A 72089-nucleotide genomic window follows, 5' to 3' on the forward strand; every position below is an offset into this window, starting at 1 on the left:
GGGTTCATGTATATAATTATAATATGCAGTATATAAATTCCTCTTTTTTGTTTCACATGCCTTTATTGTACAAAGTTTCTGCAAAATTGGTGATTAAATGGATAAACGATAACCCTTCCAGGGGTGCATAGAGTGGTCATCTTTTATTTCAATGGTTTAAATCTTTTTTTTTGTTTGTTTTTAAGCAGTCATGTCCCCATGTCATATATACCAAGGGTCATAATTACAGTATTAAGTGAATTTTATACTCACAAACCATTTACTGCAGGTGAATCTTTCTGGTACATGTCATTTCAATTACATTGATTCACCTGCAGTTTGTTTGGTGAATGTTACATTCACTTCTTTATAAATGTATCTTTGTTTGTAATATTTTCTGTGGAGGTATATATTTGTTAAGTTTGTACCCATGTCAGTATTCTTTGCAGAGATTATCATAAACCTGGGTACACACTATGAGAAAATTGGTTGACCGGTCGTCCAATTTTTCATGAAGGTGCGTATCATGATGTAACAGACAATGGTATTAACTTGTACGAAAATTCTGAAACGACAAAGACAAACGTTCTTTCTTGTGTATTATTTCTATTTTTGTTGCCACCTTTTCCGGGTCATTCTTTGTTTTTGATCATGCGCTTTTTTTTCTTTTCGATTATTTCCCTACAATTATTGTACACATTGAGCAAAATTCAGACATTGGGGGTTATTTATTAAAGCTGCATGGTGAAGAATCTGGTGTTGCTCTGCGTAGAAAAAAATCAGCTTCCAGGTTATATTGTCAAAGCTTAAAGCGGAGTTCCACCCAAAAGGGGAAGTTCCGCTTTAAAGATTGGTCCCCTGCTCCCCAATAAGGATTGGCACCTTTGGGGAGCAGGGGGGGGGGGGGCGGCGGGACAGGTACCCGAATTTGACAGGTACCCGCCCCCACTTCCGCTGCAATCGCCTAGGCAATCGGAAACGGAAGGTGTCCTCCTACCCTCCCTCCCAAAAGTCTTGTGGGACACGTGACAGGTCCCAGAAGACAATGGGGCCATTCAGGAAGCGCAGTGCTACTCGCGCATGCGCAGTGGGCGCCTGGCTGTGAAGCCACAAGCTGTCACAGCCGGGTACCCACACTGAAGATGCCGACGCCTGAAATACAGGACGGCCGGGGAAACGGACTGCGGCGGGGGCAATGCAGGATCGTGGTACAGATGAGTGGCTGTTTTTTAAAAGTCAGCAGCTACAGTTTTTGTAGCTGCTGACTTTTATTTTTTTACAGAGTGAGTGGAACTCCGCTTTAATTGAACAAGCTGAATTTAGAAACTAATTGGCTACTGTGCACAGCTACACCAGATTCTGAGTGCTCCACTTTTAGTAAATCTCCCCCATTGTGTTCATGTATGAGAGATTTTGCAGTTTGTCCCTTTTGGAAATTTTAATGCAAAAAGTCTGAATCAGATGTCGAAAATTGTGTACACACCATAAGAAAATTGAATGAACTTTAGTGTAACTAGTATAGGAAAAGTGACATTGTCGGAGTAGGAATTTATATATTTAATTACTTTTTGTAAATGATTTGTAAATGCCTCTGCATTGTCACATTTGAATCCCCTCTGTCTTGTCATGCCCCTTTGTATACAAAGAGACCTGCTAAATCTAAAAATACATGCTCCACTTATGAACAAATGGAATGGGCAATTTATGACAATTGGGTCAATCCAAGACCTCTTCAATACAACATCTTGTTGACCTGGAACAAACATGCTTCTTCTCTTGACATAGCCAAGCTCCTGTCCACCTAAGCATGGAATTCCCTAGCTTGGTGTATCTCCAGCCCAGCTTTAACAACGGGGAAGTTATTATTTCCCTATCACCTGAAAATTATAAGATGCCAGTTTTTCAGGGTGGGGTGTAGTGTTTCAGTCCCTCACAGTCCAGGGAACATGGTAATCGATAGAAGCCCAGCTCCCCATTAACATCCTGGAGCTCAGAGCAATAGGGATGACTTCACAACACTGGAAACTCCTTCACAAAGGACATCAAATCAGGGTACATTCACGCAATGCCACAGCTGTTGCCTACATCAATCACCAAGATGGCACAAAGAGTCTTGAAGGAAGCAAACCGGATCAGTTCATGGATGGAGACACTGTCCAGTGATCTCTGCTGTCCAAATCCCAGGAGGGAACAATTTGAAGGCAGATTACCTCAGCTGCCACTGCCAGGAGCAAAGGGAATGGGCCCTTCACCCCAACATCTTCAACCTGATATGTCAAAAATGGAGAACTCTGGACATGGATATCCTGTCCTCCAGATTCAACAACAAGCTACCTCTGTTTGTTGCTTGGAGCAAGGATCCTCGATCACTGGATACCTTGATCATCCCCTGGTCTTATTTCAGGCTAATCTATGCCTTCCCTGAAGTATAAACTCACCTGCTCCACCGTATAGAGCAAGAGAAGAAATCTGTGATTCTCATTGCACCAAAGAAGATGCATTAAGGTAAGAAGCCTTAAGGCTTTAGAACCACCTTAAGGGACAGAGGGGTGGCTGGGTCTGTCATTCCTACCTTGCTAAAAGCAAGAAAGGCCACTTTCAGAAAGATCTGTTACTGTATTTGGAAATCCTTTGCTTGTTGTTAGCATAGGCACTTCAGTCCCAGAAGATATTCCTTGTTCCTACTTCCATAAAACTCTGACCTCCCTCTCATTTGTAAAAATATTTATCTAAGGTGTATCTCAGATCGGAGCCCCTTTGCAGCTCCTTGTGTTTCATGAGACCTCAGATTGTTTCTCCCTGATCGGCAGAAACCACCCTTTGAACCCATCATGGAAATCCCCTTAGATGATCTATCCTGCAAGGTGGCCTTTTTGGTTGCTATCACGTATGTCAGACATGTCTCTGAGCTGGCGGGTCTCTCTTGTAAGCAGCCATTCCTCATTCTCTACAAAGTGAAGGTAGTCTTATGCTCAAGACCATCCTTTCTTCCTATAGTGTTAACAGTCTTCCACCTCAATGAAGATATAGTCCTTTTATCTTTGTGCCCTATTCAAAAGGAAATTACTTTTCATTGCCTGGATGGAGTCAGAGCCATATTGGTCTACCTCAAAGTAAGTGCTCCTACCAGAGACACTGACTCCCTATTTGTCCTCACCGCAGGACCTTAAAGTCCACCATCTCTAGATGAATAAGGCAACTCACCACCAGAGCTTACACTCTAAAGGAAAAACTCTAGCACTTTTATGTGCACACTCCACCAGGTCAGTGTGGCTTAGCTTTACAGGGCCACCACGTGGTCCTCCCTTTTCAAAGTTCTACCAGCTGGAGATCCAATCCTTTGCTAATGCAGCTTTCGGTCACAAGGTTCCTGCAGCAACACTCTGAAGTTGGGATTGTTGACCCTTATTGTTTTGGAGCCTGTTGGCACAGTTCTGTTTGCATAGTTGTTGCCCACCACCCTTCTCATTCATTTTCTGGGGACATTCCAGGATCGATGAATGCTCAGCCTGTGTTCTGTACTGTTCTATTAAGAAGAAAGTAGTTTTGACTTATCTGTAAATTTCCTATCTTGCAGTACAGTTCAGGGCAAAGGCCACCCTCTCTTTTATTCTTTGGATACTCTGCATTGCTTCCTACAAAACTAAGGACTCAGGGTTCTGGGGTAAGGGGTGGGGGGGAAAGGTGTGGAGCCCGGGGAGCCGAAGAGGCATGTCTTCAACAACTTGCCTGTGGCTAATCACATGAAGGTACCAGCCTATAACCCAGGGTCTATGAATACTCAGCCTGTGCCTTTACTCTACTCCAAGATATGGAGTTTAGAAGTGAGTCAAAATACCTTTTTTCTCAGTACCCACTCTACCCATCACTTCTTCTCCCAGCACCCACCATACCAGCATTCCCCTTCTCTTACCAACCACCACGTCACACCTGCATTCTCTCAGCATCCTCAACACTTGCAGCCAGGGCTGCTGTTAGAAATCTCATGAACCACAGGGTCAGAAACCCCATACAGCCAACCTGACAGCCCCCACCACCCTAAAAAAAACATGGTTAACTATGTTTCTGTTATCAATGAGCACAGTGAGTGATCAATACCAATCAGACATTGTGCTCATTCAGGAAAAGAAGGGGCTGGTAAATGTGACATATTTACTGGACCCTTTCCCCACTCTCCATGCTGAAGGATCCTATTGTGTGCTTGCCCATGGAAAGGAGAGGATGGAAACCTACAGCAATGCGGAAGTGGGGCCACTCCGGGGAGCCTGGGCAGCTGGGGGTAATGTACGGTACACAGGGAGGGTGATGAGTGCGGTGGGGGTGGGGCCATTTACTGGAGCGGGAGGGAGAGGAGAAAAAGCCATCTTTCAGCTGCTGCAGAGAGAGCCATATATAGAGGATTGGTTCCAGTAATTGTCCCCCGGCCCTGCCGGTCACCCTCCCTGCACACATCTGATTCACTCAGCTGCCTGGCCCCCCCTGCTAGCCTGTGCCCCATAGAGGGTGTACTGGTGGTACCCCATTACCTACTGCCCTGCTTGCAGCTATATTTCTCTCACTCTACACTGCAGCTCCTCCACTTTCATTGCTCAGTGCACCTACAACCCCCCCCCCCCCCCACACCCTTCTCTTAGCATTTACCATGCTTGCGGCTTCCCTTCTCGCACCACTTACCATTGCTCCCATCCATTCTCTCAGCACCTACCACAGCTGCATCCATCCTTTTCTCAGCATCCATTATGTAGAGTATGCACTGCCCTTTTTCTCAGTATCCATTGCACTTGCACCATCCCTTCTATTACCCTCCTGCCTGCAAAATTTTCCCTTTCTGTCACCCCTGTCCGTGCCTCAACCACCATCTACTGTATGCTTGCCATGCACCCCTACCCTTTGATCCATAGCCACCATGCCTGCACTCCCCTCTTCCACCTCACCTGTACCTCATTACACCTGTGCATGTTTTCCTCCCCACTCCTGTCATTGCCCCTACAAGATGCCCCTCTTTTACCGCTGTGCCTGTATACACCCTTATTCTATGTCTACATTTCCCCCTCCTTAGTTTTCAACAATGCACTGGTACAACTCCCCCAAATTCTTGCCCAAAACCTGCTCCCTGGTCCCACCATCTTACCTGTACTCGGCCTCACTGCACTAACCACCCGGTCAGCACCCCACCATCATCCGGTTCCCAACACTGTCTGATCGACATCACCTACCCCATCCCCTGCTCTCAACACCACTCTTGCATGCTCTCCCCTTTCACTGCCATGCCTGCACCCTTCTGCGCTCCCCTTCAGACTGCTGCACCTGTGCATATTTCTCACTGCCCTCACTCCATGCCTGCACAAATTCCCGCCACCTCAACACAATCTTTATGTTCTCACCCATTCCTGCTCTCTCCACCACCTTTTGATCTCTGTGCCTATATTCTTCCTCTCACCTATGAGTCTCAACTGTTTTTGCTGTAGGCCCATCCCTCTCCTCATACCTACACAAAGCACGAAACTGCATCTGCACGCCCCCATTCTCACTATCACAACTGCATATCCCCCTTTACAACTGCATCTGGACCATCTGTCTCACCAAGTCTGTGCACAGTCCCCCCACTTTCACTCCATGCTCCCCCACTGTTACCCTGTACCTGCTGGAGGCACCCCCACTTTTACACCTGATGCCCCTTACCTAATGCTTCCTCTACTCTCACTACTGTATCTGCAACCCACCTCCATCCTCCTTCCCTGCTTTCCCAATGCTCAAACCGCACTAACCTTTCCCATTCTAGACAGGTACACGTTTGCGCTCATATCATCGATTCCATATTTCGAGCTCCCTCCTAGCCTGCAGTAAAGACCCTTGCACAGTATTTCCTGCCTGTCATATGAGCATGCAGAGCAATAATTGGACCTAACAGCTCCAACAAGACAGTTGGCCACACTATTATTGATTCTAGATTAGCAGCTATTGTGATATGTGTTTGACTCTGTCAGTGAGCTTTGTCCTGTGATCACTGTTCCTTTATGCTGATTCAGTGTGTCCATGTTTGGCATATTCTCTCATTATTTTTAAAGCGTTCCCCTTGACATATTTATTGCTTCTGCAGTGTTTTTTTTTTTAATCACTGTGATTCGGACACTTTGGTCAGCATGCCAACGAACACATCGCTTTTAAAAAAATACTTACTGTTTATTTGCTGAATATCATTAACTTTTTGAAGCTATTTGTGATTAACTCCCGGTTCGCACATGCAGCATGGGAAACGCTGCAATCTCCGTGTGATCTTGTACCACATTGCAATAGCACTATGTTTGCGATAGTATAAAATTAACGACATCCCAAACACATCACAATCACAGTGCGGTTTACCCAAACCGGATCGCATGGTAAAAAACAGCCATGCAATGCGGCTGTGGTGCGGCTTCAAAAAAGGTGCTTGCACTTCTTTGGCTCGATGCGGTGTGATTTGAACCCATTCAAAGTGAATAAGAATCGCATGTGAATTGCACAGGAATGTGGGGCAGTTTCTGTGCAATTCATAGGCGAGCTGCAGTGTGAGCCCAGGCTTATGCAGGCCATAGATGGGGAGAAAAACGGCCGATTTTTCGTCCGAAAATAAAACCGGCCGATTATCTTATCGTTAGTGGACGATTTTGTCGGCCGTTTTTCGTGTATTTTGGACTTTCAGATTATCGGTGATGTTGGAAAATTTTCGAAAAACGCCTGACTTTATCCTCATTGATGGTCAAAAACGAACGATCGTTTTCCGAAAAAGGATCACAAAGGCCACAAAATGACATCATTTCCCGTTATAGGTTACTCATTAATCGGCCGATTTTCGTAATAATTGGTCAGGTAAGTTTTTTAGACCGACCGATAGTTCGTTAATCGGCCGAAAATCTGCCGTTTTTCTCCCCATCTATGGCCTGCATAAGTCTCTTCAGACTTTGTTTTCATGTGGTATTTTTGTTTTTTTTTTCTACCTCCTGTATCTGTCTCTAAGATAAGCTAATGGAAATCTGGTGAAATTTTAAGCAGTCAGGTGCTTTTGGAAACAGACTTTAATTACGTTTGTGTGTGTTTGCTTGGCAACCTGCTTTCTTACATATATGGTCTCATGCACACAGGAAGTTTTAACCACTTGCCCTGCTGAGGTTTTACGCCCCTTCCTGACCAGGCCATTCTTTGCATTACAGTGCTGCTTTACTTTAACTGACAATTACGTGGTCATGCAACACTGTAAATAAATGAAATTTATGTCCTTTTTTTCCTAATAAACATGTCCATTAAAAAAAATCAAATTTCATCATAAATTTAGGCCAAAATGTATTTGCTACATGTCTTTGCTAAAAAAAAAAAAACCAATACGTGTAAATTAATTGTTTTACGTGAAAGTTATAGCGTTTACAAATAGCGGTATAGATACTGGAATTTGTTTGTTTTTTACTAGTAATGGCGGCGATCAGAAACTTATAGCGGGACTGCGGCGTGTATTCTGACACTGGGGGGAACTGACTTGGTGTCACTGACATCCCCAGTGACACCAATACTGTGATCAGTGCTAAAAAAAAAAAAAAAGCACTGACACTGTACTAATGGCACTGGGCAGGAAGGGGTTAACATGAGGGGCGATCGAAGAGTTAACTGTGTGCTGGGTGTGTTTTATTATGGGGCCGTGTGTTTGTGCTTCACTGTAAGCACACTGCTTTGGATGGCTGTGCTGTGCACAGCCATCCAAAGCAGTGTGCATGAGCTGACAGTGAAGATAACTGTTTTGTTTACAAACAGTTCTCCTGCTCATTGGAGATCCTCGGCAATCACTGGGTGCCGGCGAGTAATCACCGGTCAAGACCCAGTGATTGACAGCCACGGTCGCGAATGGCATGGTCGCACCCCCTACCTGTAAATGCAAAATCACATACAGTGAAGGAAAAAAGTATTTGAATCCCTGCCGATTTTGAATGTTTGCCCACTCACAAAGAAATTATCAATCTTAAAATCGAATGGTAGGTGTATTATAACACTGAGAGACAGAGTAGCAACAAAAAATTCAAAAGAAATGCATGTCTAACAAATTATGCACTGATTTGCATGTTCATGAGGGAAATAAGTATTTGATCCCCTTCACAAAACATGACTTAGTACTTGGTGGCAAATCCCTTGTTGCCAATTTACAGAGGTCAGACGTTTCCTGTAGTTGGCCACCAGGTTTGCACACATCGAGGGATTTTGGCCCACTCCTCTTGGCAGATCCTCTCTAAGTCATTAACGTTTGGTGTCTGACATTTGGCAACTGGAACTTTCAGCTCCCTCCACAGATTTTCAATCGGATTAAGGTCTGGAGACTGGCTAGGCCACTCCAGGACCTTAATGTGCTTCTTCTTGATCCACTCCTTTGTTGCCTTGTAGCCATTTGGGTTATTGTCATGCTGGAACACCCATCCACGACCCATTTTCAATGCCCTGGCTGAGGGAAGAAGGTTCTCACCCAAGATTTGACGGTGCATTGCCCCGTCCATTGTCCCTTGATGCGGTGCAGTTGTCCTGTCCCCTTAGCAGAAAAACACCCCCAAAGCAGAATGTTTCCATCACCATGTTTGACAGTTGGGATGGTGTTCTTGGGGTCATAGGCAGCATTCTTCCTCCTCCAAACACGGCGAGTTGAGTTGATGCCAAAGAGCTCGATTTTGGTCTCATCTGACCACAACACTTTCAACCAGTCCTCCTCTGCATCATTCAAATGTTCAGTGGCAAACTTCAGATGGGCCTGGACATGTGCTTTCTTGAGCAGAGGGACCTTACGGGCACTGCAGGATTTCAATCCTTGTCGGCGTAGTGTTTTACCAATTGTTTTCTTGGTGACCGTGGTCCCAGCTGCGTGGAGATCATTGAGAAGATTCTCACATGTAGTTCTGGTATGATTCCTCACTGTTCTCATGATCATTGACACTCCACGAGGTAAGATGGTGCACCAGACCTAGGGAGACTGACAGTTGTTTTGTGTTTCTTCTGTTTGCGAATGATTACATCAACTGTTGTCACCTTCTCACCAAGCTGCTTGGTGATAGTTTGGTAGCCCAGTCCAGCCTTGTGTAGGTCTACAATCTTGTCCCTGACATCCTTGGACAGCTCTTTGGTCTTTGTCATGGTGGTCATGGTGGAGAGTTTGGAATCTGATTGTTTGATTGCTCCTGTGGACAGGTGTCTTTTATACAGGTAACAAAATGAGAATAGCAGCACTCCCTTTAAGTGACTGCTTTTAATCTCAGCTTGTTACCTGTATGAAAGACACCTGGTAGCCAGAAATCCTGCTGAATGACAGGGAATCAAATACTTATGTCCCTCATGAACATGCAAATCAGTGCATAATTTGTTAGACATGCATTTCTTTTGAATTTTTTGTTGCTACTCTATCTCTCAGTGTTACAATACACCTACCATTTGATTTTAAGACTGATCTTTTCTTTGTGAGTGGGCAAACATTCAAAATCAGCAGGGGATCAAAAACGTATTTCCTTCACTGTATATATACGTAGTTTTGCGCACCCGTGCCACCCTGTAGCAGTATTTCTGCTATAAGGCGGATGGGAAGCAGTTAAACACTGCTTTTATTTATTTATTTATTTATTTATTTTATTACAGGTACTTATATAACGACATCAATTTGCACAGCGCTTTACATATAAATTGTGCATTCACATCAGTCCCTAACCCTCAAGGGGCTAGAGGTGTTTTCCTTTTTTTCTCTGCCTCATCCTTCAATGTTCGCCTATATGTCCATGCATACATAGGAGGCAGGGGCATTTACAGGCAGAAACAAAACAGGGCCAGGTCAGGAGTATTCCAGCGTCAGAAAATGCTTAACATGTACAGTAAATGCTTGTAAACCCGTCTAAATGCACTTTAACGCTAGGCCATCAAGAACTTTGGCATTCATTCATTCCAGTGGCCAGAATAAATTCATGTTCTGGCCAATGAAAAGAATCAACGCCTAAGCACTTGATGCTCCTAAACATGTTTGCAAAATGCTGCTTTAAGTGTGTTTTTAGCTCTGCTTTTTCCTCACCTGAAGCATAGGTGTCCAAGGGAGTTAAAAAAATGTCCTGTGTGCTTGAGGCCTCAATCTTGCATAGTGTATTGAGTAGGCCTCCGCCACGTTTCATTTTTCCTACTTGTGGCGTTTCCCAAAGGATGGTGGATTCATCTTCTGGCACCCAGTAGTGTTTCCTGCATGTCTATTTGCAGCTCATGGCTGCAATGCTGCACATAGGCAAGATCTAGAGAATCCCAGTAACTATGTTGCAATCCAATTTTCCTCAGCAGTGCATGTGGAAAATAAAGGATGAACTCTTGCCTGGGTCCTGCCATGGGCTGTATTGTTGAAGTCAGACAGTCAGTGTAATTTGGAGCTTCTGTCTCTGTAAGCTAGTGTGGTAACCTTTTGCTTGGCGTTGGTCTGTATCTTCTTTCTTGTTGCACTTAATCTTGCTGTTTATAAAATTGCTGACATTTTTCTGAAAACTTATCTAAACCTAATAACAAAAATATAATATTTTGCAGCTTACCAACTTTTGGCCTGTGTGTACACCTGTCTGGTATACAGAAGCTGGTCTTACAACCGGCGTCTTTCAAATTGGCATGCTGGAAAACCAGCATTTGATCAGCGCTGGTAGCCAATGGCTGCCAGCTCTGATCAATGTGTTCTGGGGATAGGGGTTGGGGTGTTACAGAACACAATAGCACAGCACGGGAGATTGCCGCACTAACATAATTTATGTCAGTATGGCAATCTCTCAGTTTTTTGTTTTGTTCAGTCCACTGGGTTGAAATAAGAAAAAACTTATATTGTGTACCCAGCTTTAGCTGCATTTGTTTTCTTTTTTTTTCTTTATTTTACATTATAATCCTACAATTAACACACCTCCCTACCTAGGGTGACCACACTTATTCTACTGTATATGTGGAGAGAACCATGGTTGTCACCAAGACTGGACTTCAGACATGTTTTCACTTCCTCTACATAACAACAGAGTGAGGACATTAGTGATTTATAGAAGGAAGATAACATTGTTCTTTCAGTTTAGCTCACAGGAACTTTCAACAGGTATTTTCTGTGCTTATTGATAATGTTATTTACCTGGATATGAAAACTATTGCAGCCACTACATCTAAGGACTGAAAAGCTGCAAAATATTAAGGCCCATTCACAATTGTGAATTGGGCTGTGTACAATTTCATGCGGGAACCCCAGGCAACTAGCTGAAGGAAGCTTTGAAAGCAATGAGAGGCTCACATCTCCCACAACTACTTGCAGCCACTCACATATAATCGCTTATGGAGCGATTACCTGTGAACGATCAGTCCTGTTTACAGATTCTCAGCTTTCTGTTGCTTTCAGTGGGGCTGCCTCCTGCAGGTAATCGCCAGGGTTCCTGCACGTAGTTGAACACTGTCCCATTCGCAAGTGTGAATGAGGCCAAAATTTTCCTCCCTGCCCTCCGGAAGATTTACCCCCCTTCATGACCAGGCCATTTATTGCTAAACAGTGCTGTGCTAATTTAACTGACAATTGCGCGGTCATGGAACACTGCAGTTTTTTTCATACAGAGTTTTCTTTTGTTGATATTTATCATCACTTTTTTTTATTTTTTGCGCTATAAATGAAAAAAGACCTAAAATTTAAAAAATTATTTTTTTGTCTTCCAATAAAACATATCCAATAAAAAATTAAAAAAAATAAAATCCCTGCATAAATTTAGGCCAAAATGTATTCTGCTACATGTCTTTGGTTAACAAAATCCCAATAAGTGTAAATGACGGTATATATACTGGAATGTATGTTTTTAAATTTTTTAAAACTAGTAATGGGAGTAAAGTATAGCGGGACTGTGATAGTACGGCGGGTATTCTGACACTGGGTGGGAACTGGCTAACTGCCACTGACATCTTCAGTGACACTAATACACTGATCAGTGCTAATAAAAAGCACTGACATTATACTAATGACACTGAGCAGGAAGGGGTTAACATCTAGGGCGATCAAAGGGTTAACTCTGTACCATGTTGTGATTACACTATGTACTATGTGCTCTTTTACTAGGGGATGTGCTGGCTTTTAGCTGCCTGTTTGCAGAGAGACAAAAACCAGCACGTCCCTGCTGACAGGAGAGAGATCTGTGTTGTTTACATTCACAGATCTTTCTCCTGTCAGCTGCTCAGCCAATCTCCTGTGAATTGCTGGCTGGGACCCGGTATTGGACACCTATGGGAGCCAATGACAGCACAGGTAGGACACTCGCAAACACCCCTACCCGGAAATGGAAAATCACCTATATATACATGATTTTGCGCAGAGCGGCTGCCTGTAGCAGGAAAACTGCTATAGAGTGGCTGGGGCGTGGTTAAATCGGAATCCGGGCAGAAAATAGTTCAATGAAATATACTGCTCAATAGCCTCAAAGACTGTAAATTCACTTTGTGTGCATTAAATGACTTTGCAAACCCAAGTAATACCTTGTGAAAGTAGCAATGACATCACTGTGCTGCACACAACCATTGCGGAGAGCAGAACTGTGAGAGAGACCAGCAAGCCCACCCAGTAGAGGCTGCAGCAAACTACAGAGGGCGGATACAAGACTGGCCACCCTGCACAAGGAAGAGTTCAGCTTTAATGCTACCACTTCTTGACAACTAGCTATCATGCTGCTGGCAGGACTTTAACACCAGCAAGTTCCCTGTATTGTACTCATTGCTGAGCTTAAACTGCTGTCTGCTGGGTCAATTGCTGCCAACTTTCTTATTTCTCTGCCAACTCTTTTAAATGTGCAGACTCTAGGCCCATTATCCCGATCCTACGCTATACTACTTGATGTGCCACCGACTTAGAACGTGTGTGTGATTTGGAAACTGCCTGGATGCATACTTGTTCTGGGTCAGTGATTTACTAGGTAATAAAACAATGATAAGGTAGATGGCTGTGCAGCACACTTCTTTAAAGTGATTCTAAAGGTTGTAATTTAAAAAAAAATAACAAACATGTTATACTTACCTGCTCTGTTCAATCGTTTTGCACAAAACAGCCCCGATCCTCTTATTTTTGGGTCCCCCTCCGGCAGTCCCAGGGGCATATTTACCATGAGGGACGGCTTTTGCCTAGGGTGGCATTTTTAAGGGGGGCAGCACCATGCCCCCCCCAGAAGAAGGGACTCATGTAGCAGGTGACCAGGGTGGCCATTCAGGGAGAGTGGAGAGTCCACCTGGAGGGCTGGAGGGAGACAGGGAAGGCAGCCAAGCGAGGGGTGATCATCTGATCACAGACAGCTGACCATGGCAGGGAGCGGGGAGAGCTCACATGCACACATTGGTGAGCTGCGGGAACTCCAGCACACAATATCTGCTGATCTCTCCCCGGTCCTTTTCTTATACTTCCGCTGACAACCGCCCAGTTGTCACTCCTCTCCTCCTGGGTGATCGGTGATTCCTCCCCCCCATGGCCGCCCCATGCTCCAGCCCCACCCCACCTTCCTCTGGGTCTGCTTGCAGCGAGATCACCAAGGAGCCAGAGAGCAGACATCCTATGACAGGAGTTTAAGAGGACAAGTGGATCCTGGCAACTCATCCGTCTCCATGACTGCCAGGTGAGGGTAACAATCGCACAACATCTCTCTCCCTCCCTCTCTCTCTCACCCTCCCTCTCTCTCTCTCTCTCTCTCTCTCTCTCTCCAACCCTCTCTCTCCCTGCCTCCCTCTCTTCAGCTCCCTCCTCCCCTCTCTCTCTTTCTCTCCATCCCTGTCCCCCCTCTCTCTCTCTTCCTCTCCCTCTCTCTCTCCCTCTCTCTCACCACCCTATCTTCCTCTCTCCCTCTGTCTTTCTCTCTCCCTCACTTTCTTTCTTTCTTTCTTTCTTTCTTTTCTCTCTGTCTTTCTTCCTTTCTCTCTTTCTCCATCTCTTTCTTTCTCTCTCTCTCTCTCTCTTTCTTTCTCCCTCCCTCCCTTTCATTTCTCTTTCTTTCTTTCTCCTTATTGGCTCGCTAACTGTGACTGACAGCAGCAGGAGCCAATGGCACCTGCTGCTGTGTGAGCCAATGAGGAGAGAGAGACCTGGGAGGAAAGAGCAAAGTGAGGTACGGATGAGCTTATCAGTCTGCTGCTTCTACTGTCCAGTCACAGACTGGGGGCGGGACAAGACCTGTAAGTGTTAACCTGTAAGTGTCAGGTCTCCTGCCCTGCCAGAAAATGCTGTGCAATGTAGAAGAGCTGTATACGTTTCAGGAATGAATAAACATAAATAAAAATAATTTGATTGGTAAAACAGCACCCTTTTATGTATTTTGTCTTTGGATTTAGCTATTCGCTTGGAATTTGGTTTTAACATATCTAAAAAAATGTCCAATATGGTGCTGATTGCTGGACTGGACACTTTAGTTTCCATACTGTTCATTATTGTCTTTGATGGTGGGCTTTAACCTGTATGCTGTCCTGTTAGTTGGATACCAGACCCTGAGTTAGTTGATGGACTTTAACTCTCCTATATTGTTTTGCTACTCTCTGCTGTGTTTTGCGTGGGACACTAGAAGCCCGTCATGTCTCGCTTTTCTCTGGTGCTGGAATTAACACTCTGCACCGCTGTCATCACCACGGGTGCTAGATTGCCTGAATGCTCCCCTGGGAACTAATGACCTCCTCATTGCTTTCCTGTCATTATATTACTAGCAGGTAATGCTGGCCACAGGCAGTGCTGCAAGATCTCTCTTCTTAATGTTTTCTGTATGAAATACAGTAAGTAGTCCCCTGTGTTAAATATGTTGCAATAAAATACTCATATAGCAGTTTTCACAAGAAAGCCAGCCTGCATGTATGTCTGTTAACCCACAATCATCATATTGTAAATTCCCTAAAATTATTGCGATAAGACATCATAATGTCTGCACTGCAGATTACGTAGCTCTAGTCGCTATGTTTACACTAGAGGCTTGCATACATGTATGTCTATATTAGTGTTTCCAGGCAGATCTCTATTGATATGTCATGTGCTCTTGGAAATGAAGAGGTTACGGGAGGAAGCAGAGGATAAGAACGTTTACCACAAGGGCTTTCCACTGAACACACACAGACACAATCTGGTAGATCTGGCAGAGAACACCAAGCTTTCCTGATTGCCGGCACAGAAATAAATGAGAACGGCAAGCTCTGTGTATCACAGGGGTTTCCACGAAGAGCGCCTAGTCCCTCGTCTATCTTATTTTTTGCTACAACAGTCTTCTCAGAAACTGGCCATAAATGCATTTCTTAGCGTAAGCGGTTGTTTGTATGTGTGGGAGGAAGGTTAACAAAGACAGTCAGATTCTACTTATACTCAAGCGATGATCGAAAGGGGGAAGAAGCCAGGCAGCTATGAAAATACAATTTTCCTGCAAAAAAAAAAAAGAAAAAACTTGAAAACAAATGGAGAAAAAAAACGCAACATTTATTACACATGGCTGATGCAGCTCCAGGGCAGTTGCTGCATTCATTTATGAAGCAGTGATTACACTGGTAAAAAGGGGGGGGGCAAGGAAAGTGATTAAAAAAGAAGCAGGAGGTATGGAGGAAAGATCGGGATGAGGAAGTTTGAAAATCGATTAGCAGTTTCACCACAAATCCGCTATATAGTATAAAGTAACACATTGCAGCAGAGTCATATATATATGTAATGTGCCCTTTAGCGGACCCATTGAGGGGGCCCCCTCTCTCTTATTTTTATTTTAAATGCAATTCTTTTAACAATTGAAAATACTAAACTGATTTCATATCAATCTTATCCATGTTCCCAAACTATAAATGCATTCAACTTACCAAAACTAATAGCAAAATGATATTGCTACTTGCATAAATTATCAAGTAGCCAGACACAGTTCTGGGCCCCATAGCAGTTGCATTATCTGCTATTTCTACAGGTGAAACTCGAAAAATTAGAATATCGTGCAAAAGTTAATTTATTTCAGTACTGCAACTTAAAAGGTGAAACTAATATATGAGATAGACTCATTACATGCAAAGCAAGATAGTTCAAGCCATGATTTGTCATAATTGTGATGATTATGGCTTACAGCTCATGAAAACCCCAAATCCACAATCTCAGAAAATTAGAATATTAAATGCAATCAATAAAACAAGGATTGTACATAGAACAATATTGGACCTCTGAAAAGTATAAGCATGCATATGTACTCAGTACTTGGTTTGGGCCCCTTTTGCAGCAATTACTGCCTCAATGCGGCGTGGCATGGAAGCTATCAGCCTGTGGCACTGCTGAGGTGTTATGGAAGACCAGGATGCTTCAATAGCGGCTTTCAGCTCTTCTGCATTGTTCAGTCTCATGTCTCTCATCTTTCTCTTGGCAATGCCCCATAGATTCTCTATGGGGTTCAGGTCAGGCGAGTTTGCTGGCCAATCAAGCACAGTAATCCCACGGTCATTGAACCAGGTTGTTGTGCTTTTGGCAGTGTGGGCAGGTGCCAAGTCCTGCTGGAAAATGAAGTCCACATCCCCATAAAGCTCGTCTGCGGAAGGAAGCATGAAGTGCTCCAAAATCTCCTGGTAGACGGCTGCATTGACCCTGGACTTAATGAAGCACAGTGGACCAACACCAGCAGATGACATGGCTCCCCAAATCAACACAGACTGTGGAAACTTCACACTGGACTTCAAGCATCTTGCAGTGTGTGCCTCTCCATTCTTCCTCCATACTCTGGGTCTTTGGTTTCCAAATGAGATGCAAAAGTTGCTCTCATCAGAAAAGAGGACTTTGGACCACTGAGCAACAGACCAGGTCTGTTTTTCTTTAGCCCACATAAGACGCTTCTGACGTTGTTTGTTGTTCAGGAGCGGCTTGACAAGAGGAATACGACATTTGAAGCCCATGTCCAGGATCCGTCTGTGTGTGGTGGCTCTTGATGCACTGACTCCAGCCTCAGTCCACTCCTTGTGAAAGTCCCCAACACTTTTGAATGGGCTTTTCCTGACAATCCTCTCTAGGCTGCGGTCATCCCTGCTGCTTGTGCACCTTTTTCTTCCACACTTTTCTCTTCCACATAACTTTCTATTAAGGTGCTTTGATACAGCACTTTGGGAACATCCAACTTCTTTTGCAATTACCTTTTGAGGCTTTCCCTCCTTATGGAGGGTGTCAATGATGGTTTTCTGCACAACTGTCAGGTCAGCAATCTTGCCCATGATTGTGATTCCTACTGAACCAGACTGAGAGACCATTTAAAGGCTCAGGAACCCTTTGCAGGTGTTATGACTTAATTAGCTGATTAGAGTGGGACACTTTGAGCCTAGAATATTGCACCTTTTCACAATATTCTAATTTTCTGAGATTGTGGATTTGGTGTTTTCATGAGCTGTAAGCCATAATCATCACAATTATGACAAATCATGGCTTGAACTATCTTGCTTTGCATGTAATGAGTCTATCTCATATATTAGTTTCACCTTTTAAGTTGCATTACTGAAATAAATGAACTTTTGCTCGATATTCTAATTTTTCGAGTTTCACCTGTATAGATTCACTGCAGCACGTACTAGGATGTCTGTTAAAGTGGGTTGAATGATGTTGACTGTAATTCAGCCCAGAAGACTGAGGGCATCTATAGACAGAAAAAAGTACTGCAGGGTGAACGGGATGGGATGCACAGCTCTAGGAGGTTAGTATTGCAACAAAACTTCTTTTTTATTTTACCTTCTAAAAGGCTTGTCAGTGATTTTCAGTGACCTCTCAAGCTCCAGCCTGTATGAAACAGTTAATTCACAAAGTTTGCAGCTGACTTGTCTCATTTTACTACTTTTGTTTTTTTTTTATTTTGGTTGGAAAGCATAGTTTTCCCTGCAAGCCTTCTAATATGTGATGTAAACACAGAGCAGGTACACATAATGAGTTGACAGAAAAGTATTGTATCTTTGCTTTGAGAATGAAGGCGAATTGTTTCATGTGTGGACATAGCTACAGGGGTAATTAAGGGCTAATTTTAGAGCTTATTTATTTACTTTGTTTTTTAAGGGTATGTAAATATTTGAATATCTACAGCGTGGAAACAGTTCTAATTTTAAACATAAACTCAAATTGATTCAAAACAGTATATAAAAAAGTGCTCAGTGCAATGAATAAACAACATATATAAGAATTCAATAACTGTAACACATTTTATGTGCAAAACATCAACATGAAAGAAGTTTAAATGAATATTGTGTACAAGTCCAAATCTTTTATTGGGCAGACAAAAATCTGTTCCACCATCACAGATATAACCCCAATGGAAACAGACTTGTAAAATGGAGACGACCAGCTAACTGAATAGGCTAGTCTTAGAAGCACATTTAATAATTTCACTACTGGTCTCCTTCCTCCACAGGCTTTGACATATTTCCTCAATAAAAAATGAGGCAGAGAGCGGGAATCAAAGTGTAAAACTATTTATTAATAGATAGGTAAGTCCATAAAGTAAAATAATTTACTAATTCAGTGCTTCAGCCAGGACTAAGAATAAAAGGCTCAATATTGTACAGGAGGAGCGAACCACTCACAACAACCTACGTGCACCCATTGACCCATGTGTGATGTAGTCACTATGCGTTAGTCCCAACTTACGTGTTTTGTCATAATGACTTCCCCAGAAGTGGCCAGCCAGGAGCCATCATACTATGCTGCTTGCAGCAGTCAGTGATAGTGCTGCTGCAGGCACTTCTGAGATTGGTGGGGGAGGAACGAGAAGATACTGGGAGTAGAGAGGGGTCTCCTTGTAACTCTTTTAAGATTCTAAGAGTTAATTTACACTGTAGTCTTGTGGGTATATTTTATTACTTATTCCGCTATATATACATATGTAAACAGTCTTGGGAACCAATCAGACTTTGATGCATTGCACGTGTTGGCTGTAAGGCCTTGTTTTGGGCTTTGGGTGTACAATACCATATACCTGTGCAGGGCCATATTTACCCACACTGGGACATACAGGTGCTTTGTGAATCCCCATTTATACCTATTGGGACACAGCCGCTGCGTCCCTATGTGACATCTGTGTAGGTGCAGGTGTGGATCCCTGAACTCACACTGTCTGCGTTTGGGGACCCACAGCCACATGGATGTCATATTGGGATACATTAGCTGTGTCCATGCAGCTGCTATATCCCCGAAGACATCAGTGGGACTGCTTGCACAGGAACGTACAGAACACCTGTACATCCCTATACATGTAAACACAATCTTAAACATGTTAACAGCAGCAGAGTAGAGGAAATCCCATCTTCAATGGGCTTCTTCTTAATTGTCCAGTCACCAAGATGGGGATGTATCTGGGCTCTGGTATAGTTCTTTGGCTGCAGTGAAGTTTTCTTGAAAAACTACAGTGTCTGACAGAGGTGGTAGGATGACAGGTATTCCTGCCCTTGAGAATGCACATTATGCATTACGCTTAAAAGGAAAAGGATGACGGGTCGACAGTGCTGGAGGGGAGAGCTGCATAGGCAGAGTGTTGCTGTCCACAACAAGGAAGTGAAAGGATTTGCAGGTCCTTTTGTATATTACTTGTAATAAAAAGTGAAAACAATAAACTTCCACTATTCAATAAGATGTGACAGAGTGGTCCATTTGTATTCTTACATATTTTGGGTTCACAGAAACGTTAATACGGGAATAATGCTATTGATTAGGCTAAAGATTTAAGTTAGGTATAAGGTGTAGGACATCCTTCATAAGGTTTAGGTGAAAGTACAACTAAATGCTCCTGTATGACAGTCTAGACAAGTTTTAAATCCAGTTACTATATGGTGCACAAGCCTCATAAAAAAAGAAAACTTTTTTTAATTTCCATGACTGAGTGAAATCCTTCTTCATTCGTGTTTCACACACTCCCCCTCCCAGACACTGCAGGTCACAGTGGGAGGGTTTCATCAACAGAGGCAGTGCTTTCAATCCAGAGAGCAGTAGGTAGGACTAGCTTTGGCCTGGAGCAATGCAACATCATTGTCAAACCATTACAGGGACTTCACTGGTGGTCTTAACAAGTATTTGTGGGACTAAGAGAAAACTGTAAGTGCATATGTATATATGATTCTAAAGATACGACACAAGGTCTACCACAGAGGTTTGTATAGCTCCATCACCAAAAATCTTTCAAAGAAGTAAAAAATAATTTGACAGTGGGACTTTTTTTGGAGGTCATGCAAGCACAAATGTAATATAAAAATCATTTACTTTATTGAGAGCACCATGGATTGGTGGTTCCATTAACGCACTCCTTGTTTTCTGTATATGAATGAGTTAATTGTGTTTATTCTTCAGCCTTGCCCGCCCACTGCTCCTCATCCCCTAGGGTATCAGTGAGCATGCTCCCCTGTTTCCACAGCCCCCAGGACAGACGTATCATTTGTGGGTATCATCTGATGCTGGGAATAGCAGCTCCTTTTTTTCTTTTTTGGATCTGTGGCTATTATGATCAGTTACACCCTGTCAGCAACATCAAGCTCCTCATGAAGTGAACTGTGTTGAGATTATGATGTTCTCCATTTTCTGCTGTTGATTGACTATGGGATATCTGTATGAAGGAACTTCATGACTATGTACTTGAATGAGAAAATTGTAACAAACTGTTTTCTGGTGCATTTCTTTGTTTTCAACCTATTTTTAGCATCATATGCCCTCAATAAAGTAGATTACTTTTATAGTTTACATTTGTGCTTGCATGACCTCCAAAAAAGTCCCATGGGCAAACTGTTTTTGACTTTTTTGTATGTACCTATAAGTAAAGTGGTTCTAAAGGATGAGGGTTTTTTCTTATCATGAAGGTGAAAAACCTTCAGTGTGCAGTTCCTCCCTCAACCCCCTACCCCTAATACCTGAGATTGATCTTGATTTATTGATGTGCATGATAGCTGTGGCTCTCCCGGGTCTCTCTCTCTTCATTGGCTGAGACGCAATTACAGCCAGTGAGGAAGGATTGGAGGGCAGGGGGCAGAAATGAACCACATTTTGTTTGTCTTATAGACGGCTTCGGAGCAAGCACGTATGAGTGCCCCCAGAGCAAGCAGCTTGCTCTGGGGGCACTCAGCCAAGGGGGAGGGGCCAGAAGTGTCGGTGGGGACCCAAGTAGAGGAGGATCAGGGCTACTTTGTGCAAAACCATTGGGCAGGTAAATATGATGTGTTTTTATCACTGTAAATAAAAAAAATCAAGCCTTTGATATCACTTTAAGTGCTGCAGGACATTTTTTTTGTAATTAGAGGCCATAGTTCCACTATAATGTAGAACCGATTACTGTAGGTTATGGAAGTCAACTACATACATATTCTTAACAAGCAGTTAGTAAGCTTTAAAACAATTCATCACTGACCTATGTAGCTGTGAGCATTGTGCAGCAATTGCTTAGATGTAGGGCTAGTTCACACTAGAATTCAGTGCTCTTTTTTCTGCATCAAAAATGCATGCACAGTGTTTTCCATGTATTCCAATGGCCCTAGTTCACACCAGTTCAGTCAGTTTCCGGTGCAGAAGAAAAAGTAGAACATGCTGCATTTTTTCTGCACAGAATCATACTGGAACATGGTAAATTGCATCAAAACTGCACCGGAACTGCGTGTGGTGTGAACTGTAAGCAAAAACGTATCCGGAATGCATCTGGAGTGCATTTTTGTAGTGTGAATTGGCCCTTAGGATTAATTTGGGGTTAGGCTTAGGGCAGGGCTGGCTCCAGCATAAGGCAGCTTACTCACCCACTTTAGGATGCTAGGATGGGGCGAAGGGGGTAAAATCTGAATACCCAGTCAATCTTCCATTCCCAATACATAGAAAACACCCACAGCAGGGGGAATCCAGTGGACAGGATGGGGGCAATTTTAGGAACTGCATGGTTGTAGACAGTGAGGGGATGTGGGGAGTTAATAAACCCAAGTTGCATTGTGGAGGGGAAGAGGGTGACGGGCTCAAAATGCACCTTCGCATGTGTAGACAAAAATCCTTGCACCAGCTCTGCTTTGGGCGTTACATTTAGGGGTAGATTTCTAGTTTGGGATTAGGCTTGGATTTTGCAACCAGGATTCAGGTTAGGCTTGGGTTAGAATTAAAGGTAAAGCAGAGGATTAGTATAAATTACTTAGCTAAGTACTCTGTATGTAAATATTGCATTGCTTAAATACAATACGCACTGTAAGATTCAGGGCCCAACATACAGTATATTTATAGTGCAAATTTACTTTTGCTGAAATGTTTTGCACTTGCACCAAAACAACCTAGTCAATTTTCTGACATTAGAAATCAGCACACCTAATTGTATGCATGGACTGTACAATCTACTATTTTTAATGAAGTTGCTCTGATATAAACATACCTTGTTTCCAGCTGAACCCCTGCTCTCTTCCAACAATTAAACAGTAATTAGGGTAAGGTAGACTGTCCTTTTGTGGAACAACCCCACTGACATATGTGAAATGCCAGCAAGTATCAGATATCAGGAGGGGGCAGCCTGAAAGTAAAGCACATAACCTGCAGAACATGTTATATTTTTCATTGTTCTCAATTTTGTTGTAGGTACCAGAATTCCACAAGAGCCAAGTTTTGCCTAATGTATTGCAGATGGCTTTGGCTCTATTGTGTACAGACTAATCTGAAACTTGAATATGTCCTATGAATGTGGAATCAGTGTGAATATCTGAACTTATTGATGGAGCTGGCTAAAGTGGAACATTACATCACTGAGATAGTACAGGTCCTTATCATAAAAACAGCACACACTGTACACACATAGACCTGTTGTTCAAAATGGGCAGTACAAGGACGCCGACCATGTTCTGTTCTGAACAGGCTGCAGATCAGAAGTGGTAGTATATGCCAGATATATATAACAGCATCTCTTCAAAGTCCTGCCTACCATAACTTTTACTGCATCCCATTTATTTAATTACTATCTTACAATTTTCTCCGAAATACCCATCATCAAACTACATTTATGTTTGAATTAAGTGATGACAGCAAGAGAGTTTCTGGGAACATACAGATACAGTGTCCTGCATGCTTGTACGAGAAACATCTTGTGTAAACTTGGGTAGCTTCACGCCAAAAATAAATATCTGCAGCTGTTTGCTACAAAAGGGCCCTATATCAATGCACAGTCTTTTGCTGAGTGTATGTAAGCCAAAACTATTTTTTTAGTTTTGAATTGTTAAGACCCCTATCATTTTATTTTAGCATTTTTTTTTTCTTGCTGTCTGTGACTCATTAGGACTCATTTTTTTACTTCCCTTCCCAGAGAAACAGCTGAAAATAAGAATAGATCTTTATCCCCTCTAAAGTTGGCCATACAGGAATTGAATTTCAGCCGATTCTTGTTGAACCAGCCAAATTTCAATCCATCTATGGCCGTTCTTATGAGAAGTCGATCTATCGATCAACTTCTCATGAACAGTCTTGCTGGAAAATTTCCATCAAATCAGTGCTTGCAGTCAATTGGCTGCAATGCTGGTCAGTGTTTTCTGAGTCTCACTGTCAGAAAAGAATGCCACAGCCATGAGGATTCCTGCATCCATATCAAATGTGTGGATGTGGGAATTGGGTTAGTTTTTTTTCATTCAACTTGCTGACTAAATGAGAAAAAGCTGACTCCTGTATGACCAACTTTAGGCTGGTCATAGATGGATCATTTTTTTTCATTAGCCTAGGACTGCTGGAAAAAAAACAACAAAGGGATTCCCTATGCTCACAAGCAAAGTGGATGAAAGAATCCTCCCTACTGTGCTATTGAATTTGGACAGCTGAGACTACTCCATTGTTAAAATTATTATTATACAGGATTTATGTAGCGCCAACAGTTTGCAAAGTAAAAGGTAGACATTACAGTTGCAATACAATTTGGTATAAGAGGAAACAGAGGGCCCTGAATACACTGATCACTGCTGCAGCTGCTGATCGATTGAAAATTTTCTAACATTCTTCTTCCATATAAGTTGATCATTAGATCGATCAACTTCTGTCAAGCTTGAACAAGTATCCCAGTTGGATAGCTCTATTCCTGTGACAATGTCAACATTTTGGATTTCCATTATTTTCTGTAATGGGGACAATGATCATCAGAAACCATAGAGCTGGAACACAAACATCTATAACTTGTTACAGAAGTGCCAACCCTTCCACATTCTAACTAAAAAATGTTTAGGCTATAAGTATACTTTGAAGAGTAAGTCTAATTAAAATTTGCATTGAGCCAGTTTCTTGGTGGAATTTCTCTGATCCTCCAACATAACTCACTCCAATAGGTACATCCCTCTGCCTCTTTAATTACACTCATCAGATATAAACCCTTCACAAGAGTTCACTGTTCATGCTCAGGTGACTTAAAATAGAGTGGGCCCCTTTCAGTCCTCATGCACACTTGAGATTTTTACAGCTGCTGTTTTTGGCTTTTGATCTTTTTTTCTACAGCTAGTAAACACCCCAACATGTTATCCTATGTGTACATGCACACATAGACTGTAATCAACAATTTTTTTGGCTGGAAAAAAAACCCAGGACTAGTGGGTTTCTGGAGCAGTTTTTTAGCTGTAAAAATGCTCTAACGCAGAAAAACGCGGCAAAATGCTACAAAATGGCGTTTTGTACTTTTTTTTGACCCAAAAAAAATTTTGGGGTAAAAAAACACAAAATCCGCTAAAAACCGCAAGGGCGGCTAAACACTAATGAAATAATGCTAAGAAAAGGTGAAAAACTCAAGTTTTTAAAGTGACTTTACACAGCTAACGTTACCAGCATTATCAAAATGTCCAGTGTGCATGAGGACTCAGACAGTCCCTGGCACCTGTTCTTCATGAATTTGTTTTTGCATCTGTCCCAAGCTGTGTGCAGGCAGCCTATGGAAGTGGATGCATGAACACAGCAGCATGTCAAAAGTTTACAGGCGTACAGGAGCATGCAGATGCCCATAGTCAGGGCGACATACCTGCTCCTGCACGCCTGTCAAGTTTTAACATATCACTGTGTAAATGCAGCCGCTGCATCTACATCCGCTTCCATAGGCCACCTGCACTCAGCTCTGGGTGAATGTAGATGCAAAAAAAATGCCTGGTGAAGTGCATCAAGTTGGAGGATCTGATATCCATGGTTTTGAGAAACTGGTGGGTGAAGAGATGGTAACAGTTTTGTGTAGATTGCCTTACAGTATTTTTTTCACAATAAGACATTTTGATTTTAGCCCGGGTTAACATATATGCGGTGTGGTATATCACATGTGATTCGCACAGGAACCGCAATGCATTCCTGTGCAAGTCACATGTGATTTGTGTGCAGTGCGATTGGAGCCATACATTTGTATGGCTCTAATCACACTGCACCCAAGACGTGCAGGACCCTTTTTTTGGTCCGCACTGGAATTGGATCGCATGGATATTCACACCTATGCGATCTGATTCTGCACATCACACTGCGTTTTGCGGACCGCTTTCGGGGTGTTAACATACACACCCGCACCTGTTCGCATGAATGGGGTGTGATTCTGATGCGGTGCGGAATTTGCAGCGTTTTCTGTGCAATTTCCGCATCAGTGTGAACCAGGGCTTATAGGTGGACTGAGTCACTTTTTAAAAAATAATATGTATTTAACCTAAACTCTAAGTTATGTCTGGTTTCTTCAGAGGAAGAATGTTTAACAGTTGCATAGTCACTGCCATCTCTTTGCATACATTAGCCTGGGTTCTGAAAGCTTTCACAAAGGCTTATTTATTGCAGGTACTTATATAGCGCCGTCAATTTACGCAGCACTTTACATATATATTGTACATTCACATCAGTCCCTAACCCTCAAGGGGCGTACAATCTAAGGTCCCTAACTCACATTCATATACAAAGGCCAATTTAGACAGGATCCAATTAACCTACCAGCATGTCTATGAAGTGTGGGAGGAAACTGGAGTACCCGGAGGAAACCCACGCAGGCACATGCAAACTCCAGGCAGGAGGTGCTGTGGCTGGGATTTGAACCAACAAGGCTTGATATATTTACATTAGTGGCATGATTATAGCTGAGATAATGGTCTAAGTCCTTGTTCACACCATACGTGCAGAAAAACTGATGGAAACTGATGCGCAGATTTTACTTGCAGAGACATCAGTTGTCATGTGAGCTTCAATTAGTTTTATACTTGTTGCAGACTCCTGTGCAGAAAAAATCTGCAAGATACCAGTGTTGTGGTGTGAACATGACCCATGGAGAACAATAGATTTTGTTGTGCCCTTGCAGAATGCACGCAGAAAAACTGAAATTTCTGCACCATGGCGTGAACAAGCCCCAACAGATATTATGGAATTTTTACTTCTGGGGTGATCATCTGCTTTTTATAACTGATTAAACTTTGAATAGAAGGCAGTTGATAAACATATAATGAATATAATGTATGCATTGCGCTTTATGAGTTGCTGCAGAAATGCAGATAGCTGCTCTTGTGTAAATGCAGACTGTAAACTGTGTTTGCAGACTTCATTTAAAATAGGTACTAGCAATAGTGTTGGTCCTTAAAGCAAATTCACAAATGGAAAACTACTTATTAATAAAAATTGTTCCTTTTTAGGCCCTTATTAAAGTTGAAAACCCTTATTATCTAGATGCGGCAGCCTATAGTGGGTGAGCTTGATAGATCACACCTATATCATGCTTTCTGCATAGGCTATGTGAAGTACAGTGATTATGTCAGGTCTTCTTTTACAAGGTAACATCTGGTTTGCAAATGCATTTGATGTACACTAAGTGAGTTTATATTTTTTGTGTATATTGAGTAATATATTTATACAAATGTTTTTGTGCCCAGAATTTAACTCTAAAATGGTTCTAAATCCTGAAGGTTTTTTTTACCTTCCTGCGTTCTATGATCGAAGGTAAAAAACCTTCAGTGTTCAGCTCCTCCCTCAGCCCCTCCTTATACTCACCTGAGCCTGATCTATCAATGTGCACGAGAGCAGAAGCTCTCTTGGGTCTCTGCCTCCTCATTGGCTGAGACACAGCAGGGGGAGCCATAGGCTCCCCCTGCTGTCAATCACAGGCAGGGAGCGGGGGAGTCATAGACCCACAGACAGCTCAAGAACGAGCATGCACAAGTGCACTCAGAGCAAGCAGCTTGCTCTGGGGGAATTCAGCACGAGGAAGGGGCGTAGAGAATCAACAGGGGACCCAAAAAGAGGAGGATTGGGGCTGCTTTGTGCAAAATGATTGTGGTACTACAGTGGTCTTATCATATTAGATATGTAATAGACCATGGATTACCAATGACAAATGACAGATATAATCAGGAACTGCAGTTTATAGTTGCTCACCAACAGCTGAGCAGAATGACAGGTAATTCCCATTTTCCCTTTTGGGTACTTGTGTGCAGTAGATTTAGGATCCATGTATCATACTTTGCAAAACCTTTGTTTCCATGTGTTTTTTTATTATCCCCTGTCCATCACCTGACCCTCTAAATAAGCTCCATTGACTGTGTGATGGTTCCCAGTTTCAGGTCAAAGGCCACCACTGCTGAAACCTTTTGCACAAGTGAAAACTGAGCAGGTTCCTGGCATTAAGCTTGAGACATATTGCAGAGCGCAGTATCTTTGTACTTGAATCTTGCAGAGCCCTCTTATACTTATGTTTATTTATTTAATGTTGGTTTTGGCCTCCTTGTGTTTATTTACTTGGCTTGTTTTCATCGTCTGTGTTCTCGGCAGGCAGATATTTCACTTTCAACGGCAATGTCTCAGCTTAAAGTGTCTATTTTTTTTTTAAAGAAAAGCCAGTGATTTGAAAACCTACCAGGAGGCCTAAAATCCTGAACTTTCAGTAACAAAGCATGCAGTTAGAATTTAGTCCTTTGTGGTAATCTTGTCCAAACACATACCAATCTGAATTGCATTTTAGGCTATTCATAAATGGGTGCTGGATAGAGAAACACATCCAGCGCCAGCGTGGCACCAGTGCCTCATTCCCGTGGCTTTCAAACACTCTTCTGGTTGGGGGCTATGGGAGAGCATTAGCAATTATGGATCCTGCACTGTCAGGCATGGAATAAACCCTGCAGCCAACATTCGGGGAATAAGGCACAGCAAGTATTGAAACATCCAATCCAGTACACATTTTCAACCCTGACGTTTAAGGGGAGTATTGTGGGTGCCCCTTTTAAAGGATAAGTTCACCTTCCAAACATGGTACATGTTCAACCCGTATTCAGGGTGGAATATGTAACATGTTCCATCTCCAGCCTCCTCTCCACCCCATCCTCTCCTAGCTGTTACAGGGGGTTCCTCTCCCTAACTTGCTATCACAATTGCTGTGCAGGGCTCTGACAACATTATTATTATTATTATTATTATACAGTATTTATAAAGCGCCAATAGTTCGCTCAGCGCTGTACATTACAAAGGGAGACAGAACATGTGACAGAACAATACCAATACAATGCAAAACATGAGGGGATCAAGGGCCCTGCTCTTTCGAGCTTACAATCTAGGAGGGAGGGGGTGGTGGCACAGGAGGAGATAGCTGTGGGGGATGGAGTGGTAGGAAGAGTGGAGGAGGGAGGCAAGTTAGCAGGGGGTGGGGTAGGCTTCCCTGAAGAGATGGGTTTTCAGGGTGCGCCTAAAGGAGAGGAGAGTAGGTGATAATCTGATGGGTTGGGGCAGGGAGTTCCAGAGGATGGGTGACACCCTGGAGAAGTCCTGGAGGCGGGCATGGGAGGAGGAGACCAGGGAACTAGAAAGAAGGAGGTCTTGTGAGGAGCGGAGTGTGCGTGCTGGGCGGTACTTGGATATTAGGTCAGTGATGTAGTTCGGGGCAGTATGGTGGACAGCTTTGTACATCAGCGTTAGGATTTTGAATTTGATCCGTTGCGCAATCGGAAGCCATGGCAGCACCATTCATTCACAGAGTTCTGTGAATGGATTAACTTGCACTACTGTCAGCCACTGCGGCAGACAGCTTGTAGTTCAGTGAACTACGAAGGAACTGGTGAGCGCTTTCATAGGTCATTGATTCTTCCTGCACTTCATTTACTGTCTGTCTGTATGGGAGGTACTGGCATACAGCTGACTGAGAGCCATCTTCAGGAGCCTGCTGATTGCGGGTGGAATGCTTTAAAGGTTGCAGAGTAAAAAATAATAAATGCACATTTTTTACTTGCAAATAAATGTGCATTCATTTATTTATTTACTTGCATTTTTATTTAGTGGTATGCGACAGTAACAATGAAATGACATGAAAAGGAGACTTCACCAACCAGATAAGATAAGCAAAATAACTGGTACAATCAAAAAGAAAATACTTATATATATCTATACACAGAACACTACGTTAACTCAGGGCAATCAATGGTCTACATAGAACTGAAGCCCAGCTACAGCTTGGCCTGAGCACAATAGTTGGGAAGATCCTACTGGGCAATAAAAATATACGTGCCCCCCCACACAGTGCCTGCAGAGTCAGAACGAGATGGTCGATAAAGGGGGAAGTCAGCTGCGAAACTAACTCTTAGGTTCAGGGCATACCAGATTTTTTCATTATGCATTATAGTGAAGAAAATAGACGGAAAGGAAAGAGAGAGAGAGAGAAAAAAAGGGGGGGGGGGAGTAATACGAGGTCCAAGGGGAGGCTTGACCATCAGGGAACAACGCTACCTATCAACTCGAAATGACCCTTAGTTCATACGTGCAAAGCAAGTATTAGGTATATTAAAGGTATTCATCTGAAAAGCATAAGAAGTCCCAATAAAGCCACCTGGTCTTGTGTTCCTCTGATTTGTCTTGGATAGCAGAAGTCAGGTCCTCCATCTGTTCAATGTCATTCACCCTGGCGAACCATTGAGCCACAGTAGGGGCTGTCTGTTGTTTCCATTGGCTCAGGATGCATGCATGTGCCACATTTAGGAGGTGCTTGAGAAGATATTTATGATAACTTTTCTTAGACATGGGAGTGAGGTTAAGAAGGACTGCCGATGGGTCATTATACAGAGATACGGTATGTCTGTAAATTTGTGTATGAGTTGGAGCACTAGCTGCCAGAAAGTCTGGAGTCTAGGGCATTCCCAGAAGATATTGAGGATAGTGCCAGGATGTTGTTCGCATCTCCAGCATCTGTCAGGTTAATTGGGGAATAGTTTTGCCAAGACTGAAGGAGTCCTGTACCAGCGGGCAATAATTTTATAAGAGGATTCTTTGTATTTGCTGCAGAGGGAAGATTTCTGCACAAAGAAGAGGACATGTTCTTTCTGGGGTTCGGTAAAATTAGTCTGCAGATCCCTCTCCCATTTTGCTAAGAAGGGGGGATTGACATTTGCATGGAGGTCCAACAGAGTTTTGTAGCAAGATGAAAGGGTACCACGGGTATTGTTTTTAAATGCTTGTGTTTACTTTGAATGCTATGTAGTTCCACGAGTACATAGCTCATTAAAGAGGAACTCCAAACACAACCAAAAGTGTAATTTGCATAACCAGGCTCCAAACTAAGTGAACATATATTAGCATCAATTTATAAATAATAAAGATACGCTAGTTGTTTTATAAGCATACGAAGCACAGACCCCAGGCCAGGATGGCTGTTTGATTACAGTTTCCATTCACTGAAGGCATATGGCAGCCAGGCACACAGCAGTTCACAGTTACTCAAGTCAAAAAACAGGCCTTGTATGTCTTTTTGAAGTTCATTTGCTTGTTTAAATTGGTTGGGGTGTGGGTGAGCTTCGGGATACTCCAAAACTACCAGAATGCAATAAAGGACACTTGTAGCTAATCTACTTCTTCAGGGTGCAACCACCCTCTTGAATTCAGAATTTAAGAGAACTACAACGCAGTGGACCCCTTGGCAGAATTATAACCTGAGTCAAGAAAACTGAAGTGAGTTCTCCCAAAAGTGGCAAGGACAGTCTATAGGACCCTTGAGGTTAATACTGTGCCCTGGGTACTGTATTGCTTCCTTTAGAACCAGCCAGCCTCTGTACAGGATGCCTCTGGCCTGCATCCTCTGCAAAACTTCCAGCACTTATTCAGGGGCTCTGGAAGAAGGTCCTTGAGCTCTAGCTGGAGCTATAACCCCAAAAATAATTTCTTCTGCAGTCAGGTTGAATCTTCTTCCCCTAGGAACAAGAAAGCACTGTTCTAGGCCCCAGACCATTCATACACCTCTTAGCCCCTTGATGGTCACACCTTCTGACCAGGGATTGGCTGAGGTTGTATGAATATTCAGGCCAGGGTCTTCCTCTCCCACTCACTATATTACTGAACTCATTGGAATGTAGGAGGAAGTAGTTGAACCTGCACCAGCAGCACCCAGAACAGCCACAAGTAATTGAGTACTGCTACCCTGCTATAGGGAAGCCAAAAAACTAAAATTTACCTCAACTACAGGAACCTAAGTAGGAGGGTGATACAGATGCATTATGTTATATGATGATAATTGTCTATAAAAATGTACAATTCACATAATTATCATATTCGTGTGGAATCATTTTTCCACATGAAAGGAACAGGTAACTATTAAAAGGTTCTATTTTTAACAGATAAGTGTTTTATCACATAAGCCATTATTTTGTCTACAATTACTTTTTCTGCTTCCCACAGTAGACACCTCTTAGAATCTCAGTGATAGCACCAGCCATGAGCTGGTGGTATTTATTTATGTCTTGAATTGAAAGAAAAAGTTTTCTGTTGAAATGAGCAAATAACACATAGTAATAAAAATGTCACGTTTTTTTGTTTTTTACTTTATTGTACTAAAATTGTTTTGTGCCTTCAGAGATGTACCCAAGGCATAAAAAAATTCTGTAACTTCTCCATCCCCAGCATCTCTGTCTCAAAGTATTCTCCTATTAGTGCTGCAGATCACGTGTTTGCTATATTTTTTTTTTTTTGTTTATGACAGGTACTAATATAGGACAGTCAATTTACACAGGGCTTTACATATATATTGTAAATCTACATCAGTCCCTAACCCTCAAGGAGCTTACAATCTGAGGTCCCTAACTTACATTCATACATGCACTATATTGCCAAAAGTATTGGAAGGCCTGCCTTTACATGTACATGAACTTTAATTGCATCCCAGTCTTAGTCCGTAGAGTTCAATATTGAGTTGGCCCACCCTTTGCAGCTATAACAGCTTCAACTCTTCTGGGAAGGCTGTCCTCAAGGTTTAGGAGTGTGTCTATGGGAATGTTTGACCACTCTTCCAGAAGTGCATTTGTGAGGTCAGGCACAGATGTCAGACAAGAAGGCCTGGCTCACAGTCTCCTCTCTAATTCATCCAAAGATGTTCTATTAGGTTGAGGTCAGGACTCTGTGCAGGCGAGTCAAGTTCCTCCACCCCAAACTCACTCATGTATGTCTTTATGGACCATGCTTTGTGCACTGGGGCCAACCCCAAACTGTCCCCACAAAGTTGGGAGCATGAAATTGTCCAAAATGTCTTGATATGTTGACACCTTAAGAGTTTCCTTCACTGGAACTAAGGGGCCAAGCCCAACCCCTGAAAAACAACCCCACGCCATAATTCCCCCTCCACCAAACTTTACACTAGGCACAATGCAGTCAGGCAAGTACCGTTCTTCTGGCAACCACCAAACCCAGACATGTCCATCAGATTGCCAGACACAGAAGTGTGATTGGTCACTCCAGAGAACACGTATCCACTGCTCTAGAGTCTAGTGCCGGCGTGCTTTACACCACTGCATCTCACGCTTTGTATTGCACTTGGTGATGTAAGGCTTGGATGCAGCTGTTCGACCATGGAAACCCATTCCATGAAGCTCTCTACGCACTGTCGTTGTACTAATCTAAAGGCCACACATTGTTTGTAGGTATTTATCTTTTGATTCTGCAGACACTTGGCGACTGCTGTGCTCTGTGCGCTTCAGCATGCCCTGACCCCGCTCTGTCATTTTACGTGGCCTACCACTTTGTGGCTGAGTTGCTGTTGTTGCCAGTTGCTTCCACTTTGTTATAATACCACTAACAGTTGACCGTGGAATATTTAGTAGCAAGGCAATTTCATGGTTAGACTTATTGCACAGATGGCAACCTATCAAGGTACTACTCTTGAATTCACTGAGCTCCTGAGAGCGACCCATTCTTTCACAAATGTTTGTAGAAGCAGTCTGCATGCCTAGGTGCTTGATTTTATACTCCTGCGTCCATGGAGATGATTGGAACACCTGAATCCAATGATTTGGAGGGGTGTCCCAATACTTTTTGCATTATAGTGTATGCACACTAGGACCAGTTTAGATAGGAGCCAATTAACTTACCAACATGTTTGTTGATTGTGGGAGAAAACCCACGCAGGCACATAGAGAACATGCAAACTCCTAGCAGGAGTTTGGCAGGGATTTGAATTGACATGTCATGGCTGGGATTTGAACCGACACTAGTGCTGCTAGGCAGAAGTGCTAACCACTTAGCCACAGTGCTGCACTTTTCTAGCAGCTGAAGGGAAAAAGCAACTCCAATTCACTTTAGAACAGTAGCGAGGGTTGTAAGATTTTATAAATTGTTGTGTGACTCCCAGCTTGCCGACAATGTAGAGGATGAGTCTATAAAGTTAGCTTTGGAGATGAATAATGTTGTGCCTCATATAAATATTTGCATCACTCCTACCTGCCAGCAATGGCATGTACAGGAGGGAAGTTAGCCTGTAGCATTAGCTGTTGAATTATCCTGTATTGTTCTCTGTGTTTGAGTCCATGTGGGTTTTAATAAGGGGATAGTTAGATGTAGTGCTCTCTGGAGTTCTTTAAATTCTGATAAAGCAATGCTTCTATTATTTTCTTAGAATAAACATGACTTCCTGAGTACATATGTATGTTTATGGTTATAAATTTAATATGGAACAGGAGAAAACTGGAGAGGTTATCTAACAAAAAAGTGATTTATTAGGGCTCATGTACACTGCAGCTGATAAACTCACGTTTAGGAGCTGTTCAGTGTTTTTTTTTCAGCAGCCCCTGAACTCACCCTAATGTTTTCCTATGTGTCCATATGCACAACTTCCTTCACAGGCATTTGAGTTTACAGTCGTTTTTTTTAACGCAGAAAACATACGTTCAGCAGTCGATTTTATCAGCTTTTCAAGCGCAAAATGCTTGTAAACGCAGCAAATCGTGTTTATAAGCGTTTGCGTTTTTCATCATGAAAAATGCATGCAAAGCGTTTTCAGGGTACTCAGATGGACAAAACACTTAACACAGGATGTTCCAACCAAGCTTGTCACACCTTGTAATGACCAATTCACACCTCAGACCTCTCCCACCCTTGGAAACAAAAGATATGTTAATGACCGTTCACACCTCAAATTACTCTTGAAGACCCCCTGCCAGGTGACCTTAATGACTCACTCTACCAGACACCTTTCCCACCCTTGGAAACAAAAGAAATGTTAATGAGCAACTCACACCTAAGCTAATCTCAACATCTACTGCTCTCTCTGCTTCTGCTCTCTGTATTTCTCTGAAACAGTCTAAAATAGTTAATAATTTACTATTTTTCAGTGCATTCTGGGCATTTGGGAGGTTCTCCTGTGCTTATCTTTAAAAAACGCTTCTAAAAGCAAACGCGCATAAACGTGTTATGTAAACGCAGCTAAACAGATGATTTTTTAAGCTACGTTTTCCAGCAGTCAGTTTCCATCGTTCAGAAGTGTCCCTTGTACATTGGGCCTTAAAGGGTAAAAATCAGGCCAGAGAGAAGTTGTTGGAATTGACCTCGAGATTGGCCGTGGTGGACGCTACTTGGAAAGCCTGCCCGACTACGGCCAGTAGGAAGGCTCAAGATGTGGTGGCTGCTGAACTTGATCTTCTCTCCACTACACAAGCTGAGAATGCCTTACAATGGGCCGGACATTTTATACATGCTTCAATAAACCGGGGCCAATGTTGGCCAAGAAACTTAATTCGCTTGGTCGCACGCATAAACCTGTTCAATTCCACATGAGGGGCGGGGGCCTTACCTTGGACCCTGTGAAGATTACTCATAGATTTGCAGATTTTTTGTCCTCTCTTTACCAAAAACTGAAAACCTTTGTCGTTGAACATGCTGATAGCTTTTTTGCTGAGCTACGACTACCCTCTTTATCCAATGCAGCCCGAGATGCCCTGAATACAGATATCTCTGAATCTGAACTCTACCAAGCTATCAAATCTTTGAAGGCCTCCAAGGCTTCAGGCCCAGATGGTTTTTCTGGACTCTATTATAAAAAATTTGCCACTGTTCTGGTTCCTCATTTGATGGCCTTTTTCAATTCTTTGAAGCAGGGTTCCCGGCTTTCTTTGGAGTCTCTTCAGCCGCATATTACTATGATCCCTAAGAAAGCTGAAGATGCCTTTGAACTGCAAGCTTTCAGACCGATCTCGCTGCTAAACATGGACTTGAAGATTCTGGGAAAGATTCTGAGCACCCGAATTAATAAGTATCTACTCTCACTTATTCATCAAGATCAGGTTGGCTTCGTTCCGGGGCGACAAGCTGCTGATAACATCCATAAAGTCATCCATCTCATTCATATTTTACATTGCCACAAGATACAAGGGTTTCTTTTATCCCGAGACATTTATAAAGCATTTGATTCACTTTCTTGGCAATATTTGACATATACGCTGTCTAGATGGGGGTTTGGTGACGCATTTCTGGCTTGGATCTCGGCTTTATATTCGTCTCCCTCGGCCTCTGTTAAGTATGCAGGTTTTTTTTCCTCATCCTTCCCTATTTTCAGGGGCACGAGACAGGGATGCCCATTCTCACCTGCTCTTTTTGTTCTCTCTCTTGAACCTTTAGCTGCAGCCATTCGAAATCACCCGGATATTTCTGGTGTCCCCTATGTCGGCACTCAATACAAGGCCAACTTTTATGCGGATGATGCCCTTTTGGTTTTAACCAATCCTCTCATCACTCTCTCCAATCTCCAGGTCATATTGGACCGTTTTTCGACTATATATGGCCTTCGCATCAATTTGCCTAAAACCAGGCAGTAAATATTACGCACCCTGCTGACCTGGTTGAACGGTTGCAGACATAATTTCCCTACCGTTGGGCATCCCATTCTCTGGCTTATCTTGGCATTACACTTACTTCCTCCTACTCTGCCTTATTTTCGGCTAATTATTACCCCTTACTGCGCTCCGTTACTTCCCTGCTTCATTCTTGGCAGTTTCCTTCTTTATCATGGATTGGCCGGATACATGCTGTTAAGATGACTATCCTGCCGAAGATCCTGTACTTTTTCTGTACTTTCCCTATTCAGGTCCCTGCGTCTTTTCTTCGTGTACTACAGAGCCAGATTCTCAGTTTTATTTGGGCTCATAAACATCCCAGAGTGAATAGAAGCACTTTGTATACTCATAGACTACAGGGAGGTTTGGGAGTTCCACACGTTTCTAGATACTATTTGACGGCTCAGATTTCCCAGTTGTCTATGCTTCATGCCACGACAGATATCCCGTTATGGGTACTCTTGGAATTACCCAACTGTGCTTGTCATTGGACATTTCGTTATTTGACTAATACAAGTCAGCAGGATGTTTATATGTTAATGTTGTGCTCAGCCCCTGCGAGGGCATATTTTGAGCTTGTTATATTCTTAAAAACAAAGCTTTCCTAATAAAAATATTGAAACAGAAAGGGTAAAAATCAGTTTTGGGTGGATTTTGGCTCCACTTTAAGCAGTAGTTTAGTGTTGCCTGCAGAATTCCCATAGGTATATATCCTTATTTTGGAGCCAGCAGAGACTAGGACAGACTAAAGACATAGTGAAAAGATTCCCCTGGCAGAGACCATAGGGTTAAATCAGTAAAAAGCATGACATTTAAACTCATCAGATTTATATGCGTGGAGTCATTCTTTTTACAGTGAAATAATTATGTAATGAGAAAACTCTTTAGACTGCCATTGTTGATGATTTCCTTTTGACAATGGTATCATAATGATGCCAATGGTTCAGTGTTTTCTGAGTCTCTACAGAGATAAGGAAATTCTATAGATTTCTACAATGCTTTTCTATGTAGTTTCATACTGTTGATGTGCCCTGGTTTCCCCTGAGATAATGATTCAGTAGTAAGCTTCAAATGCTTCAAAAAGTCACTGGGGGAGATTTACTAAAACTGGAGCATTCAGAATCTGGAGCAGCTGTGCATGGTAGCCAATCTGCTTCTTAAGCAGGCCATACACGTGTAGATTTTTGGACAAGGATATTCGTAAGAAAAATTCTTAGAACATTTGAACATGTCGTTTGAAGATTGTCTTTTGCTTTTAACATTCGATGTTAAAATTAATGTAATTTCTGAATGATAACCACATACACTGGCCAAAAATTTGTTTTATCGAGAAAAGTTTTTGTTCCTGCTTCCAATTTTCCCGTCTCTGCTGTCAGAAACAAACATTGATTTGACCCCACTAACGATTAGAAAATCAAACGAATATTCTTGAAACAAAAATTCTCGAACGAAAATCTATACTTGTATGACCAGCTTAACTTTAGCTTGTTGTTAAACTTTGACAAAAAAACCTGGAAGCTGACTGCTTTCTGTGCAGAGCTGCACCGTATTTGCATGCTCCAGTTTTAGTAAATCCCCCCCAGTCTTTCAGCTGAGCTAAATTGCTGGGGTCACTGAAACATAGATCTTTTGTTGACTGTAGTTGTTTTTTTTCTAGCAAATAGCTGCTACAAAAAATTTGCTCATGTGACATGGCCCTCATTGTTAGGAAAGCTGCAGTAGGGGGTATTAAAAACAAAGCAGACTTTAGGCCCCATTGAATAATGTTTGTGGAAGTGTTTACGGTTTATTACAAAAAAAAAAAGGGTGTAAAACGTGATCAGAAAGATAGGTAAGAAAGTGGCAAGCTTAGCTGGTTTGATAGACTACGAGGAGAAAGAAAGTGCTGACAGGCATTCTAGAGAAAAAAAAATCTTTTTTTGTTTTACTGTTTTCTAAGAAGTTTTACAATACATAATGCTTCTGGTTTAGGCTTTGTCTTACTAACAACAATTCAACAAGCTGTATAGAAATCTGAACCCACTTTACAAAGTGTATGTGTGTATTGAGCTGAGAAAAGAGGCATGAGTGTGTAGGCGAGGTTTTCACCGTATTTTCAGGCTCGATGAGACACGTCTTGCAGATGGTGTTTGTGCACAGTCTCGTCAGTAAGGCTCCAGCATGAAGAAATAGCTGCACTGGTTAATAAAAAACACATTTCCTTGTAAATGTATTGCTGAGGGCTGTCCAATTGATAAGCTTCAACAATCTAGCTTAATTTCTCCGCATCTCAAATCCAGGATGATTGCAAAGACCCGGTTGTCAAGCTGCTGAATGATTGTACACACAGATTTTAGATTTCGCTTCTCCCACGTACAAAGTCAAGTGCTCTGTTATACAATCATTTGGCAAATAATAAATGTATCAATAATGATACATAGTTGTAATCAAGACAAGTCATGTGATCAATCTTAAAGTGTACCTGTAATAGTATTAAGTTATTGAAAGGTTCTTCTAGCACACTTAGGAGTAAGGACCTGTGCAGCAGTAGCTCCATGTCCAATGCATAGTGTCAATCAAAGCAGAGGGTGAGAAAATTCTCTCCTACATGCAGTATTATTATTATACAAGATTTATATAGCGCCAACAGCTTGGTCAGCGCTTTACAATATAAAGGGAGACAATACAGCAACTATGCGGTTCAATACAAGAGGGTTAGAAGGGCCCTGCTCCTGGGACTTGCAATCTAATAGTAAAGGGCTGGTGGAACAAAAGGTAATAACTGTAGGGGATGAACTGATGGGAGAAATAGAAGATTCGGTTATTAGCTGAAGGTAAAAATGGACAGAGTAGGTGATAGTCAATCAAATTGGGGTAGAGAGTTCCAGAGGACGGGGAAGACTCTGGAGAAGTCCTGGAGATGAGCATGAGAGGAGGAGACAAGGGAACTAGAGACCAGGAGGTCTTGAGAGGAGTGGAGAGGATGGTTTGGGTGATATTTGGAGACAAGATCGGTGATGTAATTTGGGGCAGAACTGTAAATGGCTTTATATGTAATTGTTAATGTTTTGAATTTTATTCGTTGAGCAATGGGAAGCCAGTGGAGGGATTGGCAGAGAGGGATGGCAGACATGGAACATTTGGTAAGGTGGATGAGTTTGGCTGCAGTATACATGATAGGCTGAAGAGGGGATAACCTGTGATTTGGTAGGCCAATGAGGGGGGAGTTGCAATAGTCAAGGCGAGATATAACAAGGGAGTGAACAAGTTGCTTAGTGGTTTCCATTGTTAGGAACGGGCGTATCTTGGAGATGTTGCGGAGGTGAACTCTACAAGATTTGGACAGTGTTTGGATTTGGGGCTGAAAGGACAGATCAAAGTCCAGGATTACACTTAGTACCCTGGCATGAGGGGAGGGACTGATGGTTGTATTATTGATCTTGATGGAGAAGTCAGGGGAGGGGGCACAGACTGGAGGGAATATTATCAGCTCGGTTTTAGAAAGATTGAGTTTGAGGAAGTGGTGTGACATCCATGCTGATATGTCAATAAGTTAGTAACGCGAGAGGAGACTGAAGGAGTGAGGTGAGGAGTAGACTATAAGGAGGCAGAATTTTCCAAACAGCATGCAGTGATGAGGAGCTGACCTGTGCTGCGGTTTGGGCTGCCATCCAGTTAGGTGACGTAGCTGAGCCAGTTGTGTAAGGAATCTTTGTCAGAAGGCTGCTGAGACTTTTTCAAATTGTTGATGCCCAAGGGAGTAGAATGATCTTTTTTTTTAAATAGCGCTTATCTAATATGTGGCAAGTGCCATCATGCCAGTATGAGAAAATCTTAACTCCATGCTACTGCAAATACTTTTCATCTCTTATGCCATGTTATGCATATATTTGTTCTGTGTAGCACATTACTGCCATTTGGCAATGTATTGACCCATATTGACTTAAATAAAATTCATGACATGTGCCATTACCCCTAACTGTCTTGTTCCAATAGCAACTTTGGTATCTATAATGCAAGTATGAACTGAACAATAGCCTGGTCCTCACCAAGGTATTTCCTATTAAACAGGCAACTCGGACAACCTGGGAGAAGCCACAAGAGGTAGCTTCAATGAGAACACAGCTAAAAAAATAAATGTGTTGTGAGTACAAGTTTTCCATTCAGTTTGGTTGTGATGAGTTGGCAGGTCTCAGTTTGGCTGAGGCGACAGGAAATATTAGCAATTGTTCATTGCAAAATCAACCAAATGGTCAATACAACCTTCGATCAAGAGTTTTTGTAAAAATTGTAAATTGATCACTAACTTTTGATGCTAGGCTGCTTTTCACATTTCAGTCATTTATGTGATGAAATCTTGTTGCTTTGCCTGGGAACTATGGTGTGTTTTACATGTGATTTAAGCTGCATTCCCATTGACTTCTGTTAGACCGTGTGTTTTCAGAAAGCACACCAAAGAGACTTTGATGTGCTTTCATGAAAACACGTGGTCTAATTAGAGTCAATAGGAGTGCAGCTAAAACTGCATGTAAAAGGCCCTTAAATCGTACTGCACCCAAACCACAGTGCACTGGTGTGAATCCAGCCTAGATCTGGATAGGGAACTGTTTTGTAAAATGCAACTAGACCACACAGCCATAGTTACCTGGACATACACTGACTGAATTACATCTGGTTCCTAATGAATGGACAAAATTCAATGAGTGAGTGGCTCTGTTGGGGTCACTTTGTCTGACATCCTTTGATTGAGAATTTGAAGGAGTCAGGGGGAAACTTGTTTGCCAAACAGGCCTGCATCTAATGAAGTGCAATCACTGTTTGGGCATTCTCTCAGTTGCCAGCAGGTGTCAGAATACAATAGTTGCAATGGAAGGTTCATCCATCTGTGCTGTTTATTGTGTGTGGTTGAATCTGTTAGATTTTTTTCCTTCAGCCCACAGGCTGTGGGTGGGTGGCCAGGTTTAGTCTAAAGCCAACCATAGACGGCTTGAATCTTGAATCAAAGGGTTCATCAGGAACCGGCCGAGACTCGAACCATGTATGGGCATGCTGAATGCACCCAAGTTGATTGATCGATCAACTTGGGTAAAACCAGCCTGCCGAATTTTAAATGCTTCCCCCACCTCCACCCCCGCCAGGAGAACACAATGGCTTAGCTGGAGGGATTCCCCTGTCAACACTGTCTGTGTTTATGGGGAAATCAAGAGATTTTATTTCCTGTATCCTATGGTCTATGGCCAGCCTAATACTGCATCTGGTTACATAGTTAGTCTGGCTGAAAAAAGACAAAAGTTCATCCAGTTCAGCCATTAAAAAAAAAAAAAGTTATAATCCTACACCACTGAGAAGCCATGTTATACAGGTGACATGTTATTAAGATTTACTCAGGTATTGTATTACTACAGTATATGTTATTTTACTAAATGCTATGATGCAAAATGGGTATTTTGCCAAATGCAGTGTGACTGAGAAGCCTTGTTAAGCTCCATTTTGTGATTTATCTAAAGTGTTGGTAGGTAAAGTAAAACTAAATTCCCAAAATAAAGTGCAAGGAGATCATGTTTTATGGCAGAAGAGACATCCAAAGTCTTTTCCACCCAAAAACCGCTCTACTCTTTCTCTAAGCATTTTTTTTACTTTGAGTACATTGCCTGGGGTATTCCTTTGTAGTTGATTGACTAGTGAAGAGACCATTCTGTGTCTCCGCATTAAAACACTGCTCAGCATGCTTAAGCTAAGGGAGAGAAGAACATTGCTAAACCTCTGGCAGAAACTACCAAGTCTGAAGCTGACCTTCCCTCCGATAGCTCTCCAGTCCACATCTTCCAGCCCTCTTTTTCAGCTGACTCCTCTGCTGGTATCTTCTTTATGGTCATACCACAAATGCCAGGCAAGGATTTCTAAGAGATTATACATACTCTCTCCACCAAACACGATATAGAGTACCTTATTACCCAAAAGGGTGCACCATGAGACAGGTAGAGGTACCCCATAAAGTTACTGACTTGGACTCCATGGTGTCTTCCCTGAATGTAGACAAGCCAGCCCTAGAGGATTAGCTGCAAAATTTTGGAGCCACACATCAACAACAGAAAAGCAAAGCTGTGCTGCTGCAACTGGAAGTAGATGAGAGAGAAAATTGTAGTAGGAGAAATAATATTTAGCTGCAGGGAATACCCTAAGCCACAGCCAGTTCTAGCTTTTTCTGCCACTGTGTCTGGAATCCTCAACTATCTGTTGAAATGTGATCCTTCCTCTCCATTGGAATTGAGTAAAGTGCATTGAAAACCTGGCCAGAGACCACCCAGCAATAAATACCCTTGGGATGTACTCTGTAGAGTACACTTTTTTTTTTTTTACAAGGGATCATCTGCATGGCATTGGTGAAGTAAAAAGGCTATGGTTCAACTTTTCATGTACCTTTGCTGACACACTTTCATGCTCTACCACCTGCTCCAACCTTTACTGGAATGCAGCCAGCCAGCAGGGCCTTTCTATCCACCTCGAAGTCAGGAAGGACAAGGAGCTATTTCTACTGTGGACACCTGACTAAGTACTGACACTGTTTGAATTCCTTCGAACAAATGCTATTTAAATCCATGACTGGTTGGACTCACCAAAGTATTTCCCTTTGCCCATAGGACTGGCACCCAGACTGCAAAGAAAACTCTGGCTGCACTCTAGATTGGTTCGAGATCAGGTAACTATACCCTTATACCCACTCCCTTCAGGGTCATGAGTACCAATTCTCCCAAATGACCATCTGGGCATGCAAAGTGCAATGCCAAACTTGATTCCCATAGACTTACTTCTACAATATTTCAGGGTCACCCAGGGGCTCCATCCTCATACATCAGCCAGATTTCCTCATGGCAAAGACCACCCTTAATGCAGATGACCTAAATAACCATCCTCCTTTCACCCCAGCCAAGATGACTACCTCTGCAGTGACATATCTACCACCTACACTGATCACCTCTATCTCTGTCAGTGCACACACACTGTTGACTAGGGCCCAGAATGCTGATGAGGCTCATGATTGTACAGTCTTTTTACATGTGTTTGTAAGACCCTGATCCCCAGCATTCCCAGAGCACCACATGAACTCCATACCCCCTGACTGCCCTGGCACCTTACTTGGGGTCAGATTACCTGACTTGCCCTCAGGAACACCACCCCCAAGCATGATACTCTCTGCACCCCCTAATTTTTATTGTGATGCCCTATAGCCCTAGGTTGTCCGATTACAAGAGTGTACTCAGACAGGAACACACCACTTGTTTTCTTGGACTTTCAAGGGGACAGAACTTTCAAGACTGTTGCTTCATGCTAATTGATCACTCTGTGCACTTTCACTGGTGTGTACTTGAGCTCTCAGTACAGTGTATGGTCATGTAATGTTATAGGAACTGCACCTGGGTACACTGTTCGGGCAAACAAAAACCAATTCCAACCCAGCACACCCCATCTGCACATAGCCTCTAATAAGACAAACATTCATGGATTGTCTCATGGTCCTAATTAGAGCTGGAACATGCTAGTGGTGAGGATGATATGGGTGCTCACTGGGACAATTTACTGGATAGGCTTACATTGAGCACACCCTTGAGTGTTTTCCTAGGGTTAGTTCACATGGCTGGAGCTCTCACCTCGGGGCCTTGTACTTAACTGCTGGTTGTCTCAGGGTGCACCCAAAATATGCAGGATTATTTGACTGACGAGACTTAACAGCCCACGATGCAGGAGACTCTGTGTCCACCTCTGTCTCAGCAGGTTTTTTTTTGTTTTTTTTTTAAGGTTTAATTCAGCTTTAAGCTTCTATCTTCATTAAAATCAAGGAGTCTGGTACCAAATTTCTCAATAGATGGTGTCATGTACCCTCCCTTGTTCCTAGATCATGTTGGGACCAGATTATCTCTATCCTAATTAAACTCACAGATGTAAATCTAATCAGCAATCTGGCTATCATCCTCCTCTATTTGACTCTTAAATCTAGAAAATGATACAAACATTTCCACTCTGGTGGAAATCACCAGGCCCTCTTTCCATCAGCTTTCTTTAGCCAAAAGGAGGAACAATTTCAGAACACCTGGTTCTGCCTGGAAGTAGATAAAATTGCTCCCCCTCCCTCAACTTTTGAAATCCTACCCTGTTTATATACGCCCCCACCCCTACCCACTTCCCCCAAGATGAAAGAGATCCAGTACTAGGAATGATATAGGATATGCTTCTTATTTCACTGGAACAGAAAAATAACCAATTTCTCAAACATGATGCAACTGTTCTTTCATGCTACCCCCCTGCATTCTATGTATTTGCCATGCTATAAGACTTTTAAATCAAGTCTCATGATACCAATTCATGTTTTTACTCTCCTGTTGTTGTAACATACTTCAATAAAGAACTACAAAAAAATATATATAATATTGGTAGGCAAGTGACCAAACATACAAAACAGTCGACTTACATAACTTATTAATATGGCTTGCCTTAACCTTATTTGTGTGCCAGTGTTAACTTTAGCTGAAAAATAGTGGCTGCCTCTTTAGCTATTGGTCAAATGATACTGTTTCAAATGGCGGCAAGATTCATACAGAAGTAAATTGAATACATGTGGACGTCAATTGCCTAGACCTCCAGCTTTAATCACCATGCTGAGCTTTGTCAAGCACGATATGGGATTTTTTTCTCAATGTCCTCATCAGTTCAGTTTTTTCTTCATTTGTTACTGCAGTGCAAATCAATAAAAAGTAAAACGCTGTACTTCATCTCTTTGCATTTAGGCAGGACACAGGAGACACTGTCACATTCACATATAAAAGGGTAATGCCTTACTACACACAATTTACTCTGAGGCATAATCAGTGTTCATTGTATAGAACTAACAGAAATTATATAGGGAAATTGCAGAATGAATGTCTAGACACTCAGTAAATGTTCCATGCATTGTATTTCTCTCCTGCGCTAGGATCCTGGAAAAGAAGACCATCCACCATGGAGCTGTAAAGTGTCAATAGATATTTGATCCAGGTGGATCAAGTGACAATCCAATGTCTGGGAGGCAGCACATGACATCCCTGAACAAGTGGTAATGGGGAACAAAGCTAAAGAGCAGATTAGGAAAACTTGCCTGATTGCTGTTTTTCAGATGCTGGAACTTTTTATGCACAGCTCACTCCTCCTCCATTGTGCTAAACAGGTGCTCTTGTGTGACTAGATGACTGCTGTTTTGACTGATTGTCAGAGAATGAGAAAGACTTCGTGCAGCCAAATGTTTTCTTGTGTTTGTGGGCAACTTTATACAACCGCAGACATACCTTGGCCCACCTTGGCTCATTAGTATGGAGAGACAACTGTGGCATACTGCACTGGACAAACCTAAATCGACATATTATAACTGATGAGTTTTCTTCTACTCAAAGCATAGGAACACCAAAAATTCAGTGTATCATGCTGACATTTTTTTAACCTGAAAGAAAACTACAGTCACCTTCCAGCTTTATAGATAAAAATGTGAATGGTAATATCTTAATATAAATCATTTGGATGGATACAAAATGTTTCTGTGTAGAGTCTGTAATTATATATGCCTGGGGGCAGCCATATTTTTTTTAACGTATGCTAGTTCTGTTTCCTATTTAGTAGTGATACACAATAACTGTGATTTACAATTTTTGTCTCCTAGTGCAAAGGCTAAGATTTGACTAATGAAAAACAACAGATTATGCAGATTACTTGTATCTCAACAGTTCTTAACCCCCCTCATAGTTCTGTACAATAAGCACTGATTATAATTCAGAGGAAGCTGTGTGTAATTTATAATGCATTACTTTTTTATATGTGCACGTTCAAGGTTATTGAAACTATTGTGATGAAACATTGCAGATTTGATGTGTTAGATTATTTAAAGTGAAACTGTGATTTACAACAGTCCTGTAAAATTGTATTTTTAAAAATGTTAGCTGGAGTTTGGCTTCGATGTGTTACTGTATTCAAATCTGCTAATACATTTAACACCCCCCAGACTAACAGTGCTGCTGTCTGCTGTGATCTATACTCATTCCTCCAGAGTGGTTTCTCATTAATACAGGAGGTGTGTTGCTGCCCAGATCACCAAAAGAAAACAGAGGAAAAAGTCAAAGAAAAGAAAACTGATGCAGCCACCACATCTAATGATTGGTAAGCTGAAATATATTACATTTTTGGTTTCAGGTTTAATATTGCTTTAAGGGATACAGGATTCATGCATCATTGACAAACAAAAAAAAACAGGGGCCAGCCCAGTATAACCCCTACCACTCCTAGTCTGCTTCAGTTTTTTGCTACTGTACTAGGAGGATAAATATCTTTTCTCATCAATCAAGACTTCATCTACATGCTGATGAACTGGACTCTTTATCCAGCTATCCAGATCACAGTAATAGCTTTGGAAACTGTATTCGCACCCCATTGAACTGAAGATTGCAGGACTGTCTTGGAATGTTTGTATTTCTCTTTCAACAGCTGGTTTGTGAGAGTCCCCAGAGTGTTTTTACCTGATATTCTTAATTACATTGCCTTTGTTAAGCAGTGCAACAAATTGGATCCCAAGCTCAAGGGGGGTAGTCCCGCCGAATGGGGTCTCTTCAGCTCAGAATCTACTAACAGTTCCAATGAGGCCTGCAGTGTCCCTCCTCAGGGACCTGCCACCAACAGTTTGGATTGTTGTCCCCTGCTATAGTCCAAACCCCCTTTGAAATTTTCCTTATCAATGGTCAATAAAACAAATAGCATAAATCTCCCTAATGGGGACATGGACAGCAAAAAAAAACCTCTCCTAACTCTACCCAAAACAAGAAAGCCTTTAGTTATGCTTTAAGTATTCCATTGACAGACATGTTAAAACCCCTTTAAAAATAATTGTTTTCACTAGCAGGCCCTGCTTTGCAACATGCCAAAGCCATGATGTCATTCTGTCAAACTTTAGGGGAATGGACTATACTTATGTCAAAGGATCCAGCTATTGTCCATACTGACCCTTTATTTGTAAAGCACTTAAAGCTTATGCTTTCAGCCCTGCACTATTGTGTGGACAGGTAACTCAATATTGTCCATCTTATATCCTGAATGTGTCCCTTGTCTATGAATATGCAGAGAACTGTGGAACGTTGCTCTGTGGAACAACAATGAAAAAAGCTTAATGTGCATTGTGACGATCGTGCGTCAGACCCCAGCCCTTCTCACCAAACTTGTGACCGAAGGACTAGCCAATCTAAAACTGCAATGTCACAATGCCACGCCCAGCTGCACCCTGCACAACGATTTTCCAGCTAATGGACCACAATCGATGTACCGGCAGCCTGAGCGTGATTGACTTGTATGGATGGAGGAATCCGTTAATTTTCTTTTTTTTTTTCAGCCTGCTGGCTGAATGAAAAAAACAAACTAATCATCTATAGCTAGTTTTCTGCTTCTTCACTTGGGGAATCTGAATACTTTTATCTCCAGTGGCATCATTTTTGAGAGTATCTAAAAGAGCACCAAAGAGACGTGTGCCATCATGAAGGCATGCATGTAGCAATCGTACCCACAGAGAAGGACCACTTTCAACCACTTTGCTCCAACCTCCATCTTGGCAAAGGATCGTCCAAACCTCCATCTTGGCAAAGGATCGTCCATCTTGTACAAATATATCTTTCCTCATCCCCCTCCCTCTCTGTTCATCCACAGTCACATGTGGCCTGAGTGATGAGAAGTGTCACAGGTGGCCAAAGCACAGCAGGGATCTCCGAGCTATAAAACCTCAGGAGCTGGGTGCCGGGCGGTCTAAGAAACTGTGCAATCTGGCACCTCGTAAAAGGATAACCCAAGCCTTTCCCTGAGTTCAAAGACATTCCAGAGGAGTAATAAACTAGATACCACTTTTAAAATCCACATTTTCCCCCTATGTCTCATATCTTGGAATATGAGAGACTTACATAAAAACCAGGCATATCTTATGGTCACGATAAGACAAACCGTTTGATATGTTACACTCCTTGGCTGGAATATATAGGAAAGCAGAAAATTACATCTCTTGAACCATTCAAGTATGTATCTCATATTTCATATCTAACCATTCCGCAGATGTGTCTGCATATTAATCTACCCGCGGTTGGAATGTTACTTGTGCCTAGGAAAAGTCATGAGCCAAAACATAAGCTAAGAGATATTTCGGTTCTAGCTTGGGTCTCCGCCTAGACACCCCCTCCCCAAATGAGGCCATTGGTCCTTGGCTTCAGAGACACCCCCTGCTGGGGGACAACAAAATAGGCTGTCAGGCCTAAGAGAGAAGCTGAAGAAATCTCCCTTTTAACATCAGAATCAACTTGGGAGACGGTGCCCTTTTGCTCTGAAACTTGATCTGCTTAACCCAGGACTTTTGGCAAGTACTCTACCTCTCTAAACTTCTTTCTGTTACCTTTTTGCTGTGGTATTGCTCTCTGTATTTATATGTATATTGGTTACATCTTTTTTCTGTAAATATTTTTATTGCACCCTTTTTACCTTTTAGTAATAAATCTTTCTTTCTGAAAGTATTGAACTGTTTCTAAAGCTCCTTAATGCAACTTACGAATTCCTGCCGCTGAAGAGCGCTACTATGTGTATTTAACCCTCTGTATAACCTGTATGCGGTGACAGTGGTATACAGACACTTATCCAATCATCCTAGTGTTATTGCTGATATTGCCAAGTTTCCTCTTTCTCTGTACAAAAAGGAGGTGGTGGCAGTGTGAAGGGTTAATTGTGTAATTACCTGACCCAGTAAGGTTAATTAAGGAGGTGGTGGCAGTGTGAAGGGTTAATTGTGTAATTAACCTGACCCAGTAAGGTGGATGGAGGAATCCTCCCTGTCGTGGCATTGTGTTCTGACAGTGGGTCTCTGCCCTGTCATAAAACACTGATCAATGGCTGCAGCCACTGAAAAAAAGGTTTCCCAACGTTCCCATCTTCTGTTGAACAGGAATGGCTCCAGATTGATCAATATTTCAATCCAGCTACGGCCAGCTTTAGTCACAAACTGGAAAGACTAAACAACCTCCCCTCCTTCCTTTCCAAAGCCAGTAAGAGTTCTTTTTGTTTTTTTTCTTTTTGTCAATTCTTTATTTGTGAAGAAAACAGGTTTCAATGTACAAAAGATATATATGGTATCAATTGCTCCAAAATTGCATCATGACCTTCCCAGGGAACACTGGAATGCTGCACAGATCAAAAGTGGTATAATCGAGCACCTACACACTGAATTGGGCATATTGTGATGTTGCAGCAAGAATGAGTTCCTTTTGTTACTCTCAACCTTCAACCACCAAGATCAGACCCAAGCTAAGGGTCCTATTCCATCACAAACCTAGGTCCCTAAGTCTAGCAAACCTACTGCATCCTTTCAATGTAAGGAGACATCTGTTTACCTTTGTGGACTCCTGGTCAAAGAGCAGCTAAGATGCCTGGGTAAGAGATATGGTTTCCTGGGGTTGCAAACTATAGTTCCACTCTCTGCCCCTCTAAACATCATGTTGTCCAGCCTGCACATATCTTTGCACAAACTAAGGCCCCTTTTACATGGGTGGACTCAACCTAGTGGATCAGCAGGGAATTTGTCCACTGAGCAGGCGGATGACAGGTCCGTGTCTGTTCCGCTTTGCAGAGCGGATAGGGGCACAGCCCACTGTTCTCTAAGTGGCGGTGGGATGTAAACAAACTGCTTGTCCATTTTACATCCAACTGTCATTCATTACAAAGAACCAGCAAACACAAATGCTCCTGCGCTTGGGGATGGACTCGATGCTACAACCACATTAAGAATGTCCTGGAACATGCACACCTTGCTGCCCTCAAATGGACCGGGGGAATCCAAATATACTGAATGGGGAAAGAACAAAAAGAGGGCGCACAGGCCTAGTGCATTACCATAAAAAATGTTTAATAAAAAATAAAGTAGGTGTTGTACTCACAAACGACAATATAGTCAAGGCACATCATAGAAGAACAGCTGGATCAACACCGCGCTGAGTAACAGTCCACAATAGGGAGTTTAGACATCCAAAAGGCTGACGCGTTTCGAGGACTTGCCTCTTCCTCAGAGCCACATTCATTACAATCTGCTAGACGGATGGGGAGCGGATGTTTTTAGCGTATAAGATGCAGGCAGATGTAAGAGGACACATGTCTGTTTACATCTGCCTCGTTATAGAGAACAATAGGTGGCCTGATTTAGTCCGTCTGAAAAATGGACAGGCAGACCTGATTGGTCCACCCGTGTGAAACGGGCTAAAGCTGGCCATAAATGGATCGAAATTTGACCAGTTCAGCCGGATCTGGACGAATTTCAATCCATATGTGGCAGTTCCCATTCATAAGATTCCGATCTATCAATCAACTTTTCATGAATAGGCCTGAAAAAAAATTAGTATAAGATGATCCACAACTCCATACATGCTCTTAAATATCTTCAAATTTATTAATTCTCCATAAAAGACACTAGTGGTATAGCAGATGTTAACGCATTCCAGCCATGTCGGCCTTGAGGTTGTAAACAAGGCAGACATGACTGAAACATGTCAACATCTTTCTTTCACTCCATCTTTTTGGCATATCAACGCTAACTCTTTTTTCCTGTAGGTAAACACTGCCAGTTTATAGATATAGTATTCTTCTACTCCTTGAGCATTCATCAAAGTACTGACCCCCGTGCTAGCCTTGCTATGCTTCCAGGTCTTTCCAATTGTATGACAATCTTCTATTGAAAAAACAGTCAACCTAAATTCTGCCTAACAATGAGACAGTGCATATCTTAAAAAGGTTGAGTTGGATCCTGAACTTTCAGAAAACCTCACTGGAACTGAAACATTACTTGGATTATCTGTGTCTCATCCTGGACTCAGTTCAAACCAGGCTTTTTCTTCCCCAAGAAAAATGTCTTGGTGAAGAAGTGGTTGTAAACCTCAGAAATTACATTTGAAAAAAAAGCATATCCTATATCTATACTGTGTACTTGCCCTCATCCAAAGCATGATTTCTCTCTGCTGCCTCATTCTTCTGTTATCTGCATGAGCCACTTTTTTTGCATGAGACAGCTTTTCCTGACACCAAGAAAAAAATGAGGACAGGGGAGGAGAGCGCCAGCACACAGCCTTTGATTGACAGCCACAGCTGTGCTTGTTCTCTGTGTAGTGTGAGAGGAGGGTTGTGTGATCCTGCCCTCCAATCAAGGCTCAGAGTTCATCTCTCTGAGCTGTGCAGTGTGTGAATTCAGATTCCCGTCCCCTGCTTTGTGCTGCTGAGGAATGTGACAGATTTTGTGTAAAGACTCTACAGGACAGACGGCTGCAGATAAACAAATACAGCTTATATGGAAGGATTTATTTAATCTGAGGCTAGTCACTTCACTGATTATAAACCACTTTAAATAGTCCTTCTCCCAATGCTTCCAGGTTACATAGAGCACCTCCATGGCAACACGTTTTGAGGCTCTGTCTCTTTGTCAAGCAAGGCTTGTTCCCAAGCCATTGCACTCTGCACTCCAGCACTGCTTTGGTTGCGTCATGTGCAGTGCTTGCCACTGCTTTGAGCTGATTGTCCCTGGGCTTTGTTTCCTTACTATTCCATCTTGATTTGCCACAGGAGGGGAGGTTGGCATTTCACCACCACCACACAGATGGCTACCTGGTGCACACGGATGTGGTCCCACATGTAAGTTGTTATTGTTTGCATTATTAGAAAGCCATTGTTTTACTGCTATTTGGATTTATCTTGTTTCCATGCAGAGACTGTGCTTTCAGCTACAGAAAGCAGGGGTTCAAAGTTTGTCTGCTGGGGCCTCATCTCTTGTTTTGGGGACTTTAATAGCTTGTATTTAGTTTGTTACATCCATATCCTTTTTAGATCATATGGTTATTCTGCATATAGGTCATTTTAATTTATTTACTGCCACTCGTTTATATTTGCTATATTTTTATTTATTTATTTTTTATTTTATTTATTTTATATTTATTGTTTGCCTTTTTTCGTCATTGATAGGATTGGACTTACCTTTCATTACCTTTAATTTTATGTCCCAGCGAGGTTCAGCCTTTCCTGGGTGGAAATTTCTTCTGTGTACAGCCTTTAAATGAGCTAGATGGAGAAGGCCCCATTCTGGTGGTCTGGGGGGTAATTGTGTATACAAGCTTTAAATAAACATAGGGGTTTTGGCAGTGTTTTATCGCAGGTTTGTATGGTATTAATTGCTCTTCTCTCACTGCTTTCTATTTCCTTCCCTGACTCAGATAAACTCTTGCAAGATGGCACCGGGTGTGCAAAACACAATTGTGCATGTGCGACTGGAAATTACACCATACTGGAGCTCTGGGCAGCTTAACCTTTCAAAGGAAAGGAATCCACACAAGTCATCTTCTTGATGCAGATGCTCTAGGAGGAGTCATTCCAGATCATTTTCATGATATCTTCATTCTCAACGCTCAAGATCTTCTTCAGCAAGGCGACATAGACGTCCAGTTAATAACAGATGCTGGGTGTGCAGAGATAAGGCTTTCCCTTTGAGAAACTGGTATGCCAGACATGTTTTGCTGAGGTTATGAAAAAAAAGGAAGCATATGTTAGAGAGGTGGCTCTCTAGTTAAGGAGTCAATTCAGGAAGTCTCCACATTACAACCAATGATTTTGGTGCCAAGTTCTTCCAGTTAGAAACAGCTGCTGCAATCAGATTCAGAGGACACTAATCAGATGATGATGAAGATAGAAACTCTTCAAGTTTTGACTTCTCTCTAGTAGAAACTTTTGAAAATACTGTTAAGGAAGCAATTGGCTGGGAAGAAATGGAGTGCCCACAGAACGCTAGAAATTTTTTTCTTAACCTTAAAAGAGCAAGTATCTTTCCATTTATTCACAAATTGCAGAGATGATTCAAGATTGGCAAAAGCTGAAGAAGAAACCCTGTATCATTAACAAGTTGAATAAATGATATCAGTGAAAGGAACTGAAAGTTAAATTACTTTTTTCTCTGTCCATGGTAGATGCCTTGTTCATGAGGCTGGCTAAGCATGCTACTTTGCCAAGGGAGGACACAGTGACACTTAAAGATGTTTAAGATCAAAATAAAGACCTAGACCTTAAGTACACATATGCAGCAGCAGGGAGTGCCTGTGGACTGGAGGTATCCCTGGTGGCTGTTGGAAGAGCAGTTACCAGCTAGACAACTAATGTGGAGAGAGCACTTCTAAGTGACATAGATTGAGATAAAATAGTAACAGCTCTTCAAACAATGAAGTTAGCTGGCAATTTTGTGGCTAAAGAGATATCATCAGGTGGTCGGCCAGAGCTATGCTGTATACATCTAGGATAGCACTATGGTTAAAACTCTGGTTGAAGGATTCAGCTTCCAAATTAAACTGATGTAAAATCCCATATGATGGTTCAAATCTCTTTGGAAGCAAGCTAGATTTCACAATCACCAAGGTGACAGGTGGCTGATCGGGCTTAATCATAATAGATAGGAAGCAGAGACATCAGAAAGGTCCTTCACATAAACACCAACTTTCAGACAGGTACAAGGAAGCAAAGTCTTATAGGCCATTAAAGGACTACAAAAGAAACTAGAGAAGTACTCAGACTTCTGTACATATGTCTGGACAGAGATTGTTCGAGATCCCTTGACCATCTTTTTCTTTCCTGGTACTTCTTCATGGCAACAAACAAGATGCCCTCCCTTCCGGTCATAGTTACAAAGAATACTTTGGTAGCAGGTCCAGATAAAACTTATATTTATTTACCTCTATCAGGTTGAGGGAATGGAGCCACAATCCAGTGTATACATTCAAAATCAATATTACAGAAAATTATGGAAGGTTGAGTATACAATTTTCTGTTTTTATGTAGATACTTGGGGAGATGGGAAGGCAAATACTTGAGTGACAGTTCTAAAGCTGCTGACATCACATCCAACATGGCAGCACCCAGCAGCAGTCTCAGGGCTTTTGGATATCTACACAAGATAGAATCTTACAAGTGAATAGCATGCATAAATGATGTAAAATGCACACATACCTTTATGGGGAGATGTTTTTTGAAATTAATTGTCTGGTGACAGGGTCTCTTTAAGGCTACATCTAGATAGTCTAGAGGGGCCTTGTAATAATGTTGTTAAGCATTCCTGCCATTTAATGTTACACCTTTAAACCAGTGGTTGCCTGAGAAATTCCAGTACGGTAAAATATATTTTATTGCTCTCTAAGAAATATAGTAAAACCACTGCATGGTGGAGGTTTCTTAGTACACAGGAATATTTACAGCATTTTGTACAGGGCCATGACCTAAAATATGCACTGAATTATAATGTGGTTTTCATGCATTATAAGTGCATGGAAAGTGCATTACCAATATACTATCATGTAGATGTAGATTTACTACAATATACTGAATGTAAATTGATTGACTGGCCTTGGTTTCTATAATGAGAGGACAAGCAGCTCATCAGTTATAACTATCACAAGGCACATGTGGGAGAGGCAAACAAATTTCCAGCATTCCAAACTAGGAAGGCGGACCTAATTCAAGAAGCATTAAACTGAAAAAGAAAAATGTAATATATTGCAGTTTGACAATCCTGAACGTGGTAATAAAGGCAAAAGGTTCTTTTTTATTACCCTAATGCATTCTCTCTCTTTCAGAAGCTGCTTCACTCAGACCACCTTAAACACTAACCCGAGCCCGATCTCGATCCAATGCTGTGCTTGTGTGCAGCTGCTTCTCTCTGCTCTCTCTTCTCACAGGAGACTCAACAGCAGCTGGAGCCATTGGCTCCTGCTGCTGTCAGTCAAATCCTGTGAGGAGGGAGTGAGAGGCAGGGCTGGGCCATGTTGTGTGTGTCTTTAGATGTGCACAGCCCAGCTTGAGATGAAGCCCTCACTCGGAGCACGAAGCTTGCTTTGGGGGCACTCAGTAGGGGGAGGAGCCAGGAGCATCGGCAGGGGACCCAAGAAGAGTAGGATCATGGCTGCTCTCTGCAAAACCATTGCACAGAGCAGGTATGACATGTTTTTTTTTAAAGCTGAACCTTTAGTATCACTTGAAGAGCTTTCATGTGTGTTTGCTGTGCTGAGTGAGTATAGTGTTTGGGAATTTAGTGTGGTGTATAGTCCCCACAGAGCTTTCATCAGTGGAAAAAAATATTCAAATAGTATCCATTTCCAGCTTTGAGACCACCATTTCTAGGTTTGTCCAGAATGACTCTCCTTCCAAAATATATTGCTCTGAATAAATCTCTTTTTGATGATCTTACTCAGCCTTTCTTTAAGCTGACCATACATTGCAAGTTTTGGCAGGCTTCTGATAAACCAGACGAAATTCACTTAGTGTATGGCCTTGTTGGCAACCTCCTGCCAAAGTCTGAAAAAAATAGCCAATTGGGGGATTAATCCATCCACGCTGTTTATGTCAAGTGACGTGATATCTTAGTTGTCTGTGCTGTAAAGGTCTATTTAGACCTTTGTAGTCTGTTTCGGTGCATTATTGTCTTTTCACTTGAATGGGATGCCAACACACTACAGTATACCAAAAATGAGACATGTGCCTTTTTTTATTCCTGCATAGCACAACACTAATAATGGTAGTGCACAGGGGTGGACTGACAACTCATGGGGCCCCTGGGCAATAGGGGATCACACTCAAAAAAGCCTAAAAAAGGTACCGGGGGCATTTCATGGGGCCCCCTACTGACCCTGGGCCCTCGGGCAGTGCCCGAGTGCTCGAATGGTCAGTCCGCCCCTGGTAGTGCATTACCTTACATTGTAGTGTGCTGCAAACCATGTGTGTCAGAGGTGCATTGCCTTAGTGAACTAGGGAGTGCCATTGAAAAGGAATGGCATCGCACCATGCTAATGTGTGTATGGTGGCTTACCACAGTGCACCACAATGATTAGAACCTTTAATGTTTGGCGTACAGCTCTCAGCACAAAAAGCATCTGTAAATCTTCATTTAAGTTTCCTATGTTGCAAAACACCCTAAATGCTTAAAGTTCATCTAAAGCTAGCATTTTTTTTAACTTTGGGCAAAGAAGGGATTGGTCCTCTAGACACAATCAGAAAGTGAAAGGAAGCCCCCTCTCTTGAAAGTGGGGGAAACCCCTTTTTAGACTGTTGTCACCAGAACAAGTGTCCTCATTGCTGTGCCTTACCTAGTATATCTGGCACCCGCTGTGGATAATTTTTTAACACGCCTCCTCCATCCATCCTTCAAAATTATTTTCAGTAATGATCACGAAATAAACATCATGCACACTGGGGTTGGGAATAGAATTAGCCGGGGAGGGTAGACAGCAGCAGCTGTAAGTGTTGTTGCAACTTTATGCAGAGATACTGAACTTAGTATATCAATTCACCCAACATGCAGGAGCTCAGAGATGCTATCTCCTGTGTAGCTGCAAACATATTAGTTACAGTAGGAGGGACGCCTTGAAGAAATGAAATATAGTATAAACAACCTCTTTGGTGTCATTGGCAGTAATAGTAACCCCCAGCATTGGTGTAAGTGTTTGCACCCCCCCCCCCCTCTTTATTGGTGGTGAGCAGTAGTAATGCTAAACCCCTCAGCATTATTGTTTAGCTGCAGTCTGTAAAAATAACCAAACCCACTGGTGGTCAGTGGCAGGCTTAGGCTGTGATAATAAACCCCCAGCATTGGTGGTCAGTGGCGGCTCAAGTTGTAATAATAACCATTTACCCCCCTCCCCCCCAGCATTGGTGGTCAGTTGCAAGCTCAGGCTGTAATACCCCCCCATCCAATCCAAGCATTGGTGGTCAGTGGCAGGCTCAAGCTATAATAACCCCCCCCCGCCCAAGCATCAAGGATCAGTCGCAGACTAAGGCTGTTTTAACCCCTCAGTAGCAGTCTTATGCTGTAATAACCCATCCCCCACCCCCCAGCATTGGTGGCCAATGGAAGGGTCAGGTTATAATAATACGCACCCAGCCTTGGCGATCATTGGAAGCCTCAGGCTGTAATAATATTCTGCCCAACACTGGTGGTCAGTGGCAGGAGGCTCATTCTGTAATAATAATCCCTCCAGCAGTGGTGGTCAGTATTAGGCTCAGGTTGCAATAACCCCTCTGCATCAGTGGTCAGAGACAGGCTTGGGCTGTAGTAACTTACTCTCCTATCCTCCTTCCCCCTCAACATTTGTGATCAGTGGCAGGCTCAAGTGCTATATTAATACCCAACCTGGCAAGCTCAGGCTATAATAATAATCTCCCCTAACATTAGTGGTCAGTGGCAAGCTCAGGCTGTAATAACCCCCCCCCCCCTCCAATCCAAGCATTGGTGGTCAGTGGCAGGCTCAGGCTATAATAAAGATCTCTCCCCTAACATTAGTGGTCAGTGGCAAGCTCAGGCTGTAATAACCCCCCCCCCCCCCAAGCGTCATGGATCAGTGGCAGACTAAGGCTGTTATAACCCCTCAGTATTAGTGGTTAGTAACAAGATTATGCTTTAATAACCCATCCCCCCCAGCATCGGTGGCCAGTGGCAGGCTCAGGCTATAATAACCCCCCCCAAGCATCAAAGATCAGTGGCAGACTAAGGCTGTTATAACCCCTCAGTATTAGTGGTCAGTAACAAGCTTATGCTTTAATAACCCATCCCCCCAGCATTGGTGGCTAGTGGCAGGCTCAGGCTATAATAATTCCCCCCCCCCGCAAGCATCAAGGATCAGTGGCAGGCTAAGACTGTTATAACCCCTCAGTATTAGTAGTCAGTAACTAGCTTATGCTTTAATAACCCATCTCCCCCAGCATTAGTGACCAGTGGAAGGGCCAGGTTGTAATAACACCCTACCCAGCGTTGGCAGCCATTGGTAGGCTCAGGCTGTACTAATAATCCCCCCCAACAGTGGTGGTCAGTGGCAGGAGGCTCAATCTGTAATACTAATTCCTACAGCAGTGGTGGTCAGTGTTAGGCTCAGGCTATAATATCTCCCCAGCATTAGTGATCAGTGGCAGGCTCAGGTTGCAATAACCCCTCAGCATCAGTGGTTAGTGACAGGCTAGGGCTGTAGGAACTTACTCTCCTATCCCCCTTCCCCCTCAGCATTTGTGATCAGTGGCAAGCTCAGGTGCTATAATAATAACCACCCCCCAGCATTGGTGGTCAGTGGCAAGCGCAGGCTCTAATAACCCCCCCTTCCCCCAATCCAAGCATTTGCGGTCAGTGGCAGGCTCAGGCTATAATAACCGTTCCTCCCCCAAGCATCAAAGATCAGTACCAGGCTCAGGCTGTTATAACCCCTCAGTATAAGTGGCCAGTAGTAGGCTTATGCTGTAATAACCCAACCCCCCCAGCATTGATGGCCAATAGAAGGGTCAGGTTGTAGTAGCTTCCTCTCCTATCCTCTTTCCCCCTCAGCATTTGTGATCAGTGGCAGGCTCAGGTGCTATAATAATAACCACCGCTTAGCATTGGTGGTCAGTGGCAAGCGCAGGCTATAATAATAACCACCGCTTAGCATTGGTGGTCAGTGGCAAGTGCAGGCTATAATAATAATCCCTCCAGTAGTAGTGGTCAGTGTTTGGCTCAGGCTGTAATACACCCCCCCCTCCAGCATTGGTGGTCAGTGGCAAGCGCAGGCTATAATAATAATCCCTCCAGCAGTGGTGGTCAGTGTTAGGCTCAGGCTGTAATACACCCCCCCTCTAGCATTGGTGGTCAGTGGCAAGCGCAGGCTATAATAATAATCCCTCCAGCAGTGGTGGTCAGTGTTAGGCTCAGGCTGTAATACACCCCCCCTCTAGCATTGGTGGTCAGTGGCAAGCGCAGGCTATAATAATAATCCTTCCAGCAGTAGTGGTCAGTGTTAGGCTCAGGCTGTAATACACCCCCCCTCAGCATTGGTGGTCAGTGGCAAGCGCAGGCTATAATAATAATCCTTCCAGCAGTAGTGGTCAGTGTTAGGCTCAGGCTGTAATACACCCCCCCTCAGCATTGGTGGTCAGTGGCAAGCGCAGGCTATAATAATAATCCTTCCAGCAGTAGTGGTCAGTGTTAGGCTCAGGCTGTAATACACCCCCCCTCAGCATTGGTGGTCAGTGGCAAGCGCAGGCTATAATAATAATCCCTCCAGCAGTGGTGGTCAGTGTTAGGCTCAGGCTGTAATATACCCCCCCCCCCTCCAGCATTGATGGTCAGTGGCAGGCTCAGGCTATAATAACCCCGCTCCCCCCCCCAGCATCAGTGATCATTGGCAGTGGTTGTAATAACCAACTTCCCCCCAGCATCAGTGACCAGGCTGTAATAATCCCCCACCCACCTAGCAAAGATGGTCACTGGTAGACTCAGGCTGTAATAAGCCTCTCCACATCAAGCATTGGTGGACAGTACCAGGTTCAGACGGTAATACCCCCCCCCCCCCTCAGCATCAGTGGTCAGTGGCAGGCTTAGGCTGAAATACCAGCATTGGTGATCAAGCTTAGGCTGTAATATTATGTTTGGTGTATTTCCATCCCCAATCTTACTGTCCCATGCTGCTGCCTCTCTCCCAGACGGCCAGGACTATATCCATATATTGATTATATATGCTCATTACTAAATAGGTAAAGTAACATGCTTTCACCAAGTCTGTAAGCCTCTGGATTCATTTTACAGGTAATATTAATTTAGGTTGAGCATGACCATTCTAAATGTTTATCTTCATAAATATAGCAGCGTTGAGAGCTTTGGCTTATAATCAGCTTTTTGGTGTGCAGTTATTAAATAGAAAGGAAGCAAAAGCAGCAATTTTTCACTGCTGACTACTTGGCAGTGTCATAAACAGGCCATATTTTTTCATCTGCTTGTAGGAAAAAAATTAATTGGGCTGTGTATACAAAGTGCTTGATGCAATACTGCATGCTGTGCCAGCATGGCTTTAAAGATAGTGTACATAGGCATTTGATAACAGTGTGAAGTTAGATTTAGATCAAGCAGAGGTCAGTTTGAGTGTACACTGATGGAAAACATCTGATTCAAGAAAAGGAGGTCTGCAATGACTACCTCTGTATTGAATTGTGGTGGTCCAGCCAACAAACGTTACACAGCAGGGTTATATTTACCATGGGCCAGTGTGTAAGGCATCAGAATTAGAGGGGGCAGCAACAAGCCCTGAAATTTACAGATGTGACTATATTCACCATGGGAACTGTAGAGGGCAGAGGGTGCAATGGATGTAAAGAGGAGTCAGAAGGCTCTTTGTGGCTCAGTCACTATCTTTTCTTTTTTACACTTAAAAAGTAATCCTGCATATACCGCTGACTTCTACTTCCCATAAATCATTCTAGTAGTTATTTTTAAAGCTGAATTTCAGCCTTACCTTCATTGTTGCACAGTTGTACAGGCTCCTCTTGTTTACTGAAATTGCTTACTTTAATTTCACTGCTCACTGTGTGCATTAGAAGCTACTTCAATTCAGATAGAGTGCACCTCATTTCCTGGATGGAGGATGTCCACCATCATGTAAACCTTTGTCCCCGGTCTTATTGTTCTTGGCACACCAATTTCATTAATTAACCACTTGCCCTCCGGAAGATTTACCCCCCTTAATGACCAGGCCATTTTTTGCTATTCGGCACTGCGCTGTTTCAACTGGTAATTGTGCGGTCATGCAATGCTGTACCCAAACAAAACTTCTGTCCTTTTTTCACACAAATAGAGCTTTTTTTATGGTATTTGATCACCAATGGGTTTTTTTTTCTTGTGATATATAAAAAAAAAAAAAAAAATTTTGAAAAAGAAACTATATTTTTTACTTTCAGTGTATTAAAACTATTCAATAAGCTCAAAGGTAGTCATACATTTAGGCCAAAATGTATTCTGCTACATGTCTTTGGTAAAAAAAAGTTATAGCCTATAACATCTACAAACTATGGTATATATATTTGAATTTATGTAGCTTTTACTGGCTGACTGCCTATCACATTTCTCGAGCTTCAGGGCAGTACAGGACCCCCCCCCCCCAAATGACACCTTTTTGGAAAGTAAGCACCCCAAGGAATTTGCTCTCCTTAAACATTTTTTCTTTTTTTTACTATATTTTTAAATACTTTCATCAGAGTAATGCAATGTTACCATAGTACCATTGTACTATTCTGGGGAGCTGATCAGGGATTTTTTTTTTTTACACTTTGCATTGCATGAGCAATTAAAATTATTGCTCTGCAATGCAATGCTTGGTTTGAACTGTCATGAATGTGTTAAGTTCATGATAGCTCAAAATACAGTGATCTGTGATTGGCTCCAACTGGTCACATGGTACAGGGTGCTGTGATTGGCCCCATGTGCCATGTGAGAGCTTTAGACCAATCACAGCTCTCTATGAACAGAACCAAATGTTTTATTCATACTGTACAATAATATTCATAAAAGCTTTGTTGTCATTGTGATCATGTGATCGCATAGCGATCATGTGATAACCGGGTCCCGATTTACCAGAATTCTCATACGTGCGGGGGGGGGGGGAGGGTTGCAGGCCCCCCCTGTGTTTACAAAGCACCAGTGATGTACGGGTATGTCATCACTGTCATCAGTGTCATCAGTGATGTACGGGTATGTCATATGTTGATCCTGTAGCTGCAGACCATCTGCAATACATTGCAGGCGGGCGGCCCAAAAGTGGTTAAAATTAATTTCTCAGCATCACATGTGACAGTTACCTGCAACCTGGCTAGGAATTCCCATTACTCAATATTGAGATCTACCGATTAGGGTATTTTGATATTTACATAACTCCTCCCATTAGCCAACCCACTGCCTGCATCAGGACCGAGCTCTTTAGAGGAGTACTAGGGTAGAGAGCTGTGATGTTTTTAGAAAGCACACAACTGTGCTGACCCCTCCCACAGCTATGGTCTGCCAGTATTTCATAGAGAAGCTTATGGACCTAGTGATGACATCACTGGTCTAAAATAAAATTTATAATGAAAATGGGATCTCTTTTTTAAATTATTTTGTTGATAGGTGGGAAAGGAGGAAGAACTAGGAAAAGCAACATATAAGCAGATCAAATTTCCATGGGCCTACAGCATCAGCCACAGCCCAAGTATTGTAAAAATGTGCAGTGTTTATTTGGAGTTGGTATCATAACTCTTGGTGTTAGCTGCTGCATTGTACAATTTTTATTTTACACCTAAGCACAGGGTTTTTTTTGTATACAGCCCAAGTACTGCAGATATTGCTATACAAGAACACAAAGGGGTTGATTTACTAAAACTGGACAGTGCAAAATCTGGTGCAGCTGTGCATGGTAGCCAATCAGCTTATAATGTCAACTTAATTAGGTTTTGACAAGAAAAAAACTGGAAGCTGATTGGTTTCTATGTAGAGCTGCCCCACATTTTGCACTCTCCAGTTTTGGTAAATCAACCCCAAAGCTCATATATTGAAGCATGCATGAGGAAAGAACACACAGAGGGCGCACAGGCTTAGTGCATTACCATAAAAAATGTTTAATAAGAAATAAAATAGGTGTTGTACTCACAAACGACAATAAAGTCAAGGCACGTCATAAAAGAACAGCTTAGTCAAAACCGCGCTGAGTAACAGTCCGCAATAGGGAGTGTAGACATCCAATAGGCTGCCGCGTTTCGAGGACTTGCCTCTTCCTCAGAACCATGCATCTAGTACATTCTGGGTAATTCAATAAAGCATTAACGTCACATTTCTGGCAGTAGTTTCCTTTAGAACTAACTGTGCCAGATTCATGTAAGCATTTGCACCAATTTCAGTAACATTACTGACATGTATGCCAAATTTAGGTAGTTCTACCTACCGCTCCTTTAAGAGCCTGTCTCTATGGCAGAAAGAATTACCGCCAGTTTGCAGATGATCAAACTGGCATTAACAAAGACCAGCTCTGAGTCAACAGACAGAGAGATTCTGAGGGCCAGAGTGGAGCATCTCTGGGCTGGGAAGCTGTCATGTATGTGACAGCTTCCTGCACAGGGCTCTATCCCCAGACCCATTCAGCTGTCAGCAGGGACATTCCCCAGTCGAAGGCTAAATGTAAACCAAGGGCCAGGGATATTGGTGTTATCATTATGGCAGAAAGAATTACCGCCAGTTTGCAGGATGATCAAACTGGCATTAACAAAGACCAGCTCTGAGTCGACAGACAGAGATTCCAGTGCCCAGAGTGGAGCATCTCTGGGCTGGGAAGCTGTCATGTATGTGACAGCTTCCTGCACATGGCTCTATCCCCAGACCCATTCAACTGTCAGCAGGGACATTCCCCAGTCGAAGGCTAAATGTAAACCAAGGGCCAGGGATATTGGTGATATCATTAGCCAACTATGACTTACCCATACTTGGGAAATGACTTGAGCCACAGGGTTGGTGGAGCCGGATTGGGGATCTTAGACTATTTCTCCATCAGGTCCACCTTACTTTTGAGTGACAGCAGATAGCAGTGGGTAGATCTGAATGCTGCTATTCCACTGAATAGCAGCGATGGATCCATCCCCTGCCATGCACTGTCAACCAATAGCAAGGTAAACCTGATGGGAAACTAGTCTCAGCTCCTTTTCAAGCTCCACAAACCATACTACAAAATTCTTTGGCCAGGTTCCTGTCAGTGTGATGGGTGCAGTGGACGGGGAGGGAGTGCACTGAAGGAAGAATGTCCAATATGGACATGTTAGACTCCGACAGATTCATGTACCTGATTTACTGTATGTACTCAAGCACCAACAATTTAGGCCTGGGGGAGTTTTAAATGGTGTCTGTGACACAATTTATGAATTCCCTTCTTTATGTTCAGCCCGTGCTAAAGGGACATTTATGCCCATACACCAAATGTGTTAAAAAAAAGTCCTTGCATAAGTGTGGTCTTCTTTTATGGCCTTGAGAAATTTAGAAGATTTTAGCCCATAGGCTAAAATTGAGTTGATTATATCCTCTCATCTGTGTTTCACTCATTCTTTCTTGATTCTTTCAACGACTGCAGTAAATACAGCGTGTATTGTTTGTTTTGGAAACTTCTATGCAGCCAAATCCCCTATAACCTATCCCAGACCACTCAGGGCCAGCCTAGTCCCTGGGCACTTGGCTGAATTGGAAGAAGCAGAATACTACACGCTGATGAGGTTTTGAAGCATGCTGTGGCTTTTTTTTTATTCTCAAATGAGGGTGGAGGATTGTTAAGGATTACACTGAAAAGGAGCGAGATGGTTTGTGCTCGTAAGGCTGGCCGCCTGTCTGGCTGCTAAGCCCACATTTTCCACTGTTTAAAAGGAGACCACAACGATCCGTCTGCCTCGCTGACATGGAAAGAAACACAGTGACGTCCCTTCCCCCAATGTGTTGCCTGCTCATGCTTTAGGCTCGATATGTCAGCAACGTTTTTTTTTTCTTTTCCATTTTCCATCTCGTTCCAATGTGGAAATATTCTTTTTTCCTTGCCTGTGTGCTCAACCTCACTTGTGATTGCTCCCTATCTATATTTTATATATGCTATATTTATCCCTTAACGAAGCGATAGCGAGCATCAGAGCCGGGCAATGAAAGCATTCAAAGACGGAAACCATTTCCCCCACAATCAATGTTCGCTGCTTTATTTAACCCTCTCTGTGTTCTATACATCAGTTTATAGAAAAAAAGACCGATAAGAACGAAGTCTCATACGAGATTGTATTTAGACATCATGCAGGCTTGCGTAAGTAAATGTGCCCTTTTCTATAGGTTCTACCCTTTCTTCTTTCGAAATTTAATTACAAAAAATAAAAAATAAAATATGTTCTAATGGGCACATTGTGCTTACACAGAACACAACTGCTATGAAGCTGTATAGCCCACACAAGGGAAACTGGGTATAGCTGCACCCCTTTCCTTCAATAGTTCTCCTGCTGCAAATACATATAAATGACCAGAAATAGGCAGACAACAGAGGAAAACATAAGGAAAAAGTTACCGCAACTTCTCTTGTAACTTGATGAAGTCCTTTCTAAACCTAATTATAGGCAAGGGCCTATTCTATTGTTTTCATTCAATTCTTTTCGAAAATTCAAATTTTGGAAGACAGCTATATTCTTTCTATTCTATTTTTTTCTATTCTTTTATTTTCTATTCTGTTTTATTCTATTCTTTTTTTTTTGGTAATTGGCATTTCAGAAGATGGCTATGTTCCTTCTATTCTATTCTATTTAAATCTATTTTTTTCTATTCTGTTCATTTATTTTTTATTCTATTCATTTATTTTCTATTCTATTCATTTATTTTCTTTCTATTATTTTCTATTCTATTTTATTCTATTCTATTTTTTTCTAAATTCACATTTTGGAAGACAGCTAGATTTCTTTTTTTCTATTATTATTATACAGTATTTATAAAGCGCCAATGGTTCGCTCAGCGCTGTACATTACAAAGGGGGACAGAACATGTGACAGAACAATACCAATACAATGCAAAACATGAGGGGATCGAGGGCCCTGCTCTTTCGAGCTTACAATCTAGGAGGGAGGGGATAGTGGTACAGGAGGAGAAAGCTGTGGGGGATGGTGTGGTAGGAAGAGTGGAGTAGGTCGGCAGGTTAGCAGGGGGTGGGGTAGGCTTCCCTGAAGAGATGGGTTTTCAGGGTGCGCCTAAAAGAGAGGAGAGTAGGTGACAATCTGATGGGTTGGGGCAGGGAGTTCCAGAGGATGGGTGACACCCTAGAGAAGTCCTGGAGGCGGGCATGGGAGGAGGAGACCAGGGAACTAGAGAGAAGGGGGTCTTGTTAGGAGCGGAGTGTGCGTGCTGGGCGGTAATTGGATATTAGGTCAGTGCTGTAGTTTGGGGCAGTATGGTGGACAGCTTTGTACGTCAGTGTTAGAATTTTGAATTTGATCCGTTGCGCAATCGGAAGCCAGTGGAGGGATTGGCAGAGGGGGGTGGCGGAGATGGAGCGGTTGGAAAGGTGAATGAGTCTGGCAGCCGTATTCAGGATCGACTGAAGCGGGGATAGCCAGCGGCGAGGCAGGCCAGTGAGGAGGGAGTTGCAGTAGTCGAGTTCTGATATGATGAGGGAGTGGATGAGCTGTTTAGTGGTTTCTGGGGTTAGGAACGTGCGTATTTTGGCGATGTTGCGGAGGTGGAGTCTGCACGAGTTTGTTAAAGATTGGACTTGGGGCTGGAAGGATAGGTTGGAGTCCAGAATGACACCAAGTACTCTGGCCTGCGGGGCGGGTTTGATGGTTGTTGGATGTGACGGAGAAGTCAATGGGGGGTGGTGTCCGGGCTGGGGGGAAGACAAGAAACTCGGTTTTGGAGAGGTTCAATTTAAGGAAGTGGAGCGACATCCAGTCTGATATGTCGTTCAGTAGGTGTGTAATTCGGGCGGAGACCGAGGGGGTGAGGTGGGGGGTTGAGAGATAGATTTGTGTGTCGTCGGCAGGTGGTAGTTGAGAGTGTATGAGTTGGCCAAGGGAGGAGGTGTAGATCGAGAAGAGAAGGGGCCCGAGGACAGAGCCTTGAGGGACCCCAACAGAGAGGGGGAGTGAGGGGGAGGTGGTAGCATTATAGGTAAAGCTGAAAGAGCGTTGTGACAGGTAGGATGAGAGCCAGGAGAGAGCAGAATCTCTGAGGCCGAGGGAGTGTAGTTTTTTGAGGAGGAGGGGGTGGTTGACTGTGTCGAAGGCCGCAGAGAGGTCAAGGAGTAGGAGCACTGAATAGTGGCCATTAGCTTTGGTGGTTAGCAGGTCGTTGGAGAGTTTGAGTAAGGCAGTTTCGGGGAGTGTAGGGGACGGAAGCCGGACTGTAGGGGATCGAGGAGGTTGTTGTTTTATTCAAATCTATTTTTCTCTATTCTATTCTTTTATTTTCTATTTTCTATTCTATTCTTTTACATTATATTTTATTATGTTTTATTCCAATCTATTCTTTTTGAAATTCGAATTTCGAAAGATGGCTATATTCTAACACTAATACACATTAGTCTTTGAAGAAAATCAGCAATAGTCAGCAATATGTTTATAGTTCAAATTTGTTTTCATATTCGATCTCATTTTCGAAGTTGATTCAAATTCGATCCAATATTTCGGACAACATTTTGTTTTGTTAATTCGGATTTGTTTAAATTCGTTACTATTGTAGTTCGGAAATACGGATCCATTCAAATCTCCGAATAACAAAAATTTCATCCAAATTTCGATTCGGAACTAAGCAAACCGCATGTCTAGTAGGAACACAGCCACCCTCTCTTCCACAAGATGGACTATGCATTATGGGGTTTGTAGTATGCATAGTGCAGTGATAATGACCACATCTAACCTGCACTGCTCATTCCAAACAAGAGTTGGGGGGAAAAGGAACAGAGGACATTACATGAAAACACAAACAATTTAATGAAAATAGATTGTTGGACCAGAAAGTATTGGAGGTGTGTGGTTTATTTTGGGCGAATAATGATATTGTTTAGTGTCAGCTTAAATATGCAGTGAATCTATGGCTAAGCATTGGACCTTGAAATATTTATATATTCTTGACAAGCAGTAAATTAAAAATGTGACTAAATTCAGCATGAGAACTTTAGAGCGAGGAGAGTGTAGAGGGGAATCAGAAGGCTCTTTATAGCTCAGTAAATGTCAAGCAATTTTTTCTTTCTCTTCTTTGCTGGTCTTTACAATTAAAAATGCAGTCTTGCATATAAACTGATGGCCACTTCCAATAAATAATTCTAGCAGTTATTTTTTATGCTGTTTTAGGAAGCTATGCACACTGCTAGCCCCTGAAACCAGTCATGATCTGCCTGCAGACTCAGTGATGACATAATTAGGTCCAAAATAAGGTATGTAATGATAGAAAAATGTTGTCTAAAATTTAATTAGTATTTTGATTAAGGAGGAGAAAAAAACTAGGAAAAGCAAAATATAAGCAGCTTTTAATCAAATCCTCAATGGCCTCTTTAGCTGAAGGCTTTGTGGACGTTAGTGAAGTGCTTCTGCTGCAACTTTGGATGAATTGCTCCACAGTGTACAAAAACAGACATTTAAAAAATATCAAATTAAATATTTAATGCATATAGTGTACAAATGCAGGGGCCCAGGTCTAAATTTAGTGTTGCTGTGCTGTAGTCTGCTTGAGATCTACTTGGTAGTTTTGCTTTCCTCAGGTTGTCCCTAAGGTTAGTGTTATTGTTAGCTTCTGCCTGCTGTTGAGTGTTCCTGGCAATAGTGTACGGAGATCCAATGACCTGAGATATTAAATTGTATGTCCCCCGGTCACCCATTAGGAGGTTTATTTCCAGTCATACATGCTGGGGGACAATGTAAAAATCGAGAGTGTATATGTGGGTGGAGTTTAGGTGCCCTTAAGGGGGTACACTAGAACTACACTAGCTAATTGCCTAAGTTCTAGCCAGGAGTTTGCCGACATGCAAAAAAAATCACTATTAAGGCATAACTCCAGACTTAGAAGCGAGCTGCAAAAAACATGGTTAACCCTTTAGCAACCCAAGGGTAACTGACTGTACTATTAACACTAAGCACACCAAACGGTACCACAGTTGGAGAATACCAGCTCCCAGGTGTGCAGCATTTAGGAGCTGGTTCCGCAGAGTCTGCATTGGCATCCACCAACCCAGCAATACCTGTCACCGTACTCCCAATGAATGTCCATAGTTACTAATGGATGCGGGAAATAAACTTCACTCTGTAACTAGGTGCTTGCTCCCTCTTTCCCCCTCTCTCATGGGGACCCCTCTACATCTCTCTTGTGACTTCTCAGGCTGGGTCCCTAAATACTCTGTGCCGCCGGTCCAGTCCCAAAATGCAGTGAGCTGGACACTAGTGAAGGGGACAAGCACGATACCGCTTAATTACCAGAGTAACTCTCACGCTACACCCATTGCCTGGCTGGTCGGATGCTTTAAGCAACTATACATATAAGTTTGTCCCTAGGATCAGCAATATAGCCCACACTAGACAGCAAACATGCTGGATTAAAATGCATGGTATCTCTTTTAACCTACAGTTTACATGTCACAAGCCCTGTTCTTTGGATACGCCAAGCAATACACCACCTAAGAGAGAAGTTCAGACCAAGCATTGAATGGTAACGGTAACTTTATTGATGAAAGGCAACAAAAAGGAACAGTTTTTGTAAAGCAACTTCTCACATGAAATCCTGTACAAAGGTGCTTTAGTGCCCTTAAGGTAATCATACCTGAATAACAGCGGAGTCCATAATCCCTTAGAGGCAAGTTTCTATGAGGTAGCACAGAGTCCATTTAGTCAATGTTTGGCAATGATCCTTAAAAGCAGGAGGTCCGAGATAGATATTTAAGAGTCCTCAGGTTCCAGCCTCTCAGTGAACCCTGACTGCGCTCCCAGCTGGGTGCACAGTCCAGCAGCATAACAGCCTACATTTTGACATTGTTTCCAGCAGGTCTCTCCTGGGGCACTGAGGGGCCCCTTTTTATGTAGATCTGTAGAAAATTGGCAGGAAAAAAATAGCCAATTAATTCCTGAGATCCTCCACATATCTGCATTGTAACAATTTAGGTTCAAAACAGCCAACTTGACCCAGATAGCTGCAGAACATGAACACAGAATAAAACATGAACCCTTCTGTGTAGGCACCTGCCTACATGTAACTGTGATTCTTTTCCTCCCAGGCTTGCTGCCTGTGTAATGTGCAACAGAGAGGCCCAAGCTGGGAGCCTAAAGCTTTCTGCTCTTCTGCTGGAGGATATACAGTACCTTGAAAAAGTATTCATACCTCTTGAAATTTTCCACATTTTGTCATGTTGCAAACAAAAATGTAAATTTATTTTATTGGGATTTTATGTGATAGACCAACACAAAGTGGTACATAATTGTGAAGTGGAAGGAAAGTGATCAATGGTTTTCAAATTTGTTTACAAATAAATATCTGAAAAGTGTGGCGAGCATTTATATTCAGCCCCCCTTACTCTGATACCCCTATTTAAAATCTAGTGGAACCAATTGCCTTCAGTCAGCTAATTAGCAAATAGAGTCCACCTATGTGTAATTTAATCTCAGTATAAATACATCTGTTCTGCGAAGCCCTCAGAGGTTTATTAGAGAACATTAGTGAACAAACAGCATCATGAAGGCCAAGGAACACATCAGACAGGTTATGGATAAAGTTGTGGAGAAGTTTAAAGCAGAGTTATGTTATAAAAAATATCCCAAGTTTTTAACATCTCATGAAGCACTGTTCAATCCATCACCTGAAAATGACTCAACCGCAAACCTACCAAGACATGGCTGTCCACCTAAACTGACAGGTCGAGCAAAGAGAGCATTAATCAGAGAAGCAGCCAAGAGGCCCATGGTAACTCTGCAGGAGCTGCAGAGATCCACAGCTCAGGTGGGAGAATCTGTCCACAAGACAACTATTAGTCATGAACTCCACAAATCTGGCCTTTATGGAAGACTGGCAAGAATAAAACCATTGTTGAAAGAAAGCCATAAGAAGCCCATTTGTAGCTTGCGAGAAGCCATGCAGGGGACATAGCAAACATGTGGAAGAAGGTGCTCTGGTTAGATGAGACCAACATTTAACTTTTTGGCCTAAAAGAAAAATGCTATGTGTGGTGGAAAACTAACACTGCACATCACCCTGAACACACCATCCTCACCATAAAACGTGGTGGCAGCATCATGTTGTGGGAATGCTTTTCTTCAGCTGGAATAGGGAAGCTGGCCAGAGTTGATGGGAAGATGGATGGAGCCAAATACAGGGCAATCCTAGAAGAAAACCTGTTAGAATCTGCAAAAGACTTGAGACTGGGGCGGAGGTTCACCTTTCAGCAGGACAATGACCCTAAACATACAGCCAGAGCTACAATGGAATGGTTTAGATCAAAGCAAAGTCATGTGTTAGAATGGCCCAGTCAAAGCCCAAACCTAAATCCAATTGAGAATCTGTGGCAAGACTTGAAAATTGCTGTTCACAGACACTCTCCATCCAATCTGACAGAGCTTGAGCTATTTTGCAAAGAAGAATGGGCACAAATTTCACTCTCTAGATGTGCAAAGCTGGTAGAGACATACCCAAAAAGACTTGCAGCTGTAATTGCAGTCAAAGGTGGTTCTACAAAGTATTGACTTAGGGGGGCTGAATAGAAATGCATGCCACACTTGAAAACCATTTTATCATTTTCATTCCACTTCACAATTATGTGCCACTTTGGTCTATCACATATAAAATACATTTACGTTTTTGGTTGTAACATGCTAAAATATGGAAAGTTTCAAGGGGTATGAATACTTTTCCAAGGCACTCTATCCATGTAAGGAGTTGCAGGAAGGTGCCTAGCTGGATTGGAACTCCAAGGGTCTGCTGAAGCTGTAAACATTGCAGAGATGTTCTTGTAAACCGTGTACCGGGGTGGGCTCCCGAGGATACAGTGAAGTCACGAACGAGGAAAGCAACCCCATCACCAGCTTTTGCCACAACAGAATTTTACTTAGATGTGGCAAATAAACACAACCACAAATGCTGGGAACATACAATAAATTTACATACACCCAGCCCAAAGGCTGAGACCTTCTGATGATGAAGATAGAAAGAGTAGTAATTTACCTACTGGCGGGCACAACTAAGCTGCCACACCTTACCCGTTATTACCCTAAAAGAGCAGGAATCAGTGTATGGGTGTATGGTATGGGCTAGCCTGCGGTGCAGCACAACAGCTTACAATCTTACACAAATCTACAGTATCCCCCCTCCCATAACTGGTCCTGTAGCACATGCCTGAGTATTCCTTCTGAGCAAAACACCAGTCTGGCTTGAGTTTGTAGGATTTTATCAGCTCTCCAATGTGAAATGTCACTTTAAGTTGTGGAGTCCTTTCAATGATCAGTAACAACACTTGTGGCCTGACACAAACAGAGAACCTAACTAACTAACTATAGGCCTGGACTCAGTCTCAATGTGCCAACACTGAAATGAGGTGCGTGCACGATCTTACCGATCCGGGTCGGCTTTGCATCCGCTGGTGACTCTGAACAGAACAAATGTCTCTCCAACAAGCATGCGGTCTCGCCGTATATGTTGCTTAGTTCCTCTGCTCTCATCAGCATTCCTGGCAGCAATCTCATCAGCTTCCTGGCAGCAATCTCATCAGCTTCACTTAGCTGCAGCTCTG

The 72089-nt window shown here is 42.6% G+C and overlaps 1 long non-coding RNA gene across 3 annotated transcripts; it reads left to right on the plus strand.

Annotated features, from left to right (window-relative positions):
* The first annotated feature begins 13346 nt into the window (after nucleotides 1-13346).
* Nucleotides 13347-52960, plus strand: LOC149464963 (uncharacterized). Of its 3 annotated transcripts, none has more exons than XR_016312270.1 (6): nucleotides 13347-13610; nucleotides 40039-40111; nucleotides 42609-42667; nucleotides 45992-46146; nucleotides 51607-51675; nucleotides 52251-52960. It is a non-coding gene; the product is annotated as an uncharacterized LOC149464963 (long non-coding RNA). The 3 variants fall into 3 exon arrangements; XR_016312271.1 differs by having other exon boundaries at nucleotides 46058-46146; XR_016312272.1 differs by lacking the exons at nucleotides 40039-40111; nucleotides 42609-42667 and having other exon boundaries at nucleotides 46058-46146.
* The last annotated feature ends 19129 nt before the right edge of the window (nucleotides 52961-72089 follow it).

This window comes from Staurois parvus, unplaced genomic scaffold (genome assembly GCF_062004578.1).
Source record: "Staurois parvus isolate SC_StPar_1 unplaced genomic scaffold, SC_StPar_1.0 ptg000145l, whole genome shotgun sequence".
Classification (NCBI taxonomy): domain Eukaryota; kingdom Metazoa; phylum Chordata; class Amphibia; order Anura; family Ranidae; genus Staurois; species Staurois parvus.